General features: G+C 51.0%; 2 protein-coding genes, 1 long non-coding RNA gene and 2 pseudogenes across 5 annotated transcripts; 1 reads left to right on the top strand and 4 right to left on the bottom strand.

Annotated features, from left to right (window-relative positions):
- Window positions 1-1,009: 1,009 nt before the first annotated feature.
- On the bottom strand, window positions 1,010-1,714 carry LOC126991840 (histone H2A-like; annotated as a pseudogene).
- An 18,556-nt stretch (window positions 1,715-20,270) lies between these two features.
- LOC126991829 (histone H2A-like) lies at window positions 20,271-20,642 on the bottom strand. The gene has a single exon (XM_050850494.1). It carries the CDS (start codon window positions 20,640-20,642, stop codon window positions 20,271-20,273), a length of 372 nt encoding a protein of 123 aa, XP_050706451.1.
- Window positions 20,643-29,559: 8,917 nt separating this feature from the next.
- LOC126991830 (uncharacterized) lies at window positions 29,560-40,563 on the bottom strand. Of its 3 annotated transcripts, none has more exons than XR_007745878.1 (6): window positions 40,281-40,563; window positions 37,247-37,358; window positions 35,348-36,625; window positions 35,062-35,116; window positions 33,975-34,047; window positions 33,158-33,274 (listed from the first exon to the last, which is right to left on the bottom strand). It is a non-coding gene; the product is annotated as an uncharacterized LOC126991830 (long non-coding RNA). The 3 variants fall into 3 exon arrangements; XR_007745880.1 differs by lacking the exon at window positions 40,281-40,563 and adding an exon at window positions 38,171-38,235; XR_007745879.1 differs by lacking the exons at window positions 33,158-33,274; window positions 33,975-34,047 and adding an exon at window positions 29,560-30,199.
- A 5,583-nt stretch (window positions 40,564-46,146) lies between these two features.
- On the top strand, window positions 46,147-50,471 carry LOC126991827 (putative nuclease HARBI1; annotated as a pseudogene).
- Window positions 50,472-51,054: 583 nt separating this feature from the next.
- On the bottom strand, window positions 51,055-52,862 carry LOC126991828 (uncharacterized). Its single transcript, XM_050850493.1, has 3 exons — window positions 52,779-52,862; window positions 52,411-52,574; window positions 51,055-51,454 (listed from the first exon to the last, which is right to left on the bottom strand). The coding sequence occupies exons 1-3, from the start codon at window positions 52,835-52,837 to the stop codon at window positions 51,084-51,086; spliced, it is 594 nt and encodes a 197-aa protein (XP_050706450.1). The 5' UTR covers window positions 52,838-52,862; the 3' UTR covers window positions 51,055-51,083.
- Between the last annotated feature and the right edge of the window lie 18,015 nt (window positions 52,863-70,877).

The following is a 70,877-nucleotide window of genomic DNA, read 5'->3' on the forward strand; positions in this document are numbered from 1 at the left end:
ACCCGCCGCATACCAGTGTCTGTGCTGGCTGGCCCTGTTGCTTTTGCGCTTAGCTTAGGTTACCCTCCCAAACGTTTTCTTCTTCTCCTCAGGGTCTACCTCGCCACCTACCTGTGTGTGAGACACGATGTTTTTTTTTGTTTTTTTTTTACGTTGTTGCCTATTGCGCCGGTAGGCATCTTCCCGGTGGGGCCTGATGGTCGGCCCAAGGCTTCTTCCAGGTGGGGCCTGATGGTCGGCCCAGCCCGTTCTGGCGCAGGCGAGTGTTTTATAGTGGCGCCATCTTGCATTGGCTCATGCTGCCCCCCGGAACTCGTACTTGATTTGCTTGGACGGTTTCCTCTAGAGTCCGGGTTGATGGGTGGTCTTCAGGACAGCATGTGGGTAGTTTTAAGCCACTCGGCGGTGACCGAAAAATCCGAGTGGTAGCGTGAGGATTCGAACCCGCGTCGTCCATCACGCGGCGAATGTGGGTCCAGTACGCTATCACTTCGACCACCACCTACCTACTGGGTTAAACTATACCGTGATGATGATGATGGCTGTGTGTGCGTGTGAAGGTGAAGGTACAAACCGATGCATGCTTTCTCGGGTGAGGCAGGGGATCAGCGACTGACCGATTCATTTTATTCATTCCGGACCTACTCCACAGGCCACAGCAGTGATGACGACGGGCGGGTCGGAGCCCACCCAGCTATTACCTACTTCATCTCGGCGGGGGCAGAGCCGCATCTGATCTACACGATGGCCATTATCGTCTCAACGACCTGCAGCACCTACCTCCCGGCTCTGTTTTGCGTTTTTATTTGTTATGCTTTGTGGGTTGTTGTTGTAGTTGTCAGCAGAGGAGTCCTTACCTGCCGTGAAGAAAACAAACAAACTGTGGGAAGCCTGCCAGACTTGGGGGTTGTTAATTGTTTTTGGAAAAGGATGTGGCTCCCAAGGGGAGCCAGATTAAACGGTACTGTTGTCGTCCCTGAAAGGCCGAGGGCGATTACTTCTTCTCGGTCTTCTTGGGCAGGAGCACCGCCTGGATGTTAGGCAGCACACCTCCCTGGGCACTGGCGACGCCGGAGAGGAGCTGGGTCAGCTCCTCGGCGTTGCGGATGGCCCGCTGCAGGTGGCGGGGATGATGCGGTCTTCTTGTTGTCGCGGGCCGCGTTGCCGGCCAGCTCGAGCACCTCGGCGGTCAGGTACTCCATGACGGCCACAGTTGCGTTTTTATTTGTTATGCTTTGTGGGTTGTTGTTGTCGTTGTCAGCAGAGGTCCCTTACCAGCCGTGAAGAAAACAAACAAACTGTGGGAAGCCTGCCAGACTTGGGGGTTGTTAATTGTTTTTGGAAAAGGATGTGGCTCCCAAGGGGAGCCGGATTAAACGGTACTGTTGTCGTCCCTGAAAGGCCGAGGGCGATTACTTCTTCTCGGTCTTCTTGGGCAGGAGCACCGCCTGGATGTTAGGCAGCACACCTCCCTGGGCAATGGTGACGCCGGAGAGGAGTTGCTCAGCTCCTCGTCGTTGCGGATGGCCAGCTGCAGGTGGCGTGGGATGATGACGGCCGCCAGGTATACGGGTGCGCCGGCGCCCACGCGCTCGGCATAGTTGCCCTTCCTCAGGAGACGGTGGATCCTGCCCACGGGGAACTGCAGGCCGGCACGACTGGAGCGGGACTTTGACTTCTCCTTCACCTTTCCACCCTTGCCGCGTACAGACATATCGACAGTGAGTGGTGGGGACGTGGACTTGCGCTTCTGCTGTGGGCTCGGAGAGCGAATACCCGCCACTTCTTCTTCTGCTGCTGGTTTATTTATCCCTGGGGGAAACGGGCCTTTGTCAGGTTTGACGGCCCGTGAGCTGATTTGGCGAAGTCTTATCGGGGGGTTCACCTCGGGGGCTCACATGTTGTGACGAGACGCACCAGAGCCTCGTCACTGAGGGCAACAATCAGCTTTGGTAAAGGCAGCCCTTCCGGGTTGCGGATGAGATGGCGTGTGCCCTCACATTCGAGGAGGTAGTGGAGGAGTGGCTGGGCGAACTCCTCCTCGCAGTAAGGGCACTCAACCGGGACCGGGTCGTCGATGTCCAGGAGCGAGGCACACCGGTACCCGAAGCGCAGGCGGTGGAGGTTGGAGGCCACTCGCCTGGGGGCCTAATGGAAGCCGACGGCTGCCGGAGCCCGTCGCCGAGGCATACCAGTATGTAGACGGTGAGCCGGCCGCCAAGGCCTCTGCAAGAGCCCTGACCACACCCGCCGAGGTATGGGCCGCCATGTCACGCTTGATCAGTGACACGCTCGGGGAAACGGCTCATGTTATGCTGGGGAGCAGGGTGGCCTCGCCGGCAGCGCGGTCAGCAGTGTCGTTACCCACCACGCCTGCATGGCTGGGCAACCAGTTTAGGTGGACCTGACGGCCAGCTCTCCCCAGTTCCTGCAACCGGGCGTGGATGCCCGTGAGGAGGGATACGTTGCCATCCATCGGGTCCTGGCACAGCGATCGTATGGCCGGCACCGAGTCACAGTGTACCAGGACCGGGCCCATGCCCCACTCCAGCACATGCCCCAGCGCCATGCTGATCGCCACTAGCTCCGCCTGGGTCGAGGAGGAGCCGTCAGGCAGCCGGAAGATGTCAGCATGGCCCGCCGTGACGAATGCCGCCCCGACAGCCCCAGTGAGGTGGTTGACGGAGCCGTCTGTGTAGTATGTGGCTGCGAGGGGCCTGGCCGCCTCCTAGTCTCTGGTCATGGCCTCCCGCGCTAGGCTTTGCGGTGTCAGGAGGTCCTTCCTCGCAGGCAATGGCTTGATTGTGGCCGTGAAGGTGGCTGGTGCCCACGGGGGAGGTAAGGTGTAGCCAGGGTGGGGCAGGTCTGTGTTCATCAGGAAACACCGGGAGAGGCGGGTGGACCTGAGTTTGGCCGCTGCCACCGCCGCCCACGTTTTCTTGCGAAAAAGCAGAGGGGCCTGATTGAGGGCCTGTTCCACCGAGGCTCTCAGTGGTTCTGACCCCCTGCGGCGCAGCAGCGTTGCCAGGTGGCCGACGGCGAGCTGGGTGATCCTCGCGGCAACAGTGCTAAGCCGGACCTTCGCCCTCATGGATAGGCATTTCGTCCACCGGGGGGCCCCTACGATGGTACGGATCGCCGCATTCTGGGCCGTCTCCAGAGGCCGGAGTGCAGCAGGGTCCACCGTCATGAGGCACGGCGTCCCGTAATATACACAAGCCCTCACTGCCTGGAGATAAAATAGCCGTAGAACCCTGTCGCTGGCTCGTCCGGCAGTCCTCGCCAGGGCCCGCATGATGTTGGTGCATGTCGCTACGGTTTGACGAAGGTGGTTGACATAGGGGGCGAAGGAGAGCAGTGAATCCAGGGTGACGCCCAGATATTTATAGACGTGCACCCAGGGGACAGGGGTGCCGTCAAGCTCGAAGGCCTCGGGGAGGAGACGGTGGTGGATGGCCATGGCCCTCGTATTTCCCCTGTTCATCACGAGCCAGAGGGACGCACAGGTCTGTGAGAGGCAGCGGTGGAGGAGACGAGCGCTGGCCACGTGGTTCGGGCCGGAAACCACCATGGCCACGTCGTCCGCGTATGAGAAGACCCGTGCATAGCGGCTTTATGGCAGAGTTGTCAATTTCTCTACAAGCAAGTTGAAGAGAACGGGGCACAGGACACCACCCTGAGGCGTGCCGTTTTCGAAGGCCCGAGTTGTGGACCTGCAGCCCTGTAATTGTACTGCCGCCCAGCGATTCTGGAGGCACTGGCCGATCCAAGCCAGCAGGCCTGCCCCGAACGCCCTTCTCGGCAAGGATAGTCAGCACAGCAGGCGCCGAGGCCAGCTCGAACGCCTTCTCCAGATCCAGGAATACCACCACAGCCTGCCGACCCAAGACATCAGAGAGGAGAGTGGACACGCAACCTCTGGTGTCCATGCCTCGGCGAAAGGCAAACAGGTGGTGGTGAAGGGGCCCCATCGCCCACCGAAGGCGAGAGAGGAGGAATCTCTCCAGAGTCTTTCCCAAGCAGCTCAGGAGTGATATGGGGCGGAACTCGCCTCCGTCACCGCTCTTGGGGATGGGCACGATGGTGGCAGTTTTCCAGGCTGCAGGAACAGTTCCGCGTGAGTAGGATGCATTGTACAGGGCGCCAATCTCGCCAAGCATGTCAGGCCCAGCGTGGCGAAGGAAGGCGTACGGGATTTTATCTTCGCCTGGGGCAGTGTCGGTGACAGGGATTGCCTTCTCCAGCTCCTGGAGGTGTATGGGGGCGTCGGTGGCATGCCCTTCAAGACAAGCCTCCCTGAAGGCCCCCATCCTCGCCGGGTACGCCGCCCTCTGCAGTTCCCTGGTGGTAGGGGGAAGTCTCTCAGAGGCAGCACGGAACACAAAGGTATTTATGGGGAGGCGGTGGCTGAGTCGACAGAGTAACATCACCGCGTTCAGTACGACGCGAGTTCAATCCCCGCTCGGTGCCACCAAGCTGGGATTTTTCAGCCTCCGCCGAGTGGCTTAAAACTACCCACATGCTGTCCAGAAGACCACATATCAACCCGGACTCTAGATTCTAGGATTCTAGGATTCGGGAGGGAAGCATGAGTCAATGCAAGATGGCGCCACTATAAACACTCGCCTGCGCCAGAACGGGCTGGGCCGACCATCAGGACCCACCGGGAAGAAGCCTTGGGCCGACCATCAGGCCCCACCTGGAAGAAGCCTACCGGCGCTATTAAGGAGCCTTTCTGCCTCCTCTTGTGGCTGCGGGTGCAGCGCCGGCCGGGCGACCGCCCCCTGGGCCACGGCTCTGAGCTTGCGCCAGAGTACAGCAGTGGATACACTGGCGTCAAAGGAGCCGCACCACTTTAGCCAGTGTTCCTCCTGCATCCTGGCCGCAGTCTATCTAGCAAGACGGATCGCAGCCCTGAGGAGGCCCCTCGTCGCCTCCGTGTTTACACGGCGGTTGAGCTTCTGGGCCTGATTATCACTGTGATTGGCCTCCCGAACCTCTCGGCAGTAATACCAGCGGTCTCGGCGGTTGGGCGCTGCAGGCTGAGAGCGGGGGATCGCCACATCCGCTGCCCGCCGGAATGCGTCAACCAGGCGCGTCTCTGCCACCTCCAAGTCGTCAGGCCGGATGGTGTCGGCGAGGTGGCGGGTAACGGCTCTGCTAAAGCTTGCCCAATCCCGGGCAAGGTTCCAGCGCACTGGTCTTGGAGGTGGCAGTGGCGCCGTGAGCGGAAGGGTGACAACTGTTGCAAGATGGTTGCTGGCAAGGCTGCGGTGGAGGGCCCACGTCGCACCGACGTCAAGTGGCCGCGTGACCAGGGAGAGGTCCAGCACCCCTCCCCTGACATGAGTAGGCTCCCCCGTGTTCAGGAGGGCGACCCGAGGCACGTCCTCCAGAGCAGAAGCGAGGTGACGCCTAGCGCGGTTTCTCCGCCCGCTTCACCACCTCTCATGGTGGGCGTTGAAGTCCCCCCCCGATGAAGGTGGGCTCATCATTGGCGAGGGAGAGGAGCGGTAGGGTTGCTGTACACGCAGCAGAACGTGACAGTTATGCTCGGCAAGGCCACCTTAACCGCCAGTACCTCCACGCCGTCACCGCATAGCGCAGGGTGAAGCACTCGGGAGTAGGGAAGTGCATCCCTGACCAAGATGCCACACCCACGCGCTGCACCGGCAACGGTAGGGAGGTAGAAGGCACTGAAGCCATTGAAGGACACCGACTGGCCTTCCTGAAGGAGTGTCTCCTGCAGGAGGATGACATCGAGGTCGTCGGTGCCGATCGCTGCTCGCAGGAGGTTGACCTTGCCTCGCACGCCACACACGTTCCATTGCAGGACTCTTAGCGGCTGGACCCCAGCGATGTCCCGGGGCTGGACACGGGGGCCGTCGTCTGCATGGGGGTCAGGCCTCGCCGCTTCGGCAGCACCTTGCGCTCGGGCAGCGGGAGGCGGGACCGTGTCGGCACCGTGCGCACCGGGATGTGGGAGCGGGTCGTGTTGCGTCCCATTGTCCAGTGCACCGCCCTCAACGTTGCCTTGGCTGGGGGTACGCCTAGCTGGGGAGGCTGGTGGCATTCGTCGGCCTCCATCTACGTCACCTCTACGGAAGGAGGAAGGGGCTCGGGTGCTCGGGTCTCGGCAGGTGGGGAAGCGGGGCTTTGAGGCTCTGGAGGTGGTGGGGCGGGTGTGGCGGAGGGGCCTGCTATGGCGGGAAAGTGCTCCTCCACTGTCGCCATCGCAATTACTCGCAGGTCCGCCTCGTCGGGCGAGAGCTGGAGGAGGTCCGTCACGGCAAGGGTAAAGCTTGCCAGCATCCCATCGAACGCGGCCTTCGTCACAAGGACGTAGCCGGGTGGTGTGGACAGTGGTGCAGTCTGTGCGCTCGGGGGGGGCCGCGGCCTGCGGTTCCTCTGCCGACGCCCGCGCTGAGGCAGAGGAGGTGGAGGCAGTGTGGGAGCTAGTTGCTCCTGTCGCGGGAGGAGCCCGAGGTGGAGGTTGGGCGGGGAGGCGGGCCAGGTGTCGAGGTGGAGGTTGTGGATGGAGGCGGGGCGGGCGTTAAGGCAGGGCCAGCGGCCGCAGCTGGGAGACGTGACAGAGCGGGTGTTGGGTTGGAGGCAGTAGAGGCGGCCCGAGAGGCGCTTGGTGGCGGGAGGCTGGGGAAGTGAGCGGGAGAGGTTAGTGTTGCCTGTGCAGGGGGCGTGGGCTGCTGAGCGACCTTGATCGGGACCGTCTGGTCCTTGCCGGGCGGGAGGGTTTGTGAGCAGCACGCCATTCCTCCTGCCGCTTGACGCCCTCGTCCACCCGGGTCAGCCGTGAGGGGCAGCAGCGACTCCATGCATGGTGCTGCTGCTTGCAATTTGGGCACAGAGCTGGTACCGCCTCCCCGGCCTTGCATTTGGCCAGACAGACCTCGGTCATGTGCGGCCCGGAGCACATGCCGCACACGGCCGGGCGGTTGCAGCAGGAGCGGTGGTGGCCGTACTGCTTACAACTGAAGCAGCGCAGTGGCTCCTTGTTGAAGGGGCGTGTGTAAAACACCCCCCAACTCCCCAGGTCGAGACTGTCGGGGAGGGGGCTTTTCATCGTTACGATGACCTGGCGGGTGTCCATCCCATCTCGCGTCTGGCACCTGTCCGCTGAGACGACGTCTGGGTGGCGAAGGAGAGCCTTGAGGGACATAGCCGCTAGGTATGACGTCACCACACCCTTGATGGTGGCGTCTCTCGTCTGCCGCAGCAGGACCGGCTTGCCGTCGACTTCCGTCGTTTCCAGCAGCCGGCGGAGAACTTCTTCGGAGGTCGGCGTGATCAGCACGCTGCCAGTCTCCAGGAACCGCATCTGCAGGCGAGTTCCTAGTTGCTGTTCCAGGGCGTAGTCGAACCCCGGTGTCGGGGACACGATAACCTTGGGGCTGGCTGGGGTGGAAGCAGCGAGGCGTAAAGCAGGTGCATCGGGGTGCGAGGCGACACGGAGCGGGGCGGTATGGGCAGCAGTGGTAGTCGAGGGAGTAGCAGTGGTGAGTGTGGACAGCGGTGCGCGCGGGGTGCTGGGAGGAGCGGTCAAGGCAGGTGAGGAAGCAGCGATGGTGAGAGCGGAGGGCGGAGGGCGAGAGCCGTGATTGGCCGAGGGCGGAGGCACGCGGCGTGAGTGGCGGCGCCTGCGCCTGTCACCAACTACCTCCCACTCGTCGTCAGACGACAGCGGGAGCGGGTCGCGGAAAGCCTCATCCTCACTCTCCGACTCAAGGCGGAGCTTCTTGTCGGCGGGGGACTCCGACGCTGAGTCATCAGACTCAGGAGCTGGACGCTCACGCTTATCAGTAGCGGTGGACATCCTAGCAACAAGACAGCCAGAAGGATGAACCACAGCTACACATTTAAAAAAAAAGGAAAAAAAAAGTGAAAAACAAACTAACCTATGTAGAGCCGGGCTAAGCCTACAACAGCGGGAGGGCTAAACTCCCCCACCCTCTAGAGGGCTCGGTAGAGCCCCGCTGTTGCCCCTTGCGGGTCTTGGGGGGACCTTACTATCTCTGCTGCCTCCTATAACCACCCCTTTAATGACTTCTGATGAAATTCCCAAATAAATTTCCTGTAAAGAAAACTCTCTCTCTCTCTCTCCTTCAACTTAATATCAACTAGAGTAGAAATGCAACGTTTAGGAGCCTTCTGATTAATGTAAAATCACTTAGGTTTAAGGACAGACCACCTAGTCTGGACCATGGGGTCTGTGTGGTCTGATTTTCTATGTTAATCTATGTAAATCGCTCGCTCTCTCTGATTGAGGTGATTATTTATTTTTTCGATAAAAAAATAGCATGTATAGTTATTATGGATGTATTCGATCATAGTCTAATAACAATATCAATATTTATTAGCAACTTAAAAAAGAAAAAAAGAATCGGACATGAAGAATTATCCAGTAACTCCAATAAATAAATAAAATAATAAAATAATGGAAACGGGAGCTGTGATGGAAACGGAAAGCAGGACAAAATGGTGGGAACTTGGGGAGACGGTCAGCGGGGCAGTGACTCAGCGTCTACACACAGGGCCCATACCACATGGAGGCGGGCGAGCGCCGAGCGTCACTAAGATCCAAACTGTACCGGTACTAGCGGCAATGCGCAGTGCCGACTGATCATTAAGCTTCCCGTAACCCAAGTGATCATGAGGCCTCGCGGTACCAGTACCGATACCGGGTACCACGAGGAATCGATTCTTCGCGGTACCAGGTACCGGTACCTGGTACCGGTACCTGGTATCGATACTGGTACCGCGAAGCCTCATGATCACTTGGGTTCCGGGAAGCTTAATGATCACTCGGCACTGCGCATTGCCGCTAGTACCGGTACCGTTTGATCTTAGTGACGCTCGCGAATCAATACCCATATCACCGAGATATCCACTCACTGAGTGGTGATCTCTCTCTCTCTCTCTCTCTCTCTCTCTCTCTCTCTCTCTCTCTCTCTCTCTCTCTCTGAATGAAGTGAATATTTATTTTTTCGAAACAAAAAATAGCATGTATAGTTATTATGGATGTACTCGATCATGGTCTAATCACAAAAACAATATTTATTAGCAACCTAAAAAAAAAATCGGACATGAAGAATTATCAATAAATCCAATAAATAAATCCGAGCAACTGGTACCGGTACCAAGCAATCTGGTACCGGTACCGTACCGTTTAGCTGGTACCGTTAGTACCGGTACTGGTACCGGTACCTGCCCACCCCTACCCGGCATTGGCTTCCCGGACCTGGCAGCGTGCACACCTCTCCCCCACCTTCTAGCAACAGCTCTCGCGGGCGAGCGATTGAGCTGCTCTGCTACTGCCAGGCTGTGAGTCACCGTTTCAGTGCTCCCTGATTACGTGTCACTCACTCCCCGGAGTTGCCAGCCGTTACCACGCGCCTTCCACCTTGCGCACGCCGACTCCCTGCCCCGCGCTGCACACTTCACCCTGCTCCTCGCTCTGCCGTGCCAGTCTACACTGTCTGCGTGTCACTGGTCACGCGTCGCTAGTTACACGCGACTGCAGCCTTCCTGCTGCTCTGTGTTTGTGCATTTTTTTTGTCTTTTGTTTGTGTGTTTGAGCCTTTAGACCCTGGTTTAGTACGACGCCGAACCCCGAGGGCAGTGCCACGAGGGGGCCCCTTAGGATAAAGGGGTGGTTAAAGGAAAAACCAGGGTTATCGTTAGGTCCCCCAAGACCCGCAAGGGGCGACAGCGGCGCCTGCCGAGCCCTTTAGAGGGTGGGCGGGCTTTAGCCCTCCGCTGCCGTAGGTAAGCCGGCTCTCTGTACGCTCCCCGACTCTTCTGATGAGGATTGGGTGGTAGTAGGAAAGGTGCGTGACCGTAACCACCGCTCCCACCCACCTCCGCCACCATCGCCTCCCCGCTTCCGCTCGCCACTTGGCACCTCTGCTACCCCCACCATGCCCAGCTGCTCACGCTCGACGCCGTTCCTCCGTACTACTGCTGCTGCCCCCACTGCTGCCACCTCACCTGCCTCCACCGCTGCTCCTTCACCTGCCTCCGCCGCTGCCCATGCCACCCCGCTCGGTGCCGTCTCGCACCCCGAGCAGGCTGCTGCCCGCCAAGCTGCTACGGCCCCTGTCAGACCCAAGGCTATCGTCCCTCCTACACCGAGCTTCGAGACTGCCCTCGATTTGGCGGAGGCCCTGGAGGAGGAACTCGGGCAGCGTGCTGGTCACCCCGCCTTCCGAGGAAGCCCTCCGCGCCCTCATGGACATCACGTCGGTGCATGGGAAGGCGGTGCAACTGCGGCTGATGGGCGACGCAACCACCAAGGGTGTGGTGACCACTTATCCGGTTGCCATGCATCTCAAGGCTCTCCTCCGACACCCGAGCGTCGTCACGGCGGAGCGGTGTCTGACGCGCGGCAACCTTACCACGAGGCAGGTCCTCATCTCGGTGAGGGGCCCCCTGCCGGGCATGCTCGACCTAGGGAGTTGGGGCGTGTTCTACACGCGCCCCTTCAACGCCGAGCCCCTCCGTTGCTATCGCTGCCAGCAGTACGGCCACCATCGCTCCCACTGCAATCGCCAGGCAGTGTGCGGCATGTGCTCGGGGCCGCACATGACGGAGGCCTGCCTTGCGAAATACAAGGCCGGCGAGAACGTGACCGCCCTCTGCCCCAACTGCCGCCAGCATCACCACGCGTGGAGCCGGCGCTGCCCCTCCCGGTTGAACATAGTGGACCGGGGAATCCAGCGGCAGGAGGAGTGGCGTGCGGCGCACAACCCCTCTCGGCCGGCGTGGACCGGGCGGTCCCGCTCGAGGTCCTAGCGTCGGCCCGCCCCACCCGGTCAGACAACGCTCGCCTCCCATGAGCACTTCCCGGCCCTCCCACCACCGGGCACATCTAGCGGAAACGCTGCTCCGGCTGTGCCGCCGCCAGCCACGCCTCCTCCACCGCCCGCCACGCAATCCTACCCGGCCTCCACCTAAACACCTGCCCCGCCCCCACGCCCGGCATCCGCCTCGGTCCCCTCCACGCAGCTCACTCCCGCACTGCCTCCATCGGCCCTCCCCCAGCGCGTGAGGCGTTGCAGGAACCGCGGGCCGCGCCCCCCCTTGAGCGCGCCTGCTGCACCCCTGGTTCCTTCTCCCGGCCACGTCTTGATCACCAGGGCTGCACTGGAGTGGATGCTGGCGAGCTTCGCTCTGGCGTTAACCAACCTCCTACAGCACACACCGCCACACCGCTGCAAACTCCAGTTGCTGCGCCTCCAACTCGGGCCCGCGAGGACGCTCCACCTCCCGCGGGGGAGGCCCGCATGGAGGTCGACGCACCCTTCCAGGCAGCGGTTGCACCCGCCGTCTCGGTGGCCCAGCCAGCGCCGGCAACCCAGACCGCCAAGCCCCGCTCACACATCCCAGTGCGGGCGGCTCCAACCTGCTCCTGCATCCCGCAGCCCAAGAGCATTGTGACCCCGAAGCGCCGGCGGCCCCCTCGCGTGCGGCGGCCCCTTTGATCACCCCGGGGGCCTCCTCGGCGACCGGCCGCTAAGCGTGATGCAGTGGAACGTGTGCGGCGTGCGCGGCAGGGTTAACCTCCTGAGAGCAGCGATCGGCACCGACGGTTTTGACGTCCTCTTATTACAGGAGACTCTTCTTTGGGAGGGCCAGTCGGTGCCCTTTAAGGGCTACAGGGCCTTTTACCTCCCTGCCGTCGCCGGTGCGGCGCGTGGGTGTTGCATCTTGGTCAGGGATGTACTTCCCTGTTTTCGAGTGCATCGCCTGCTGTGCGGTGCCGGTGTGGAGGACCTTCCCGAGCGCGTGTGTCGCGTTCTACTGTGTGTATAGCGGGCCGCGTGCCGAGCCCGACTTCACTGAATTCCTCTCCCTGGCCAATGACGAACCCACCTTCATCGGGGGCGACTTCAACGCCCACCATGAAAGGTGGGGGAGCAGGGGGAAGATCCGCGGCGGGCGCCACTTTGCCGCTGCTTTGGAGGACGTGCCTGGGGTCGCTCTCCTCAACACCGGGGTGCCCAAGCACGAAGCTGGTGGCATTTTGGACCTCAGCTTAGTGTCGCAGCCGCTTGCAGTCGGTGCAACGTGGACCCTTCACCCGCACCTCACAAGCGACCATTTCGCCTCCGTTGTTGCACTCCCTGTCTCACCGCCTGTGTTACCATAGCGGCCTCCGCGCTGGAACCTGCGCCGGGCTGACTGGCCTCGGTTCCGCGGGGCCGTCGCCCGTCGTCTGGCCGCCACCATCCGCTGCTGATGAGGCGATCCCCCTCCTCCGGCCCGTGGCGGTGGTCCACCGCGACAGGTGGTATTACACCGAAGAGGTGAGGGAGGCGAACCACCGAGTCAACCAGGCCCTCAAACTTAACAGGAGAGTAAACACGGAGGCGACGCGAGGCTTGCTGCGCGCTGCTGTCCGTCGCGCCAGGGAAACCACCGACCGGGTGCAGGAGAAGCACTGGCTGGCGTGGTGCGAGGGACTTGACGGGTTCGCGTCCGCTGCGGTCCTCTGGCGGAAGCTGACGGCCGTCGCGGGGGGTGCCGTTGCGCACGCACCTGCTGAGGGAGACAAATCCCGGGAGAGAAGCCGCCTTCAGGGAGGCCTGCCTACAGGCGCATGACACTGACGCGCCTATAAAGCTATGGGAGCTGGAGCGGGCCATCCCCAGGAAGGACACTGCCATCGGGGTCAACAGGATCCCCTACTCTTTCCTGGCGCACGCCGGCCCGGACATAGAGGCGGAGGTGCTGGGACTCTTCAACAAATCCCTTGAGCTCGGAGCACTGCCAGCCTCCTGGAAGCTGGCCACCATCGTCCCCATCCCCAAGATTGGAGACGGGCTCCAACATCGCCCGATCTTCCTCCTAAGCTGCCTCGGCAAGTGTATGGAGAGAGTCCTCCTTCCGCGCCTTCAGTGGGCGGTGGTAGTGTTTATCGACCTCGAGAAAGCTTTTGAGCTCGCCTCAGCCCCCGCCATGCTCGCCATTCTAGCTGAAAGGGGCGTCCGAGGCCGCCTGCTGCCGTGGGTGGGCCATTACCTGGAGGGACGTAGAGCGGCTGTCCGATTTCAGGGCAAAACGTCCGCGATAGACACTTTTGAGAACGGCACGTCTCAGGGTGGCGTCCTGAGCCCTGTGCTGTTCAATCCGCTCGTCGAGACGTTGACATCCCTTCCGACGAGCAGAAACGCCAGAGTCCTATCGTATGCGGACGATGTGGCCATGGTGTTGTGGGGCCCCAACCACGTGGCCTACGCCCGCCAGCTCCTTCGCCGGCTGACCCAGACGTGCGCCGCCCTAGGGCTGGTCGTCAACAGGACTAAGACAAGGGCCATGGCCCTCCGCCACGGCCACCTTCCTGAGCTCTTCGACCTCGAGAGTACGCCCGTGCAGTGGGTGCACACGTACAAATACCTCGGGGTCACTGTTCACTCCAGTCTGTCCTTTGGCCCGCACATTGCCCGCGTGCGGGAGGAGGTACGGCGGCGCACTAATGTGATGAGGGACCTTGCCAGAACAGCGGGTGGGGCTGGGAACAGGGTCCTGCGGACTTTTTACGTCCAGGACTTGCGGTCCTGTATTGACTACGAGACGCCGTGCCTGCTGACGGTGGGTCCGGCGGCGCTTCTGCCGCTGGAGACAGCTCAAAACGCCGCCCCCCGCGTCATCGTTGGCGCCCCCATGTGGACCAAATGCGTGTGCCTCCAGGCGGAGGCAGGCGTGTGCAGCGTCGCCGCGAGAGTCACTCAACTCTCAGTGGGGCATCTGGCGGCGCTGCTGAGACGCATGGGGCGGAGCAGCTCCGCGCCTCCGTCGGGCAGGCCCTCCTTCAGGCCCCCCTCTTGTTCCGCAAGAGAACGTGGGCGACTGTGGCGGCAGCCACGATTCGCAGTAGCGGACTCCCCACGCCCTTGTGACGGCTGTGGACGCCCCCCACCCCACCTACGTTGCCCGCCCCCCGTGGGAGCCGCCTGCCTTAACAGCCACCATACGGCCGCTCGCCACAAGGAAGGCCCTCCTCACCCCTCAGGAGCTGGCCAGGGATCAAGCCAGCAGAGAGCGGGAAGCAGCGCACCCTGGAGCCTCCGTGTACTTCACGGACGGCTCCGTCAACCACCAGACGGGGGCTGTCGGCGCAGCTTTTGTGTGCGATGGGGTCACCGCGGTATTTTGTCTGCCAGACGGATTTTCATCCACCCAGGCTGAGCTGGCAGCCATTGGCGGGGCTCTGGATCATGCAGTGGAGGAGGGTCGGGGCCCTGTCTTGATCCACTGCGATTCAGTCCCTGCCATCCGCTCTCTGCTACAAGACCCCCTGCGCGACAACGTGTCCCTCCTCACCTCCATCCTTGCGAGGCTGGCAGATTTGAGGGGAGCGGGGCGAACAGTACAAGTTAACTGGTTGCCCAGCCACTCGGGCGTGGCGGGCAACGAGGCGGCGGACGGCGCTGCTGCTGAGGCAACGCTCCTGCCTGCTGCCACGCGGCCTGTTGTGGTGAGCCTGTCACAATTGAAGAGGGGCATGGCCGCACGGTCTGATGGTGGGGTTGTCAGGGAGCTGGAGGAGGCCCTGGCTGCGGGCTTGCCGTCCGCATATCGGTACTCGGCGGCCACTAACACCGGCGCCCGCCAGTCCCCGCCCTACCTGCTGAGACGGGAGGCATCCAACATCCACCGCCTCCGTCTCGGCTACAAGTGTGCGTCAGTCCTTGACCCTGATGACCCGGCCCCTGTCGTGTGCCCTTACTGCGAGGAGGAGGTCCTCCAGCCGCTCCTCCACTACCTCATCGAGTGCTGTGCGACACGCAACCTGCTTCCGAACCGGGAGGGGCTATCGGCGCCAGCCTTGGTGGGGGCCCTGGACGACAGGGCGCTTACGGCCCTAGTGCGGGCATTTGAGCCGCCCAGGTAGGCTCTCTGTTCTGTATACGTGGGCGTGTTAGAGTGTGTGTTTGCATGTGTGTGTGTTTGTGTGTGAGTATGTGCGTGATTGTTTTTTTTTTTTTAAGTCAGCTACAGGACGCCTGTTGCGCCTGTGCCCCAACCAACTTAGTGGGAAGGAGTGTTTATTATATATATGTGTGCGTACATCGGCGTGTGCGTGCGCGTGTGTATGTATATATGTACATGCACACGTGCGCGCGGCGTGCCGTGTATGCACATATATAGCCCCAGACATAACTGCGACGGGCCGTCGTACTAGACAAGGGCCCGTTCACCTTCTTAGGGGTTAATCTTAGAAGAAGAAGAACAAGAAGAAGGCCCGGCAACATTCGCTGGCCGTCTGGGAGCGAAGAAGCAGACATGCCCCCCAAAGCATCAGGAAAGGCCGCCAAGAAGGCTGGCAAGGCCCAGAAGGCCATCGCCAAGGGTGACAAGAAGAAGAAGCGCAGGAGGAAGGAGAGCTACTCCATCTACATTTATAAGGTGCTCAAGCAGGTCCACCCCGACACCGGCGTCTCCTCCAAGGCCATGTCCATCATGAACTCCTTCGTGAACGACATCTTCGAGCGCATCGCCGCCAAGGCCTCTCGCCTGGCCGATTACAACAAGCGCTCCACCATCGCCAGTCGGGAGATCCAGACGCCCGTCCGTCTCCTCCTGCCCGGTGAGCTGGCCAAGCACGCCGTGTCCGAAGGCACCAAGGCCGTCACCAAGTACACCTCCTCCAAATAAGCAACCCACCAGCTTGCTTGCACTGGAAAAGAATCGGCTCCATCGGAGCCACAAACTATATCCCGAATGAGAACGAACACGGTTAGTCTCTCTCTCTCTCTCTCTCTCTCTCTCTCGCTCACTCACTCACTCACTCACCCACTGAGCTGACCCACCAAGGGATGTATGGCATCAATAAGCGGACCGAGTCCCGCCAGTGCTCGCCAAACCGCGACCAAGGCTTGAAATCGCCAATGCTTCTCTCGGTCGTTTGTTGCCAGCTGCAGGGGAACATGATGAGCGATTTATGCCTACATAGCAACCGTCATCAGCAGTCAGTGATTCCGCCCCTCCGTTTATATTTATTTACTTGTTCTGGTAATTCCTGTCTTCCTGCCTGCATGTAGTCCCCACATATTCCCTACCCGCCAGGAAGGCAACCAACACTCACTCCACTGTTGAGCTACCCACCTGAACCATGACTGGCCGCGGCAAGGGAGGCAAGGGACTCGGAAAGGGAGGCGCCAAGCGTCACCGCAAGGTTCTTCGGGACAACATCCAGGGCATCACCAAGCCGGCCATCCGTCGTCTGGCGCGCCGTGGCGGTGTGAAGCGCATCTCCGGTCTCATCTACGAAGAGACCCGTGGTGTGCTCAAGGTGTTCCTGGAAAACGTCATCAGGGATGCCGTCACCTACACTGAGCACGCCAAGCGCAAGACCGTCACCGCCATGGACGTGGTGTACGTCCTCAAACGCCAGGGCCGCACCCTGTACGGCTTTGGTGGTTAATGCCGCTGCCTGAGCGAGCCCGACCTAACCCACCCACCCCGGACCTCTTTGAGGTCCACATTCTTATTCACTAAGAGAATAGTAGCACACTTTTTACTTCAGTTATATTTTCTTTCTTTCTTTTTTTCTTTATTTTTCCTCCCTCCCATCTTTTCCCTCCCTCCTGCCTAATGATGGTTCGCACCTCCACCCACTGCTCCCCATCCACCTCATTTGACACGAGTAAGCTCCAGTTTGTTTCCTCCTTCCCATCTTTTCCCTCCCTCCCTCCCTCCTGCCTAATGATGGTTCACACCTGTGCCCACTGCTCCCCATCAACCTCATTTGACACTAGTAAGCTCCAATTTGTTTGTTTCAGTTCTTACAGAAACATCATTTTGTCATAATTTTCCCTGTCGCTGTCAATTCTTTGTAAAATCAGTAACAGGATATCTATGAAAAGAGAGAGAGAGAGAGAGAGAGAGAGAGAGAGAGAGAGAGAGAGAGAGAGAGAGAGAGAGAGAGAGAGAGAGAGAGACGGAACTATATTTTGAAAAATATATAGACAAAACAAAGAGACGTCTAGACGGGAAGAGGGAAAGAAAGAGCGTAAGGATGACATAGAAAGGTTAAGTAAGAAAGAAAGAGAAAGAAAAAAAGGAGAAAAAGAGAAAGAAAGCAATAATGAGAAAGACGGCAAATATATAGACAGAGAAAGAAGCCTCCCCTTCTTGATCCACTCCTTCTATTGTCTCCTGTAATGTGCAGGAGTGTATAGGAAAGCAAGGGTAGGGTTAGAGGGGGAGGGGCAGGCTCAGAGCGAGCTTGAAGGGAAAGGCTGAGGAAGTGGGAATCTCTCTCTCCCTCCTCCCCCTTCTTCTTCTTCTTCTTCTTCTTCTTCTTCTGCTTCTTCTTCTTCTTCTTCTTCTTCTCCTCCTCCTTCTTCTTCTCCTTCTTCTTCTTCTACTTGTTTTTCGTTGTCGTCCTCATCATAACGTTGCGCCCTTTCTTACTGGACCCGCTTTTCAGATACGTTGAACCAGCCCCGCCACCGAGTAGCCCGCCGGAACCCTGGGCAAGCGTCTAGATGCCCAACAGTAGACAGGTGGATGACCAAAAAGCTGCAAATACGTTTCTATGAAAGTAGTTGTGCAGGCATGTAAATAGGTGTGCCTGCCTGCTTGCCTGCATGCCAAAACAAGCAAACGGGATAGCTAACAAACTAAAAGACAAACTAGCTAGCGAGCAAGCAAACAAACAAACAAAGTAACTCAGTTGAGCCAACGAGCTAGAATAGGAAGAAGCCAACAAACCGACCGACCAACCAAACAAACAAACAAACAATCAAGCTAGCTGGCATCACACAAACAAGCTAGTTAGCAACAAACAAACAAACTTGTTAGCAAACAAACAAACAGGCTAGCTAGCTAGCTAACTAATACACAAACAAACAAACAAACAAACAAGCTACCAAACAAACAAACAAGCTACCAAACAAACAAACAAACAAACAAGCTAGCTAACAAACAAGCAAACTAACTAGCTAGCTAGCTAGCAAACAAACTAACTAGCTAGCTAGCTAGTAAACAAACTTACTAGCTATCTATCAAACAAACAAACTAGCTAGCTAGCAAACAAACAAGCTAGCTAGCTAGCAAACAAATCTAGCTAGGTAGCAAACAAACAAACTCACTAGCTAGCTAGCAAACGAACAAACTCACTAGCTAGCAAACAAACACACTCACTAGCTAGCTAGCTAGCAAAGAAACAAACTAGCTAGCTAGCAAGCAAACAAACAAACAAGCTAGCTAGCAAACAAACTAACTAGCTAGCAAGCAAACAAACAAACAAGCTAGCTAGCAAACAAACCAACTAGCTAGCAAGCAAACAAACAAACTCACTAACTAGCTAGCAAGCAAACAAGCTAACAAACAAACAAGGTAGGTAGCTAGCTAGCTAGCAAACAAACAAACTAACTAGCTAACTAGCAAACAAACAAACGAACTAACTAGCAAAAAAGCTAGATAGGGAGCTAGCTCGTTTGTGTTTGTTTGTTTGTTGCAAGCTAACTTGTTAGTTAGTTTTGTTGTGGGAGTTTTGTTCTTAGTTTGTTGAGTTTTGTAATGCGTGTTGGCTTTCCTTTTTTTTTGGGGGGGGTTGTTTGGGATGGAGTATTGCGATTTATTTTTACATATGTTAGATGACTGGGTCTTTATAGTGATTCTGACAGTCCTTTAGCGAAAAAAATCACTACGATTATAGTGTCTTTCCTGCAATATTTGCCTGTGCAATGGAACAAGTCTTATTCCATCTATCACTGAAATAACTGGATTTTTATACAAAAATATTGCCATACTCAACTCCTAATACCTCCCCAATTTTGGGTTGATTTTTGTATTTCATGGAAAAGAGCACTTTCTCAAGAGGACTCTTTTTATTTTTTTTTTTTTTTTTGTGTGTGTGTGTGCAAGACCATAGGTAATAGTAGCTGTATCCACAAAACGATTGGTAATTGTTACTCAAGCAAATGGTACAAATAAATAGTTCTCCTTGAACAAGTTTGTTTTTACATCCTGTGCATATGGGAGGAAAAATGAAATCTAATAGCCCTATTATAAACTCCTTCATAGTTACTGAAATATTATAATACCTACAAACAGAACATATATTTTTAGTATTGTATGTTAGAGGTATAGAGGGAATGAATTGCTTGTTAAAGCTTATATTCTAAGAATTTACCTCAAAAAAGTATAAAAAGTTCAGTTAAAAGCGTAATGATTACCGAAGTAGAAAAATCATATAAGATCTCTATTCATAACTCCCGTAACACCTATGTGTGAATATACTGCTCCTGTATGGTTTATGGTAGCAAAAGACTTCAAAGATATAATCAAGAGAGAATCATACAATGTAATAAACTCTACCAACATACTAGCCAAAGTATATGCTAAAGATATTTCTCAATGAAAAAAAAAATCACTCCTTATCAATGGCTTTTAGTTACAGCAGAAGAGCAACTAGTGGGGTTCACCGTCCGTTAGGGGAACCTGCGGCGGAGCAATGTGCGTTTTTTTGTTTTTTTTTTTTTTTTTTGTGTGTGTGTGTGTGTGTGTGTGTGACTGGCCCTGGTGCTTTTTGCGCTTAGTTGAGCTTACCCTCCCAAACGTTTTCTTCTTCTCCTCAGGGTCTACCTCGCCACCTACCTGTGTGTGTGAGACAGGATGTTTAGGTTAGGTTAAACTATGCCGTGATGATGATGATGGCTGTGAGTGCGTGTGAAGGTGAAGGTACAAACCGATGCATGGTTTCTCGGGTGAGGCAGGGTATCATACATCACGTCAGCAACTGACTGACTGACTGACTGATTCATTTTACTCATTCCGGACCTACTCCACAGGCCACAGCAGTGATGCCGACGGGCGGGTCGGAGCCCACCCAGCTACTACCTACCTATTTCATCTCGGCGGGGGCAGCTCCGCATCTGATCTGCACGACGGCCATCATCGTCTCAACGACCTGCAGCACCTACCTCCCGGCTCTGTTTTGCGTTTTTATTTGTTATATTTTGTGGGTTGTTGTTGTTGTCGTTGTCAGCAGCGGAGTCCCTTACCAGCCGTGAAAAAAACAAACAAACTGTGGGAAGCCTGCCAGACGTGGGGGTTGTTAATTGTTGTTGTCATGACTGAGGGTCTTCTTCTTCTTCCTAGTAATATCAGCAGGAATTGACCTAGGAATGGCACTATGTACTTGAGGGGGTGTCTAGAACTCTCTTTTTGGAAAAGGACGTGGCTCCACAGGGGAGCCGAATTAAACGGTACTGTTGTCGTCCCTGAAATGCCGAGGGCGATTACTTTTTCTCGGTCTTCTTGGGCAGGAGCACCGCCTGGATGTTAGGCACCACACCTCCCTGGGCAATGGTAACGCCGGAGAGGAGCTTGTTCAGCTCCTCGTCGTTGCGGATGGCCAGCTGCAGGTGGCGGGGGATGATGCGGGTCTTCTTGTTGTCGCGGGCCGCGTTGCCGGCCAGCTCGAGCACCTCGGCGGCCAGGTACTCCATGACGGCCGCCAGGTACATGGGGGCGCCGGCGCCCACGCGCTCGGCATAGTTGCCCTTCCTCAGGAGACGGTGGATCCTGCCCACGGGGAACTGCAGGGCGGGACGGCTGGAGCAGGACTTTGACTTCCACTTCACCTTTCCTCCCTTGCCGCGTCCAGACATGTCGACAGTGAGTGGTGGGGTGTGGAGTTGCGCTTCTGCTGTGGGCTCGGAGAGCGAATACCCGCCAAATTCAAATTCAAATTCAAATATTTATTTGAACAGGTTGGGGAAATTACAGAGGGGGGGGGGGGATGCATATACAAGGCTATATAAAGATATAAGGATACATATCCATACACGGCCTAGTACGTACAGGGAGAAAAGTTTTCGAAAAAAACAGAGATAAAGGAGGAGGTAGAAGGCTGCCGAGCGGTTACAGCACTGCTATTTTTCGTATATAGTTTGAAAAGTCGAGGGTAGGAGGTAACATTTTAGTGAAGGAAATTGGAAATGGGGCTACAATGGCTTACCAGCCTATCATATATACATAATCTTAATCGCGGGTTACATACATTTTTAGCGAGTTACATAAAATTAATACAAAAAGTTGTTAAAATGAATTTTGCAGTTTACAGGTATACGGTAACAATATGGTTACATAAGAGTGTTTACGGGAGACATGTAAGGGAGTGATTCGAAAAAAAATTATGGACACAAGGGAAATACACAGTTACGGGAGAGGGAGTGATGAGAAAAAATACGAACACGGGAAAACACATCGATAAGGGGAAGATACCTGAGAGGCGTCCGCGTTGAGGAGACTCCGCGGAAACCACGGATGACTTCTCTGTGGAGGTCCCGAAGGGTCTGGAACTGCTCCCAGCCTTCCGTCTCCATCCGGGTTCATATATTAACCGACATCTGATGGAGCAGGATATTTAGGGGAGGAATGCTAGCCTCCTCGTGGATGGAACGCGTGGTCCTGAAGTCATCCCACCTTACGTTGAGGGCAAAGCGTAGTGCCGCGTTCTGCACCTTCTGGAGTCGACCGAGGGCCGTCGCACTAAGCCCATGGATGGGAATGGGCAGGTAAGTGAGGACAGGGATCACCAAGGTCTTAACGAGATGCAGTTTTATCCTGTGTTCGAGATCCCAGAAGCGATACAACATGGTCAGCGCCGCCCTCTCGGTGACGTTGGTGGTGAACCCACGCCGGGAGATCTTAAGACAGAGAAGACGTCCATGAGCGCTGAAGTCAACGAGTTCGTCATCGACAATGAGCGGGGCGGGGTTTTTGGACGCCAAAGGTATGACGGTAAACTTCGCCATGTTCGTTCTTATCTGCCAGGCCTTCTCGAAGGCTCCGACCCTGGTGATCTCACTTGCCGTGCGGGCATTGAGCATCTCACGAGAGCGTCCTGGGTAGGGCACCACTTGGGACACGTCGTCCGCATACAGTATGTTAAGCCCAGTGATGGAGTCTGGGCAGTCGCTGGTGAAGAGGGAGTACAGCGTTGGGGAGAGTACACAACCCTGCGGGACGCCGGTCTCCAGAGGGAAGGCGGGGCCGACGTGGCCGCCGACCCGGATCCGTGCTGTCCTATCCATCAAGAAGTCACACAAAATGCGCTCGACCGGGGGTGGGAGCCCCAGATGTAGCTTCTTGTACTGGAGTCCAAGACGCCACACTTTGTCGAAAGCCTTGCTGACGTCTCGGAGAACAAAGCTGCAACGAGATCCGGATGCTAGGTTGATGGCAACCGTTTCCGTCGCCAACGCGATGGCGTGGACGGTGCCCCTCCCCCTGCGAAACCCGTACTGGGCCGTGTTGTATTGGCCCTCCCATTCCAGTTGGTCACGGAGACGTTTCTTGAGAACCCTCTCGAAGAGCTTCCCTGGGACCTCCAGAAGAGAGATGGGACGATAGCTGTCTGGGCGGGTCGGGGCCTTCCCAGGCTTCACTATCATCCTCATCTCTGCCTCCTTGAGGCGATCCGGGAAATACCCAGCCGAAAGTGCCGCGTTAAAAATGTCCCTCAGTCGGGCCAGGGCGCTGTCAGGAAGGTGGGAGAGTATGGTCTTGTTTATGCCGCTTGCCCCCGGAGAGGATGACTTGCTCCCCCTGTTGGCCTGCCGCAGCTCCTGGAGGGAGATACGGCAGCTTAAGTGGGAGGCGCCGCGGCATCAAACGGGAGGGTCCTTTGAGCATGTTCGGCGAGGTAGTTCCGTACAATTTCATCGTTTTGTTCGTCTATGTCTACGTCTAAGTCTGCGGCCTCCCCAACGTCGTGTAGCTCCTGACGTAGTCGAACGAAGCGCCGGTACTCGTCGTACGTCCAGCCGAGTAGCGTCGCTCTGTCTCGCAATGCTTCGAATTGTATGCGCAGAAGGCACGTCGTGCGTGAGGGTCTAGCGTTTGGGATTAGTCGATAGGTCGAGGTGGGGATGTGGCAGTCAGCAGTTGTCTTGACGCTCGACATCCAAGAGTCGAGCGCCGCGTCAATGTCTTCTAACGTTTCTCCGGACACGTCCGGTTGGTCAGTCATGTCAAGGTTGTTATCGGTCTGAAAGGCCACCCAGTCGGTCCTGCGGAAGGCGTACCGTCTTGTGGTGGGGATCAAGAGGGGGGGACGTCGAGATGTCAATGATGACGGGGATGTGGTCACTGGAGGTGAGGGGGCCAGGTGTGAAGCGGTGATTAAAGTGGTTGGAGGGGTTGGTGAGTACTATGTCTGGTGAGGACGCGAACCGCGGTCCGAAGTATGTTGGGAAGTTAGGTCCGATGTGTCGAACGATGTGTTGGCGTATGTAGTCGACGAGGTCTCGGCCGACACGGTTCGACGAGGCGGAGCCGATGTCGATGTGTCGGGCGTTCAGATCCCCCGCGAGGAGCACCGGGGTGCGCCTGCGGAAGAGCCTGAGGTAGTCTGGGTGAGGGAGGTACGGTCGTCTGGGCGGAAGGTAAGATGTCGCGACTATCAAAGGACCATCGGAGGTGTCGACTGGCACTGCGAGAGTTTCGGAGGGGAAGTCGTCCTCGACTCTGCAGCGCAGTCGACACCTGACGGCGATGGCAACCCCGTCCGAAGGCTCGGAGCTGAGGTTCCTTTGGTGGACCCTATAGCCCGGGATTTTGATCCTAGCGTCGTCCGTAAGTCCGTGGCTGTTGAGAAGGATGTTGTCAGGGTCAAATTGTCGGTAGGTATTGTTCAAGTCAAACTTTCGTCTGTCCCAAGTCAGTACATTGTGTTGAACTACAAGCAACCGAGTCACTGTAGGTCCGGGCGTTGCCTGGTCACGCGGAGGCTGGGGAGCAGTGCCTGTGGGACAGGGCCGGGGGTGAATGAGTGAAATTCATCCTCGGGGAGGGAGTGGAGGTAGCCGGCCAGCGGCCCGGGGAAAGAGCGGAACCAGCCCCTCAGGTAAGGGAGGAAGCAATCCGGGCCAATGTACCCTAGCTTGAAGCGACCGCCATCCAGACCCTTTTCGAGGGATTGGTACGTGAGGTGAGGCGGCCAGCGATCGGATCGGCGCCGGATGACGTACGGGACAACATGGCACAAGGCCCCCTCCCCAAGGTCAGACGCCTCCGAGGCGGTTAGGGAGCGGGCAGGGGAGACGGAGGATAGAGAGGAGGAGCGCCCTGAGGATCCCTGTGGGGGGAGAGAGGGGGATATGGGAGGGGGGGGGGGAGAGAGAGAGGGGAGGATGGCTGTGGCTGGGGCGGGGGTGTCGCCTCGGGCTTCACCGTCTCCTCCGGCACTGCCGGTAGTGGCGTGGCGGGGGACAGGAGGGCGATCGCAGCGCAGAGAGCCGTCTTCACAAAGTCTGCAGGCAGCCGAAAGGGGGGGAATTGGAGGTCGGGGAGACCGTTCTTCTGAAGGGCCCCTGAGAGGACCTCCTGGAAAGTGCCAGGCTGCGTCGCGTTCAAGACGTGCGCGTGAAAGACGCAGGCAAGGCTGCCGAGGTTGAAGGACGGAGAGGGAGGGGGGGAAGGTGCCTGCGCGGTCTGGGATTGAGCCGCCTGGGCGTAAGAGGAGGGGGACGTCTCCTGAAGGCGCCTCCGCTGCTGCTCTTTTTCCCTGAGGGCAGCCCTGCGGATGGGACACCGCATGGCCCGAGCACTGTGCTCTCCGTTGCAGTTGGGGCACTTTTTCAGCTCGGCAGCACATACTCTGAATGAGTGCGGACCCGAGCACTCCGAGCAAAGTGGGGTGGCGTCGGGTAGGTGGCAGTTGGGGGTGGTGTGCTGCTCGATCTTGTGGCAGCGGTTACAGGCCATGAGGGGGGTGTACACCTCCGCCCTGATTTGCTCCGGAGTCACGGAGAAAGAGAAGAGGAGAAGCCCGTTCTCGACCGCCTTCCGGGCCATCTCGCTGGACCGGAAGACGATCTTCAGGGTGTGGGAGTGAGGGAATTTATAAATGTCCTCCACTTTCGCCCACCCATGAGCCCTTTCGAGCTCCACCCTGAGCTCGCTAGGGCTATTCTCCGTGACCAGCTCGTCTAGGCGGAAGCATATGACAGTCCGCCGACTACGGACCTCAGAGGGCATGAGAGGAGTGAAGCCCTCTGCCGCAAGGGCCACCAGCAGGTTGCTTTCAAAGACAGCCTCTGTGTCCTGGTCCGAGGCCGTAACCACCACCACCCCGTCCTCCGCGGCGAGTAGGCGAAGGAATCTAAGTTTGGGCCGCAGTAGGTTTGATAACGCGCGTCGTGTCGCGAGGGCCTCAGGCTGGGCGTGCCGAATTTTGACGCGGCCCATGGTGGGTCCGTGGGCCCGGGGTAGGGGGGAGTGGTGTCAGGGGTAGGGGAGAGAGACGCCGCAGGAACCCGCAACGTGGGGGGACATAGAGAGGCAATGACAGAAGCCCCGGTCGTGAGGGGAGGGGGGCAAGAGCTGAGGGGGGGTCACAGGGGAGAGGGAGGGTAAAAGCTGGGGGTGGGGGGTGCGGGGCCGACGGGTGGAAGCGGGGCACGGAAGTAAGGGAGGGATGAGCCAGGAGAACCCAGGGAGGTGGGAAGGGGGGCGGGAGGTGGAGGTGGAGCCAAGGGGGGTAACCGTGTTGCGTTGCTAGTGGCGGGAGGGCGGGGGAATGGGAGAGGACTCGGCAGGATGTGTTGGGGAGTCGCAGAGGACGCGGGAGGAGGAGGGAGTGGGGGAGTGGGTGACTCGGAGAAATGTCCCCTATACGCCAAACGGGCCCGAAGCAAGCCAAGACCAACCACTCGATTGGGGAGTCCTGTCAGACGGGGGCGGGCGTCCCGGTAGACGACGGGGAGGTGGGTGGTGAGGGGAAGGGTGAGGTGACTCGGGGAGAAGCCCCTCAGCGCCACAAGAGATGCACGAGAAAACGGGCTCACGCAGGGGCACAAGTAGATTAACCCTATCACAGCAGCGACATTAATCAGTAATCAACATACCTTGCGTATCGGTTGTGCATGCACCACAAACCAGATTCGGCCTGAAGAAACCACGGCGGCTGGGAATGGTGGGAAGGAACAACGTACTCAAGTCTCAACTCGTAGAGCAGGCAAGAGAGGGGTCCACCACCACAGCCGGCGAGCGGGAGCGGGGCAGGCAGCCAATGAGAGGACGAGAAACCGGCCCCACGCTCGTCCAAGCCACCACCGCTGGCTGCCCTCTGCCGTGCAGCAAGGGATGGCGGGGCGACACACACCTACCACCCGCCACCAGAATTGGTGAACCACGGAGTCACAGAGACACAGGCGCTACGGGGCCGACACTATCAGTCACCATCAAGTATGAGACGTTACACGTGGTATTTAAAGGAAACGAGAACACACTAAGATACACGGGAGACACTCGTCTCTCGCTGCAGGGCCAGCACGGAGGAACCCACCGTCGCAGAGTCAGCGAGCGGGAGGTGGTAGCCAATGGGAGGACGCGTAGCACTACCCACACACTCCCGGGCCCCTTGCCGAGTCAACCCTGTGCCGCCCGGCCACGGAGGTGGCCCCCCCAGCACACGCCGCTGGCGAGTTGGTACACTGAACTCACACCACGGTACAGGGGGCCGCCACACACCGTCACTCGAAAGTTAGTTCGTCGGAAGCACGCGGGGCCACGGGGGCCGCCTGACCGGACTCGGGAGCACACACAGCTTGTTCAGGCCGCCGCCTCTGCACCCACACAAAACACCGAGCCCCGGTGTCACACGCCACAGTGTCCTCCCCCGCCTAAATGTCCCCCTTTGTTTACAAACAAAAGGGAGGACATTAAGGGGAGGCACAACAGCTGAGATGATAAAATTAGGTCAAAAAATCATTTTTTAGTATTTCGCATATCTAGATAGAAAAAAGCTTCAAGAATGAAGCCGTAGTCAGTAAATAACGAACACCGGGTGGCAACACGGTCCTCAAATTCCTAAATGTCCTCCCATTATTTTCCAGCACGGAAGGGCATATTGTTATATTCTTTCATAGGAAAACATCAGTGAATACATTACAACGCTCTGCTTTGTATAAATGAAGTGAAGGGACAATAAATAGCCTTCATGACAGTGATTCATCAGTAAATTAACGGCAAATAGCCTTTTGCTATAGTAAAAAAAATGTCGATATGCATAGCCTATGAGACCCTTTTTTTTGTGTGTGTGTGTGGGGGGGGGGGGTGAGCGAATTGAGCATGCCATGCATATGTGCTTTTTATTTTTCTTTATATAAGCCCTTTAAGGGAATTTTGAAGATGATCTAAAAAAAAGTGAGGGGTGGTGCTATATAAATAGCTTACCCCCCAAAGCAGATTGCTTTCTCTTATAATTATGTGGGGTCTACTACATATGACCCTTCTGTATAACAACTCAGGTTATCAGAATTACATTGCGGTACACTGTGCTATGGGTGAGGTTTGATTGTCTACAGGAATCAAGTATCTTGCTGGAAAAATGGCTATTTAAGAATGTAATAGGTCCCAGAGAGCTATCCATTTATATTTTCTTCTCTTCTAAGGACATCATTTGTTATAAGATCCCCCCTGGTACATATTTTCACATAATTCCTCCCCTCCCAAGGGCTCTGAGGAAGTCCTCAGTTCTTCATATAGCATGATTTTGATTCCTTACCTTGGTAACAGGTCTGTGCCCTTCTTCCCCTCCCAAGCGCTCGGAGGAAGACCCCAGTTCATGCTGCAAGATCTTACTTACCTTGGTACACGTTTTTCCCTTCCTTCCCTCCCAAGGGCTTAAGGAAGACCCCAGTTCTTCATGCTCTCTAGTTCTCTAGTTCTTCATGTTACAAGATATTCCTTTGGTAGTCTAACAACCATCCATAATTAATTTAAGGGTCAAAGAAGGCTCCAAAATTTCTTGCATAAATATATATTTGGTAAATTACATATAGTTATTTACACAATTGTGTATTAATTTACTATCTACCTACTACTACTACTACTACTACTACTACTACTACTAATTATAATAATAAAAAAGCTACAGATACAGACATACAACACAACAGATAATTAGATGGCCCCCCAAAAAACACTTAACAAAAACATAAAATTTGCCGAACACAAACACATAGCAACCTTCCTCGCAGACAATTTAAGTAACAACATAAACATTTTTTCAAATTCTTTAGGGCATGCAAATATGCTACCAACACTATTATATCACAGAAAGACAACAATATCACAGTAGTAACCAGCCCACAACACCGTTCCAATTAGTGTGCACCCAAGAACACTACCAGACACCAACCATGCCACACAGCCCCTTCTTCCAACAGCCCCCCTCAACATTACCATTAACAGTATGGGGAGGAGAGGGGGAATCCTGGCATTACAGAAGGACTTGACAAGTAAATTCACTGGGCCCGACAACATCCTTGCCTTCATTCTTAAATCCTTAGCCCCGTCCTCCAGGGACTCCTTGATCCAATATATATCACCCTCATCATCACTTTGACTGGCTTCTGACAAACATCAACCCTTTATTTGAGACAGGTGACTGGACTGACACAGCCAATTATTGCCCCATTTCACTAACACTGATTCCATGTGGAACTTTTGAACACAATACACAAACACATAATGAAATCTGCTTGACACAAACAACATTGTTTCTGACTCACAACATGGCCTTACAACCCAAATGCTCATGTGAATTGTACACACACACAAATACCTCAGAGTTCAATTCTCCATTAACTTAAAATTCAACACTCACACAGAACACATCAGTGCCACAGCCAACTGAACACTTTTGGATCCTTAAGTGTAATCAACATAACTGTATAAAAAAAAAACACTTATACAACTAGTAGTAGTATATCACACTTGTGAGATCAATGCTTGAATACTGCTCCACGGTGCGGCATTATCACACACAGAAACATTGAGAGGTTAGAGCAAATCTACACCAAGGTGTTTCTAGGAAAGGAAGAGGTTGTGTAGATTATTTTCTTTTACTGAAAATGCTATTTGAAAAGTACCTAGAGAAGCATAGGAAGCTGTTTGCTGCATTCAAGGACCTAGAGATGGTATATGACAAGGTTGACAGGAAGGGTTTATGGGATGTTACTCCATTAACCCTTCCCTTTCATATGCCATCTCTATGTCCATGAATGCAGCAAACAGCTTCCTATTCTTCTCTAGGTACTTTTCAAATAGCATCTGAAAAGAAGTTACCTGCAGTTGCTGCAGTGGAATGTCTGGCTGTTAGCTTCTGACACTCCCTCGCAGCTGAAGTGATACCACGCGTTGCAGTTATCACAGGCAATCATGGGACGGGTCTCATTGTTTGGCAAACGGCATTTACATAAGACTGTTTCCACCTCAGTGCGAACAGTACCCTTATTGTTCCTTTGGGGTACTGTTACAGGGGGTTGAGACAGTTCTCCGGCTTGAAGGCATCCAACCAGCCAGTCGTACAAACTATCTTGATCCCATGCACACTCCTCAGGTCTGATATTTGCACAGAGTGCATAAGCATTGGCGATGGCATACAAGCCGCAAGCATCGCCGCCCCTCTGACGCTGAACATCACGCCATTCCATTGTTATGGCATCGCTAGAGGTGTAGCATCCACCCAAGCTGTTCAATGAATTTTTGGCGGTGGGACATACCGATTTTAGTGAACATGGAGTCATAGATTCTTACTTTACCTTCTTGAAAATTTTGAATGTTACTTACTGTAATCCAGTGATTACTACTGACATTGATAATTTGAACAAACTTCCCCCTAGGGGTACCAACACGAATATGCTCCACCGCCTCAAATATTGCACAGCTTTGGAGGCCATCAACCTCGGGAAACTGATGTTTGAGGAGGGCCTGGCAATGATTCATGTGGTCATCAGTGAGCCACCTTCTCTCTTCAAGAATCTGAATCATTACCTCCATTTGTGGATCTTGGCGACTGGCTGGCACAGGGGGCAGACACACGGCTTCTCTTTCAGCCTTGGCCCTGGTTCCGATCAGAATGACGTCTTCCTCCCTGTCTGGATGCCTTGTGTCCCCTGGCTTAGGAGGGGCAGTAACTGACACAGGGATGGAAAGGCCTTGTCTTTTTTGGTATAATTCCTCATTGAGGTGTAGTTCAGGGTCTGTATCAGTAGAACTGCCTGCTGGCAGCTCTTCTGAGGGCCTGTGAAGAGCACCGAACTTTACAGGCTTAAGCTGATCGCAAGCCACCATCCGTGCCAGGGGAACATCATCGTGTCCAATCTTGACGTGAGCCAGCTTTACTGTGTCCCTTTCTGTTATTTCCAAAATCCTGCAAATATAAACATTCATTACCTTAAGTTGCATCACTATTATAATATAACATAGGGTAGCCCCAAAACATGTGTGTCCGGATGAGATGGAGAAAGTAGTGAAAGCATGCATAAGCAGTTTGGTATCGGTGTGACAGTGAAAAAGTGGATTGTGGAGTGGGTGAAGCATGGGGCACTGAGATGGTGTGGACCTGTGAGAATGAATATGTGAAGAGAGAGTATGAGGGAAGGAAATGGAGAAGCCAATATTTCATTAAAAAAAAAAAGAATATGTGAAGAGAGAGTATGAGGAAGGAAATGGTGAAGCCAATATTTCATTAAAAAAAAAAGAATATGTGAAGGGAGAGTATGAGGGAAGGAGATGGTGAAGCCAATATTTCATTAAAAAAAGAATATGTGAAGAGAGAGTGAGGAAGGAAATGGAGAAGCCAATATTTCATTACAAAAAAAAAAGAATATGTGAAGAGAGAGTATGAGGAAGGAAATGGTGAAGCCAATATTTCATTAAAAAAAAAGAATATGTGAAGGAGAGTATGAGGGAAGGAAATGAGAAGCCAATATTTCATTACAAAAAAAAAGAATATGTGAAGAGAGAGTATGAGGGAAGGAAATGGAGCCAATATTTCATTACAAAAAAAAGAATATGTGAAGAGAGAGTATGAGGAAGGAAATGGAGAAGCCAATATTTCATTACAAAAAAGAATATGTGAAGAGAGAGTATGAGGGAAGGAAATGGTGAAGCCAATATTTCATAAAAAAAAAAAGAATATTTGAAGATAGATTATGAGGGAAGGAAATGGTGAAGCCAATATTTCATAAAAAAAAAAAGAATATGTGAAGAGAGAGTATGAGGGAAGGAAATGGAGAAGCCAATATTTCATTAAGAATAAATAAATCTGCAATGAAATTTTAGTAACCCTTTCATTGATAAATGTTTGCAGTGGGCATTAGGCGTATTTGCTGGTGGCGCTAAACACTCGCTGTGAGCTCCAGCTGCACTCAAATCTCCCACATGTGAGTGTTCCATAACTAATTCTCATAACACAGGTCCGATTGCCAATAGAGTGGGTTCTTCACTAAATTTGGTGGAAAATCATGTCAGCCAAGCACAGAAAATCTACGGATGAGCAAGTGGTGGATATTCTTGCCCAATATAGTGACATTTTTGCACAGCTTCACCTATCACTTGACTCATATTTTGACCAAATAGTTGTAAAGTTTGCAGTTGGCAATACTCCCTTGCCAGCACCCATCATCAAGAGATCTACAGTAGTTGCCTTGCGGCTGACCGTCACGCACATATAAATGTACATCTTCACAGGAAACACCCCCTGAACGTGCCTGTATTTTCGCAGGAGAGGCTTACATTACCGAATATTATAAATCTTGGCCTCCTCTTTCCAATGGAGTTTTGTTTTAGCTGTGATAAATAGTTTTTTTATACAAAGGTTAAAAGAGCGAGCACTAGCGTCACTTGCTGGTGGTGCTAAAAGCTCGCTGTGAACGCGCCTGAGGGGAGTCTCATTGTGAGCGCTTAGCAATGAAAGGGTTAAGAAAGATAATTAATATTATTTTGTGGAGACAATGGAAACAGTTGAGAAAGGTTCTGGTGATCTCAATTAATGGCTGGACCCCACAGCTGGAGTGCTCCATTGCCAGCCAGAGTTGTGGTGTCTCCCTAATCATGCCACTGCTGAATTCCACAACGCTGCAGCCTGTTGTTACCTCTCTGTAAAGACAGTTGATGGAGGCTCAAGGCTCTGCCTCAACACTACTAGAAAGAGGGGAAAAGTTCATACATGAGAGAAGCATCAACTAAAACATGCATACATCACAACATAGGTACATGAGGAAACACAATCACTACTGAACTGAAACATGCCCATAAAAGACAACAGGAAAAATATGCAATCTAACAGCACACATAATATAGGTACCATGCTTAAATGTAGTCAACTGTCAACTATGTTTTATGGAAGTTGTGGAGGCAAAATTTGCAATAGTGTGTTGTTGTCAATTAGTATAACATTATATTCAAAAGCCATTCATATATAAACTACAAATTTCTCTTACCCACTCCAAAGTGGATCACATCTTACTGGATTAGTAAAACTAAAATTACATATTCAAATGCCATTCATAGATTAGCAAAAAATGTCACTCACCTAAATGGGCCAGTCCACAGTGGATCACACTGTCCACCTTTGCGTGCAATGTTGGCTGCCTGGCGTTTCAGCACAAGCTGGCCCACATGCAGTGCAAAGCTTTTGACCCCCTTGGATTTTTTCTTTTCGTATGCCTGTTTTGCCTTGGCATGTGCTTTGTTTGGTTGATCTGAGCCTATAAATTTAATACTTATTAAAAAAGAGTAAAACCAATATATGGAAATTACTACAAATCCATGTAATAATGTACTACCAAAATACAATTACATTATGTCAGCAAGTAATACATGCTACAAATTGTAATTTCCATTCAAAAGAGACTATTATAAGTAAAGTCAAGACTCACCTTTTCATATGCCTTTTCGTAGGTGGTTGCATGGTCTTCTACAAATTCCTCAAGCTTGCCATCTTCTATGATGTCAGTGTCAGAGTCCACACCTTTGATCTGAGGGAAGGCAAATTTACATGAACTACATAATCAATAAGACATACTGGTCATCATGAAATACGTATTACACAAGCTACATATAGTTGGACAATGCAAACGTCCCCATAAGTTTATTCAGTAGTGCTAAAAATAATTCTGTTGATTTTATCATTACGGTTTTTGAAAGCACATGAATCATATAGTGTTTTCTGCATATTCCTCTGACTAAAAATGTGATGCACACCAATAACTGTTACTTTTAGGCATTACATGCACCAAAAACAATGTTTATACTGACCTCCGAAAGTGTGTGGGCTTCCCGACCAAACATTAGGAAAAATGGTGTGTACTTCGTAGCTGACTGTGGCTGAGCGTTTATTGAGAAAATGATGTCATGCAGACTCTCGTCCCAGTTTTGCCACGGTCAACCAACAGCTTGCTTACTCGGCGTTTCACCATACCGTTTACTCTTTCCACCAAACCTAGAAATGGATACCAATCTTAAGAACCAAATAAAAGCCACATAACTCAACTCATATGATATCAGGAAATGTGTTCAAACTGATCTGCCATATCACTATCACAGCAACATTACTGTTTTATAATCCCACTGTTATAGAAGCTCAGTGAAAATAAATCTGCTACACCTGAGACTGTTTGCTGTGCAGTTCCTTTACAGTGCCCATACTCTAATGGGGACCTGATCTGCATGACATTCCAAGGCGAGAAAAGCACAAGAATAGTAGTACTTTAGACCAAACAAAGCTGTTTATGTACTGCAGTGACTATGCCTGATGAACATCCTCCCATAACCAACTCGGTAAGGAGTGGCTCTCCCGACACTCTCGTCACAGGTTCAATCCCAGGCAGCCGGCGAATACTCTCTCCTTGTGATTAGTCTCTCGTGATTTGATACACGCAGAGGACGTGCGAGAGTAATAGGAAAAGAGAACAGAAAATCTCGTCATTAAATTGATAATACTTGGTAAATAGTAAGTGAACTGTTATGCCCTGGATGATAAGCACCACCACTTTATTAGAGGAAAGCTGTTAACAAAACTTTTACTAAATGATTCCCTAAGCAGTGCCAGATAAAACTTAAGCTAATAAAAGCTGGTTCCCAAGTTGTGTTAATTGAAGCATCCTGCTTCAAAGTATACTGTATAATTAAGCCAAACTAACCATTGGTCTGGGGATGATAAGCGCTGGAGACACACCTTTTTATTCCCATTTGCTGGCAGAAGTCATTGTTGATCTGAAAGTATGAGGCATTGCATGTAAAAATATTGCACACATTGTAGAAACTGTCAATGATCGAGTAATTTTCAACAAACCGTAAGATTAATTATATATGTGTTAATCATCCTAACACATTTATGTAGCTTATAGCCATGGGTTGAGTGATCCGTTCAGGCTACACTAAACACTAAAGAAAATATTAAACTTTCCACAAGAAGTCATGGCGGGGTGACAACTACTGTTGTGGCAGGACTGCACGGCAGCAAATGAATGTGTGACAGGGATCAGGGGACATGAATGTCCTCTCCTTCAGCTGACAGTAAGGAGGTGGTGTTCCTTCCCCCCTACTTGGTTACAGTATGGGAGGTACAAAATAGTGCACAACCATTATCATAAGTTCAAAATTTCCTGATTTAACCGAACTGAAAAATTGGTGAGGCCTATTAAGTATGGACAACCTTTCAAAGTGACTATCTAAAGAAGTCATACATGTAGTATATCATACCTTACCACCAGTAGATTTTATGAATGCCAAGCTGTGTTCAGGTGCTTAAAGGAGCAAAAAAAAGAAGCTAAGAAACTACAAAGCAACAGATGTAACTAAGGAAGAACACTGCAATATTACAGTTAAAATATATATATATATATATATATATATATATATATATATATATATATATATATATATATATATATATATATATATATATATATATATATATATATATATATATATATATATATATATATATATATATATATATATATATATATATATATATATATATATATATATATATATATATATATATATATATATATATATATATATATATATATATATATATATATATATATATATATATATATATATATATATATATATATATATATATATATATATATATATATATATATATATATATATATATATATATATATATATATATATACTAAGTAGACACTTAAAAAAAAAATTGTCAATTTCAAAAGCTCCAGTATTATACCTGTCATTCTAAATGATCCATACCTTATTACAAAACTCCTTCCCTTGATCAGAGATGAGGCGTTTTGGTGCTCCCAATCTGTGAAAACATAAACACACACCATATGGTACAGCGAGCTTACACATTCTCCCTCATGGACCTTACAGTGCCATAAATATTTTACATAAAATATATTTTGTGTATGTTTATGCTTATTCTACCTAAGAATACTGTAAAGGAAATACTATTGATATCTTATTACACTAAGGATTGTCCCATTGGAATACAAAGACCTACAAAACCAGTACGTATCAATGAAATTCATCTTACATGCTTATGTACTGCTTGATGCAATTGTTGACACCTGTCCCATCCTTTCTTGGAAGAGGGAACAACAGTACATATTTGGTGAAGTAATCCACAATTGTCAATACGTACTGACTCCCACTCTTGGTCATCGCCAGTGGTCCTGTAATACAGTGAAAATATATCAGTATACATGTAGTGGCATATTTCCTCCCCACGATGGATATCATTTAGCTGAAAAACATGAGGAGCAGCACTGTAATGACTTACTATGTGGTGGCAGAAAACAGATAATAAAGGTGTCATTACAATGGAACACTGAATGCTAAGTTGTTTTGTTTCAAAATATTGTGGAAAATTAAATTGTGGCAATTGTAAATGTAACAGTATTTACTGCATCAAAGTATCTTCTATCATCATCCCTTAACTCATCATTTCTAAATCAATGAAGTCAATTGAGAAATCCATCGCAGAGCAACACTCTGCCATTTGTAAGATCTCTTAAGATACAAAATTCCACATGCAAAAAACCATTATCTTATCTGGTGTGAGGATGGTAAGATTTTATAGTAATATAAATAAGGCATACAAAACCTACTGAACCAAACTCCTAAGTGCAGGGGATGTGAGGATTACTGGCCAGGGCATGAAGCAGGGGAGGTTAAACCCTAAAGGGCGGGTGACAGGGTTTTCTGGTCCGACTTTTTCCGCCATAATTTTGAAGTTTGTGCGAGGATTTATGGCTTTCACTGTACATTCCCACCCTTTAGGTTTTAATTTGTCAGAAAAAGGTAACAGTTAGGCTAATTAAGTGCAGCTGCTATTTCTTATAACCTAATAACAGTAACTGGGGGCCCTAATGCTAGTGGCAACCACATAACAAAAATAAGTAAGAGAAAGCAGTAAATGTGATACAGAGGTCATTGCAGGGGAACATGCCATCATAGAGTGAACTATTAGCCAACATAAGTGTGAGAAAGTAATGTGTTTATGTACACACAATAATAAGAAACAGTAAGAAGAGGGACCATACTTCCTGATGTGAAACCTTAGCAAAAGTAAATAAATGAGTTACATTTTTACAGGTAAAATATAATATATTTCACGATGTTCACCTAAAACTTTTAAGACACCATAAAACATGCAAGGGTTCATCATGCATCTTAAAATCTCATATGCATTCTAATAAACTAGAAACTGATTGCCCTTCATTATACTGGATGAGGTCCTGGACAAGATGAGCATGTCATGTCGCCGAACTGTATTTGTCACTGCCTGCTTGCAACACTACCTTAGCTTTTCCTGTAATAACATGTAAATCCTGGAAATCGAATTTCTCATATCTGTATATATATATATATGTATATATATATATATATATATATATATATATATATATATATATATATATATAGATATATATATATATATATATATATATATATATATATATATATATATCTATATATATATATATATATATATATATATATATATATATATATATATATATATATATATATATATTCCACTAGATCTAGCCTTAACCTATTGCTCAAGAAATTATGGTAAATTGAAAACAAGCATGGAAATCCATGTGACAATAGCTGGAATTTACATAATGGACAATTAATATGCTACACTAATGTAGTTTGACAAATAGTGATGACACTAACAATTATACTAAATTTTGACAATCATCAGCTTCAGTACATTGATAAAAAATATCAAAATCTTCAGTCTTAAACAACATTATGACAGATACTGCACACATGTATAAATATGTGTGTGTGTTAATTTGACAGCAATAACTATAATCTGTTTCATTCCGTCTGTCCACCAACAAAGCATGAAAGAAATGGACTAAACATTATTAAATATTATCCATTGATGTAGAGGCGATAAATACACCAAAACACTTACCAATAAGATCCATGCCTACGACTTCCATGGGTTGAGACACCTTAATTTGTTTAAGTGTGGGAGCTTGTGTCTTTACAACCTCAAAAGTCTGGCAAGTTGTACAAGTTGATATCTGAAAAAAGTAAAGAAAGGATGTAGTAAACCTGAAAGGTAGGCAGGGTTATTGTGCTTCTATCCTGATTCTGTAAAGAATTGTAGCTGTGGCATAATTATTTTTGATGTGTTGCTAATATCAAGTATTAAATGGAAATAACACTATCACCTTGTGTTGTGTTGCTGACTTTAAACAGAAGGCAGACAAAATTATTATATACTGTCTTGGTGGAATTTTTTTTAAACATAGGAAGCAGCTCAAGGGCAAAAAAAAAGAAATGAAAAAAAAAGCCCGCTTTTGCTGCTTCCCCAAAAAGAATTGATAGATATATCCAAATCGATCAATTTCAGGAGGAGAGGTGTCCTGATATCCTCCTCTTGAAAGAGTGCAAGTCATAGGCAGAAGGAAATACAGATAAAGGAAGATTGTTCCAGAGTTTACCAGCATGAGGGATGAAAGAGTGGAGATGCTGGTTAACTCTTGCATAAGGGGTTTGGACAGAATAGGGATGAGCATGAGTAGAAAATTGCGTGCAGCGGGGCTGCGGGAGGGGGTGAGGCATGCAGTTAGCAAGTTCAGAAGAGCAGTCAGCGTGGAAATATCAATAAAAAATAGAAAGAGATATTAGCATTATTAAAGAGAAACAGATAGTACAGTATGCATTTCAGTAATATACTACATATTTTATATTCTGAGTGTGAAATTTGTTAATTCCTAAACCTATGATCTGAACCTTCACTTTTGTGGACTTCAAAAAATACAACTAATACCTAAAATATACACAGATAAAAGTGCAATAAAACTTTTACCTGAAGGTGTTATTTACTTACATATGCAATGACGTCCCTTGACATACCAAGCCAGTAATAATGGTCAGAAATCCTGGACTGGTTTTATCAATACCAGCATGACAGCCACTTGTGACATGATAAAAAAGCAGAATATCCATCACTTCTCCCAGTGTTGAAGGAATCTGAACCCATTTGTTTCTTCTCTTGCGATACAGCTGGTTCTCTGTAACAAAAGGATAACTTTACCACATGTAAAAGTAATGGTATTATATACTGCTTTACAGCATCCATGAAACAATCAAACCTTAACCGTTTCATTGAATAGATCTCAACATTTTCACAGTTGAACTAGGTTGAAAAATTTAGAAATAACAATGATAAAAAATTCTTAATTTTCAAGGGGGTTAAGACGTAAAGCCTTAAGTTAGGAGATTAGTTAGGTTAGATTTGATTTAATTTTAAAATTTACTGTTTCTTCATTAGAAAATTCTGTGAGTGAGGGGATTTAGCACAGCAGTTGAAGGACAAAATAACAGTTATGGCGAGGCACCCTGAGTGGCAGCCCTGACCATCGCTGGCCAGGCCTATTATTTCAGTAATATAGAATGTGATTTTGACAAGAAACTGTTATATTAATTCAAAACTCAAAAAAAAATTTCAAATTGGGTGCAAGTCTTTACAATGCTTCCCTTGTCTGCATTGTGTATCTGTTTGTCCAAGCCAAGTGTGAGGAGCTTTGGGCATGATTTTGAGTGTTCATAAGGACAGCTGATTCCATTTTAGCCAAATGTACAGTCTTTTTTTTATGGTATAATTACAGGTCCTTCAAAAATGACTTCTTTTCTCCACTTGGTAGCTCAACACCTCTGCCTCTGTTGTTCTGGCTTCTGGGAAATTGTGTGCCTTTAGGGTGAAGGAGTGTCTTTGTCTACTGGCCTCTAGTCTCCCTCCCCTTGACCATGTATCTCTTCCACTATTTTATGGATTTCCCATGGAGATTAGCGTTTGCAGTGTTGTGTGTGCCACTGATGGTCTGCAACCGTGCAGATTGCATACATTCTTCATTCTCACTAGCCAGGGTGTCATAATCTGCGTAACACTGCCAAGCACATCATGTGCTGCCAGGTGCAGGGTAATTACCCTGTTTTTTGGGTAATCTGAACACTATCAGGGTAATGGGGTAGAAGCATAGACAGAGACAGATTTCTAGAGTAATTTCACCACAGACTGAAAATCCATCTGAAATCTAGATATTTAGGCGAGAGAGAGAGAGAGAGAGAGAGAGCGCACAGACCTATACATTGAATATAACATAGTACTACATACTCACAAACTGAAGTCAGTCCTCATGAGTCATGATGCTAGGATCCATCAGGATTCTTTTAATGTAATTTTCTTAATATAGTCACCAAACACTTTAATTTCTATTCTCAGGCATGACATGGTTTACCAACAACTCTACACAGCAGTACACACTGATGAGTATGAATATTACATTTTGACCATATATATATATATATATATACAGTATATATATATATATATATATATATATATATATATATATATATATATATATATATATATATATATATATATATATATATATATATAGTGTGTGTGTGTGTGTGTTTATGTATAAAACAGATGGCAAACTGAGTAATTTTAAAGCAAACAGGGTAATTTTAAGGGGGAAAGTAGGGTAATTTGCCCACTTGACCTGGCAGCACATGGCTGGCCTGCCTTGGGTGCCTTTGTTCACATCATGGGTGGCCATCTTTGTAGTGTTCTATTTTTGTACAGCCACAGCACTTCCTAGACACTTATGGCCATTTCCTTAAGTGGCCCAGGCCTTCTTTTTCCCTTTCATAGTTCTTAATGAAGGGGATTTCCTTAGGGATGGTAGATAAATTCTGATAATTATGTGGGGGGGGCAAGACTGGGTATGACCTGCCCTAGCCTGAGCTGACCTTCAGCCCTGGAACCATAAAACACAAACCACTGTATTGCTCAGCTTGTGGCTGCCACTTTCCACGGGTGCTATTCAGGCTGACTGGCTTTTTCAACAAACCAGAGTTTATTAAATGCAAGAGTACCCCTTTGTTGTTTCCCCGAAACAATAAACTATTTTCACTCGATCAGTACTCACCTTTTATCATGTGATGTTCCCTCTGTCTTCTCAAAATTCTCCTTTGATTTCCAGTCAAGCCTGGTGGATACTGGTTGTTAAGAATTAGTTGCTTAAGCGGGACTAAATTCTCATTAAAATGGAAAATCCTGTCGCGGAGATCCGAAGCCATTGTTGTGGTGGACACTCTGGCGTGAGACTGCTATCAGCTGGCCTTTGTTTGTTTATGTTCGCTCCGACACCGGGGACCCGACGGGGGGGAGGACATTTAGGCGGGGGAGGACACTATGGCGTGTAACACCGGCAACATATACACGCCCCTCCAGGTAATGGCCCACCCACGCCAGCAGGCGGCCCCGGACGCCCCTTTCAGCTAGAATGGCGAGCATGGCGGGGGCTTAGGCGAGCTCAAAAGCTTTCTCGAGGTCTATAAACACTACCACCGCCCGTCTCCCCAGGACACCAGAGAGGAGGGTGGAGATGCAGTCTCTGGTGCCCCTGTCCCGGCGGAAAGCAAAGAGGTGGTGATGGAGGGGGCCCATCGCCCACTGAAGGCGCGGAAGGAGGACTCTCTCCATACACTTGCCGAGGCAGTTTAGGAGGGAGATCGGGCGATGTTGGAGCCCGTCTCCACTCTTGGGGATGGGGACGATGGTGGCCAGCTTCCAGGAGGCTGGCAGTGCTCCGAGCTCAAGGGATTTGTTAAAGAATCCCAGCACCTCAGCCTGCATGTCCGGGCAGGCGTGCTCCAGGAAAGAGTAGGGGATCCTGTTGACCCCGGTGGAGGTGTCCTTCCTGGGGATGGCCCGCTCCAGCTCCCATAGCTCTATAGGCGCGTCAGTGGCATGCGCCTGTAGGCAGGTCTCCCTGAAGGCGGCTACTCTCCCGGGGTTCGTCTCCCTCAGCAGGTCGCGAGTGTGGGCCAGAAGCCGAGCGGAAGCAGCACGGGAGGAGAAGGTGGTAACAAGCTGCTCCGCCTCGGCCTGGGGCTGTGGGTGTAATGCCGGGCGCGCAACGGCACCCCCCGCGACGGCCCTCAGCTTCCGCCAGAGGACCGCAGCGGACGCGCAGCTGTCAAGTCCCTCGAACCACGCCAGCCAGTGCTCCTCCTGCACCCGGTCGGCGGTTTCCCTGGCGCGACGGACAGCAGCGCGCAGCAAGCCTCGCGTCGCCTCCGTGTTTACTCTCCTGTTAAGTTTGCGGGCCTGGTTGACTCGGTGGTTCGCGTCCGCCGCCTCGAGGTCGTCGGGCCGGATGGTGGCGGCCAGACGACGGGCGACGGCCCCGCGGAACCGAGGCCAGTCAGCCCGGCGCAGATTCCAGCGCGAAGGCCGCTGTGGTAACACAGGCGGCGGGACAGGGAGCGCAACAACGGAGGCGAAATGGTCGCTCGCGAGGTGCGGGTGGAGGGTCCACGTTGCACCGATTGCAAGCGGCTGCGACACTAAGCTGAGGTCCAAAACGCCACCAGCCTCGTGCTTGGGCACCCCGGTGTTGAGGAGAGCGACCCCAGGAACGTCCTCCATAGCCGCGGCAAGGTGGCGCCCGGCGCGGTTCCTTCCCCTGCTCCCCTACCTCTCATGGTGGGCGTTGAAGTCGCCCCCGATGAAGGTGGGTTCGTCATTGGCCAGGGAGAGGAGTTCGGTGAAGTCGGGCTCGGCCCGCGGCCCGGTATACACGCAGTAGAACGCGACACACGCGCTCGGCAAGGTCACCTTGACTGCCAATATCTCCACGCCGGCACCGCACAGCACGGGGCGATGCACTCGAGAACAGGGAAGTACATCCCTGACCAAGATACAACACCCACGCGCCGCACCGGCGACGGCAGGGAGGTAAAAGGCCCTGTAGTCCTTAAAGGGCACCGACTGGCCTCCCCGCGGCAGGAGCAACCAGCTCCAACACTGCCTCCACCTCCTTGGCCCCAGCGCGGGCGTCGGCAGAGGAACCACAGGCCGCGGCATCCCCCGAGCGCGCAGACTGCACCACTTGCCACACCACCCGACTACGTCCTAGTGACGAGGGCCGCGCTCGAGGGGATGCTGGCGAGCTTTGCCCTTGCCCTGACGGGCCTCCTCCAGCTCACACCAGACGAGGCAGCTCTGCGGGATATTGCAAAGGCGACGATGGAGGAGCACTTCCACGCCATCGCAGGCCCAACGGCGACACCCGCTCCTCCTCCAGAGTCTCAGAGCCCCGCACCCCCCCCTGCCGAAACCCAAACACCTACGCCCCTCCCCCCCTCCGCGGAGGTGACGGAGATGGAGGCCGACGAGTGCCACCAGCCAAGGCACCGGTGAAGGCGGTGCAGTGGAATATGGGACGCAACACAACCCGCTCCCACATCCCCGTGCGTACGGCGCCGACACGGTCCCGCCTCCCGCTGCCCGAGCGCAAGGCGCTGCCGAAGCGCCGAGGCCCGGCCCCCACGCAGACGTCGGCCCCCGTAACCACCCCAGCGACATCACTTGGGTCCAGACACTGAGGGTCCTGCAGTGGCACGTGTGTGGCGTGCGCGGCAAGGTCAACCTCCTGCGAGCAGCGATCGGCACCGACGGCCTTGATGTCATCCTCCTGCAGGAGACTCTCCTTCAGGAAGACCAGTTGGTGCCGTTCAAGGGCTTCAGGGTCTTCTACCTCCCTGCCGTTGCCGGAGCAGCGCGTGGGTGTGGCATCTTCGTCAGGGATGCACTTCCCTGCACCTGAGTGCTTCACCCCGCGCTATGCGGTGACGGCGTGGAAGTACTGGCGGTTAAGGTGGCCTTGCCGAGCACGACTATCACGTTTTACTGCGTGTACAGCAATCCAGCTGCTGTGCCGGACTTCACTGAGCTCCTCTCCCTCGCCAACGATGAGCCCACCTTCATAGGGGGCGACTTCAACGCCCACCATGAGGGTTGGGGGAGTAGGAGGAGAAACCGCGCTGGGCGGCACCTCGCATCAGCGTTGGAGGAGGTGCCTCGGGTCTCCCTCCTGAACACGGGGGAGCCAACGCACGTCAGGGGAGGGGTGCTCGATCTATCTATGGTCACGTCGGAGCGACGTGGGCCATACACCACTGTCTTGCGAGCGACCACCTCGCAACCCTAGTCGACCTTCCGGTTCCGCCGCCACTGCTACCTCCCAGACCGGTGTGGCCGTTGACCGCCACCTCGCCGAAACCATCCGGCCTGACGACCTAGAGATTGCGGAGATGCGCCTGATTAACGCCTTCCGGCGGGCGGCAGACGGGGCGATACCCCGGTCGCAACCAGAGGCGCCTGGCCGTAAAGACCGCTGGTACTACTGCCCCAATGTACGCGAGGCCAACCACCGCGTAAACCAGGCCCGAAAACTCAACCGCCGGGTCAACACAGAGGGGACGAGAGACCTATTAAGGGCTGCCATTCGACTGGCTAGGGCGACTGCGGCCAGAATGCAGGAGGAGCACTGGCTGAAGTGGTGCGGCTCACTCGACGCCATTGTGTCCACGGCCGTGCTCTGGCGCAAGCTAAGAGCCGTGGCCGAGGGGGCGGTCGCCCGGCCGGCCCTGCACCCGCAGCCGCAGGAGGAGACAGAAAAGCTTATCGATACATTTGTGTCCCGTGCTGCCTCTGAGAGGCTTCCCCCCACCACCAGGGAACTGTAGAGGGCGGCGTACCCGGCAAGGATGCGAGCCTTCAGGGAGGCTTGTTTAGTGGGGCATGCCACCGACGCCCCCATACACCTCCACGAGCTGCAAAAGGCCATCCCTGTCAAGGACACGGCCCCGGGGGACGACCGAATACCTTACGCCTTCCTTCGGCACGCTGGGCCTGGCATGCTCGATGAAATAGTAGCCTTGTAAAACGCCTCCTATATACGCGGAGCTGTCCCTGAAGCCTGGAAGACTGCCACCATCGTCCCCATCCCCAAGAGCGTTGACGAAGGTGAGTTCCGCCCCATCTCACTCCTGAGCTGCTTGGGGAAGACGTTAGAGAGGATACTCCTTTCTCGCCTTCGGTGGGCGATGGGCCCCCTTCACCACCACCTGTTTGCCTTCCGCCGAGGCATGGGCACCAGAGATTGCGTGTCCACCCTCCTCTCTGGTGTCTTGGGTAGGTAGGCTGTGGTGGTGTTCCTTGACCTGGAGAAGGCGTTCGAGCTGGCCTCGGCGCCTGCAGTGCTGTCCATCCTCGCCGAGAAAGGCGTTCGGGGCCGCCTGCTGGCATGGATCGGCCAGTATCTTCAGGATCGTAGGGCGGCAGTGCAGTTTCAGGGGTTCAGCTCCACGACTAAAGCGTTTGAAAATGGCACGCCTCAGGGTGGGGTCCTGAGCCCGGTGCTTTTCAACACGCTAGTAGAAAAATTGTCAAGCATGACACATAGCAGATTCACACGCGTCCTCTCTTACGCGGACGACGTGGCCATAGTGGTTTCCGGGCCGAACCACGTGGCCAGCGCTCGTCTCCTCCTCCTCCGCCGCCTCTCACAGACCTGCGCGTCGCTAGGCCTTGTGATCAACAGGCTAAAAACGAAGGCCATGGCCATCAATCACCGTCTCCTCCCTGAGGCCTTCGAGCTTGATGGCACACCGATCCCATGGGTGCACGCCTACAAATATATCGGCGTCACCCTGGATTCTCGGCTCACCTTCGCCCCCTACGTAAACCACCTTCGCCGCACCGTTGTGACCAGCACTAACATCATGCGGGCCCTGGCGAGGACTGCCGGAGGTGTCAGTGACCGAGTCCTGCGCCTGTTCTATCTCCAGGCGGTGAGGGCCTGCGTTGATTACGGGACCCCATGCCTCATGACGGTGGCCCCTGCTGTAGTGGTGTAGGGCCCCAACCACGTGGCCTGCGCCCGCCAGGTCCTCCGCCGGCTGACCCAGACGTGCGCCGCCCTAGGGCTGGTCGTCAACAGGACTAAGACAAGGGCTATGGCCCTCCGCCACGGCCACCTTCCTGAGCCCTTCGACCTCGAGGGTACGCCCGTGCCGTGGGTGCACACGTGCAAGTACCTCGGGGTCACTGTTGACTCTAGTCTGTCCTTTGGCCCGCACATTGCCCGCGTGCGGGACGAGGTACGGCGGCGCACTAATGTGATGAGGGCCCTTGCCAGAACAGCGGGTGGGACTGGGAACAGGGTCCTGCGGACTTTTTACGTCCAGGGCGTGCGGTCCTGTATTGACTACGGGACGCCGTGCCTGCTGACGGTGAGTCCGGCGGCGCTTCGGCCGATGGAGACAGCTCAGAACGCCGCCCTCTACGTCATCATTGGCGCCCCCATGTGGACGAAATGCGTGTGCCTCCAGGCGGAGGCAGGCGTGTGCAGCGTCGCCGCGAGAGTCACCCAACTCTCAGTGGGGCATCTGGCGGCGCTGCTGAGACGCATGTGGGCGGAGTATCTCCGCGCCTCCGTCGGGCAGGCCCTCCTGCAGGTCCCCCTCCTGTTCCGCAAGAGAACGTGGGCGACTGTGGCGGCGGCCACGATTCGCAGTAGCGGACTCCCCCACGCCCTTGTGACGGGCTGTGGACGCCACCCACCCCACCTACGTTGCCCGCCCCCCGTGGGAGCCGCCTGCCTTAACAGCCACCATACGGCCGCTCGCCACAAGGAAGGCCCTCCTCACCCCTCAGGAGTTGGCCAGGGATGCAGCCAGCAGAGAGCGGGAAGCAGCGTACCCTGGAGCCTCCGTGTACTACACGGACGGCTCCGTCAACCACCAGACGGGGGCTGTCGGCATAGCTTTTGTGTGCGATGGGGTCACCGCGATATTTCGTCTGCCAGACGGATGTTCATCCACTCAGGCTGAGCTGGCAGCCATTGGCGGGGCTCTGGATGGAGGGGGGTCAAGGGCTCCGGGCCGGATTGTCAAAACTTACCTTCGGACGACGGGACCCTACGCGCCGAAATCCCTACCGTCAAACTGTTTTGGGTCGCGACGGGACCCGTTGCGGCGCGGGGGAAGAGGCGATACGAAGGGACAGCACAGGGCACCTCTTGCCCCGCGCCACACGTTGCCTCTGATGTCCCCTCCGTTCTTTTCATCCATTTGTCTGACCAGGTAAGCATATTTCCTTTACGCAGTGTTACTTTTTAGGTGTTTTATGATTACGTTGATCTGTATGAGCAAGTAGAAAACCATGAGTAGCCTGCAATGGTTAATACTGGCTATGCCAATATGTGCTCCTTCGGCCCATGCCTCCCGTCACCAAACTAACCAAATATTAGACAACACAAGGGCATGTTCCAAACTTAGTGATAGGTTTTAGGTGTTTTATGGTTGCATTGACCTATAAGAGCAAGTAGAAAACCATGAGTAGCCTGTAATGGTTAATACTGGCTATGCCAATATGTGCTCAGTCGGCCCAGCCTCCCGTCACCATACTAACCAAATATTAGACCACACAAGGGTATTTTCCAAACTTAGTGATAGGTTTTAGGTGTTTTATGGTTGCAATGACCAATAAGAGGAAGTAGAAAACCATGAGTAGTCTGCAATGGTGTGGGGTGTCCAGGGGGGCAGCCCCCATGGTCAGCTATGTAGACCAGTTTATTTCTTTAATATACTTATAATAAAAATTTATGAACATTAAGAGAAAGGGGGACAGAAACCTATCTCACTTGGTCAGAAGCCAGGAACTGTTGGTGGTCATCCAGAATCGGTAATTGTGTCGATTAGTTATTTGTTTATTTCTTTTTATCACTTGTAAACGCAGTATATGATTGATTCACAGGTAAAACTAGAGTAACACAACAGTGTGTGATAGGTTGGAATGGCTAATTATGCAGTGGTAAGTGACAGAGCTGTGGAGTTAATCGACACAATTACCCCTGAATTTACTTTAATTGTCTGAGTGTAGCCAACCTGGTGTTGACTTTTTCTAACCTATCACAGCATGGAGCAGTATTCCAGCGTTGGTCTCACAAGTGTATCATAAGCTAAGTGTACTAAGTCAGGGGTGCAGTTGTATACATTCCTCCTGAGGAACCCCAGTGTTTGGTTTGCTGTGGCACTGATGTGGTTAGCTATATATACCTGTTTATTTATTTCATGTTGGTGGTAATCCAGAATCTACTATAAGAACATGGTGACAGATGTTATAATTTATATGTTTGCTTTTACAGGTTTGTGTGATCATGGCTGCTTACGATGATGTTTGGGATGAATTCGACCTCTGGGATCAATGGGAGGAGCTGGAGGAGATGGATGCCCCAAGAGTTGTCGTCCGTAGACCTCGAAGGATTGTCACAGGTATAAGTGAGGGGTGAAGGTATCTATTTTACTGGTTCCTCAATCCAGTTATTGAAAAATATACGAAAATTGGTTGAGTGTATATAATATTACGTATGTAGCGTCCCTACAAATTATTACTGAATTTGCAAGGCACTCGAGCCTTGTGCATGCCTTCTTGATTGGTTCCATGGTCGCTAACCTATACTGGAGTCCCGAGTTCGAGGCTTGGCGAGTACACTTACTGAGAATATATTTTTTTACCAAATCAATTTCCATGTTTGTACAAGGTGCCAAAAAAGCATTGTGACATATTATGTACAAGTAAGAAATCAGGGGAAGTATTATGCTGGTATCAATTACGTACCAGTCCTTACATTACATACCTACACTATTACACCTGTGAATGTGACAGTGTTATATCCCTGGTCAGCTACCAAACTCATTCACACCCTTCTATCCCAAAGCCTTAAAAACCGACTTTCGCAGCAACAGTGACATAGAAATGAGTATATCATATCCAATGCAAACTCACTGTGTTTATTCCACTTACAGATCGGATGAATCCCTTCACGGCAATGAGCGACAACGAGTTTGTTGATCGTTTCAGATTAAGAAAAAATTCAATGTATGATCTCATTGAAGAAATACGAGAACATCTTCCTGCCCCAACTGACTCCAGAGGTAATTTCTTATCATTATATAAGTAAAGTGGGGTAAGAAAAAATATAGGGGTGTATGGGGTAAGAACGAATCATCTCGTATCTATTAATGCCATTAATCTAAAGATGTCTTTTTATCATCGAAAAATAGGTCATTTTTTTGCAATCAATACTTTGCCTGTTTGAGGAAATACCAGTTACTTGTATGCGCTTAAGATCGTTTTTTCCGTGATCAGGCGAAAAAAGTTTGTCAAAACTTTGAAGTATCTTTCATGAACTTAGATTTTCTCTTTCCCTGTTAATTGTGACAAGACTCTTTTGTTGTAGCTTTTCCAGAAGTCGAGCATAGTAACCGTTGTAGATGAGTCGATGGCTTTGATGGCGCGGTCATACGCAATATGGGTATATGAGCGAGGAATGTCACATGCGCAGTTAATGGAAAAATACCAAATAAAGAAAACATCCTTGCACGATCTCCTGAAGGCGAAGGACAAGACCAAGGACATCAATTACGTGAATGATTATGCCTTACTCGTCATCATCATAGTAAGAGGAAGGAGGGGGCACCGGAGAATGGTGATCAGCTGATTCGGGAGACGAACCTCATGGCCCCATGCATTCATTTGTGTTAAACTTGAGAAATATTAAAATAATGGTACTTACAAAATTTTTGGAGGGAAACTAAGGTATTTCCTTAACAGATTGATATTTTTTCAAGATAAAATGCATATATTTAAATTTAAAGGATACATTTTTTCTCCAAAATATACTATATTTTTTCTTACCCGAACATGATATTTTTTCACCCCTTTTTGGGTTAAGAAAAAATCAGAGGAAAATATTCATATTAAATACTGTTACGTATGCTAGGCTCAATTTGACCTTATATTATTATACGGAAAGAAGTTTCAATGTATCATAGAAGTCATGATTTATATACAGGAAAACTTCTCCTGTGAAAAAAAGTTTCAGGTTTTGCACTTTTCTTACCCATTTTACTATAATCATGAAATGGTGACCCTAGCAGTGGTGGCTCAAAGCATAAATTGGTGGGGTGCTGCTCCAAAAAATGTTTAGGCCAGTGGTTCTCAAAGTGGGGCCATGGCGGTTGTTGCAAAGAGTACATTTCTACATAGTTTCAGGATTATGAATGTTATTTCATTACTTACCTTTGATTGGCGGGATGAGATTATGCAGAAAAATAAAGGGGGGGCGCAGGAATGTTGAAAATTCATGAAGGGAAGAATGGAGAGGAAAAGTATGAGAACCACTGGTTTAGCCCTTGCTGTAATCCACATTACAGTGCAACCAACTCAGGTGTTCATCCTTCCCTTTTTGGGGATTGATTACTTAAAAATAAACTATAACTTTAATTTTCTTTTTTCTCACAGGATGTCCTGTCCCAGCACATTTACAGACACTGATAGCACTACGCTGCATGATGTCTGGGGATCACCAGATGACATTAGGTGACTGCCATGATGTCTCCCAGACAACAGTTAGCCAGTGCTTGAAGGTGGTGTCACGAGCAGTGGCTAGTTTGAGCAGGCATCACATAATGGCGCCTTCTGGGAATGATCGGCAGAGGACTGTTCAAGAGTTCTATGCTATCCATGGCATGCCTGGGGTTATTGGTGCAATAGACTGTACACACATAGCTATAGTGAGACCGTCTGTTGCAAATCCTGAAGTGTTCCGATGCAGGAAGGTTACTTTTCAATGAATGTGCAAGCTGTGTGTGGTCCCGATCTGCTTTTTCACAACGTTGTTGCTCGTTGGCCTGGGAGTGTACATGACAGTAGAATTCTGGACAACAGCAGACTTTGTGCACAGTTAGAAGAAACTTTGGAACCACAATACCACCTGCTTGGAGATGCTGGTTATGCCCTAAAGAGGTATCTCCTAACACCGGTAGCCGTTCCACCAACGATCATGAGCGAGCCTACAACAGCAGTCACACCCATACCAGGAATACAGTGGAACGTGCATTTGGTGTCTTAAAAAAAAGATTTGCATATTTAGGAAAGAAAATGAGGACTAGTTTAGATACAACTAAAGCAATCATTGTTGCAGCAGTAGTCTTACATAATATAGCTGTGAAAACTAGACTGGTCATGCCACAAGATGGAGCGGAACATGCAATAATCAATGTCAATGCCCTTCATAATGGAGTTCCAGTAGACAGGCAGGGAAATGCACAAGGCAGATTGAAGCGTCAACAAATCATCAGGGATTTTTTCTGAACATCATCCTCATCATTGACGACTACTCCCATCTCTTTCACAGCTTCCCCCCTCTTTCAATATCTTTCCTTTCTCATTCATTATCTCATTTATTTTACTTGGGGAGATGTGTTCTAAATTTATTCATATATTACTACTTTCCAATATGATTTTTTATCCCCTTTATAGTTTTCAGTTAGTCTTTCACCAAACTCTTTATCAAATCGCTTTTTCCTTTCTTTTAATGTTATGGTTACTTCCATTGCATTCTCTTTATTTTTTTGTTCTTTCCCTTTTTACTTGCGCCTCCATATTATTTTCTTGAGATTTCTAATAAAGTTCCCTTTCCTCTTTTTCTATCACCTTTATCTCCTCTGTCCACTATGAATTTCCTATTCTTTTTTTATCTCGCACCAGTTTCAGCCCTGAAACCTTTCTTGATATAATAATACTCTTCAATATTAAGTTGATTATGCTTCCGTTCTGTGCACTGTATTTTTTGCATGTATGAAAATGCTTTATTTATATTGTTTATTATAAAATAAAATTCTTGTTACCCTGAAGTTGTAACCTTTCATTTCTAAGAACTTACCAAAGTGACCTATTATTATGTATTCTTTGCACACACTAGGACAGCAGATAATTACAGAAAAGTGAGATGTTTTAGGAACAAAAAGTTACTAAAACAATGGTTACTAGTTCATCCATTTTTATATATATTATATATGCTCTTACATATATCTCATGTGCAGTTTGCGTGCTCTTTTTCTGCAATGAGTCGATACATTTTTGCTTCTAAAGCTTTTTCTTTTGCCTCCTCTTTTCTGGCTTCAGCCTCCTCAAGCTTCAACTCCATGTATCGTAATTGCATGTCCATCAATTTTGCCCTCTTGTTCTGAAACTCGTCGTCCCTGCTTGTGCTGGCCTTCACTATCTCCCGGACTTCTACGTCTTCGCCCGCTTTCCACCTCCCGGCTCGACGTTGCCTGCTCGTCATCCTTACGGGGCTGGCAGGCACAATTGTTTCCCCAACTTTGTTGCCGCCCTGTTCTTCATCTGGTGTTGGTGCCAGTGGTTCGGAACTCACCAACTCACACCAGATGTCGGAGCGTGCTGGCAGTAGAGTAAAAGAAATTATTAGTTGATGAAAACATCTGTTAATGAAATGCAGTGGTGTACGTGTCATCTGGCATATTTGTCTGAAAACAGATGCGTTATCAATCAATTAAAATTTTTAATTTTCTAGAACTGCCCCCATGATTGCTGACTCAGCACCACAAATTGGCATATTAAATAATATGCTTGCTATACAGATGCTATGTTCATCAAACAAAGATTGGATCGGATTATGATTATTGGAAATGTACACCACTGTACTTGTTCAATAACCTCCATTTACGCTTACATATTTAAGTGGCAATGTTCTCAAACGATTATGGTTCTCGCCAACAGTTTTAGGAAGAAGAAATTCACCACAGACAGAGGCAGCACCTCAGACCCATTACTGCCACGTTCAATGGCACTGTTATTATGTTCATTTATAATAAAAACTTGTGATGCATTTAAGTGTGTGTTGAGCTTCGCGGGATATATAAACAGGCAGAACACCTGCTTACGAGGTATTTACTTATAAGCTATTCTCCTTATGAGTGTAACATCTTACCTCACAAGAGACCTTGAAAATCGGATGAGTCGACCATGGTGGTTCGACTTTGCTGGGAATAAATACATCTGAGTAAACACAAGTATAGTACAGCATTATTTAACTTAATTTACTCAAAACCTGTATAATCGGTCGAAGACTCATTGGAACACAGAGTTTTGATGAGATGTCAGAGGACACAGCTTAGGCTGAGTGGAAATGAGTAATGAAACAAGTGTAACAACGGCAGCATCAAATAATGTGGATTCAGGATGATACCCATGTGATGAAGTTCCATTATTTCATGACAAAATAATTGTAATGTCAAGATATCCATATCTACTATTCATACGTATTTAACATTCATATTTCCTATGTATACATCATTTACCTGTTATAATGCAAATTGATTATATTGTATACTTACGCTGAGATGGCAAGGCATCATCATCATAGGGGTTGCCGATGTCATTAATGTCATCCCCGAGGAGTGTGAGCACTTGCTCACAATCTGAGGTCATGTCTGGTGGAGGCGCGCCACCACCAGTTTTGAACACCTCCCGTTTCAAGTCAGCCTTGCTTTTCTTCGCCCTAAAATAAAATAAATAGATATAGATAGATAGATAGATATAGATAGATAGATATAGATAGATATTTGTTGTACTGGTGGTGCAGTTCTTGAATAAATGATGAATATATTAAATTTAATTAAATTTTAGAACTTGGGGCCATTAATGAAAGTGTTGTTCAGAAGGGCATTGTTCACAGTGTACAGAGATATTTTTCTTCACTTACTTGACTTTCAGTCGCTCCCAAACTTTCTTGAGCTGCACCTCTGACCGTTGGGGCCCCATGTTGTGGGCATTGAATGTTTCGGTAATTTTCCAGGCCTCCCTCTTCTGTAGGAGTATCCTCCCGTCAGTCTTTAGGCTGAGTAGGATTGGTTCCTCAGCTATTAGGCCCAATAGCAACTCTCTTGCCGGGGGCGAAATGGGACCTGTCCTCAGGCACTGCTCCAGGGATGCCATCGTCACTAGTTAGTGCTGTAAGGAAAGCCAATGTAGAAGGTAATATTATATAAGTGTCGTATTGTCGATGAAACGTATTTGATTTTATGCCATAGCATAAATAGGCAGGTGTCCTTACACATTAACCTTATACCAGTTTAAGTATGATTTATGAACCCAGATAATACATGTGTGGTTACATTAGTTTACATTACATTATCGTGCACAGAGGTTATATAGCTCACTACACCGCTTGAAAACTATAACAGATTCAAGTTGTGTTTGCACCTGGTCAGTAACTTAGGTAGGCCAGGGGAGTTATGGGGTTGACCATGTGCACACTGCTGGTAGCTCTTGGGAACGTATTTACCCTGCACAGAGGTTATATAGCTCACTACACCGCTTGAAAACTAAAACAGATTCATGTATGTGTTTGCACCTGGTCAGTAAATAAGGTGGTAAGGGAAGTTATGGGGTAGACCCTGTGCACACTGCTGGTAGCCAATGGTAGCTCTTGGGAACGTATTTATCCTGCACAGAGGTTATATAGCTCACCACACAGCTAAAAATCATAATTAGCTTATGCATCTGTTTGTACCTGGTCAGTAAATGATTATGTTATTGCTGAGGTGGTGTTGTGGAGACTGCCTGCTGTTGACGTCAGCTCAAAACAAATGGAATGAAGGTGCTTTAATCCTTCCCTGCAAGCCACATAAGCTACTTAAGTATCCACACAGGCTAGCTACGTCAATAAACAAACAAAAATACCCTAAAAACTGGCACATGCCCATAAAGTGGCCAGTCAAGGCAGTGATAATTATAATTGGTCATGGCCAGGGCAACGTGGTCTCGTCAGTGCTCCCTCCCTACGGCTAGCCAGACTCAAAGAAATATATTTGGCTACCCACAAGGGGTAACCCTGTCAGGAAATGCACAAAAACATCATACAATGGGTCATATGATGAGTAAATCCAGTCATACGGGTGGGGCTGACGAGAGCCCAACAGGCTGTAGTCAGCTCGCCCTCAATTAGGCTAACTAGACCCAAAGCAAGCTGTTTGCCTTCCCACAAAGGTTAACCCCATCAATAAACACACAAAACATCATACAATGGGTCATATGATGAGTAAATCCAGTCATACGGGTGGGGCTGACGAGAGCCCAACAGGCTGTAGTCAGCTCGCCCTCAATTAGGCTAACTAGACCCAAAGCAAGCTGTTTGCCTTCCCACAAAGGTTAACCCCATCAATAAACACACAAAACATCATACAATGGGTCATATGATGAGTAAATCCAGTCATACGGGTGGGGCTGACGAGAGCCCAACAGGCTGTAGTCAGCTCGCCCTCAATTAGGCTAACTAGACCCAAAGCAAGCTGTTTGCCTTCCACAAAGGTTAACCCCATCAATAAACACACAAAACATCATACAATGGGTCATATGATGAGTAAATCCAGTCATACGGGTGGGGCTGACGAGAGCCCAACAGGCTGTAGTCAGCTCGCCCTCAATTAGGCTAACTAGACCCAAAGCAAGCTGTTTGCCTTCCCACAAAGGTTAACCCCATCAATAAACACACAAAAAACATCATACAATGGGCGAAAATGTCCTACCTTGTAAGTAAATGCAGGGAAACTTGGAGAGGTGGTGATGACTCCTTCCCGCCAGCAGACGAAAAACAGAATGAAGATAGCGATGCGCATGTAAACAAACCTACCGACGTACCAACCCCTCCGTGATCCAGGTACTCGAAGGGGGAAGAGGCGGGAGGATTTGACGGTTCCGATCGCCATTACAGTGCTGAGTTCTCCCGTCGTGTGGAGCCGTCGGTGAAGGGGGAAGGGAGGTTTTGACAATCTAAGGCTCTGTCTTGATCCACTGCGATTCAGTCCCTGCCATCCGCTCTCTGCTACAAGACCTCCCGCGCGACAACGTGTCCCTCCTCACCTCCATCCTTGCGAGGCTGGCAGATTTGAGGGGAGCGGGGCGCCCAGTACACGTTAACTGGTTGCCCAGCCACTCGGCGTGGCGGGCAACGAGTCGGCGGATGGCGCTGCTGCTGAGGCAACGTTCCTGCCTGTTGTCACGCGGCCTGTTGTTGTGAGCCTGTCACAATTGAAGAGGGGCATGGCCGCACGGTTTGCTGCTGGGGTTGTCAGGGAGCTGGAGGAGGCCCTGGCTGCGGGCTCGCCGTCCGCGTATTGGTACTCGCCGGCCACTAACACCGGCGCCCGCCAGCCCCCGCCAAAAATGCCGAGACGGGAGGCATCTAACATCCGCCGCCTCCGTCTCGGTTACAAATGTGCGTCAGTCCTTCACCCTGATGACCCTGCCCCTGTCGTGTGCCCTTACTGCGAGGAGGAGGTCCTCCAGCCGCTCCTCCACTACCTCCTCGAGTGCTGTGCGACGCGCAACCTGCTTCCGAACCGGGAGGGACTATCGGCGCCAGCCTTGGTGGGGGCCCTGGACGACAGGGCGCTTACTGCCTTAGTGCGGGCATATGAGCCGCCCAGGTAGGCTCTCTGTTCTGTATATGTGGGCGTGTTAGAGTGCGTGTATGTATGTGTGGGTGTTTGTGTGTGAGTATGTGCGTGATTGTATTTTTTAAGTCAGCTACAGGACGCCTGGTGCGCCTATGCCCCAACCCACTTAGTGGGAAGGGGTGTTTACTATCTATAGTGCGTACATCGGCGTGTGCGTGCGCGTGTGTATGTATATATGTACATGCACACGTGCGTGCGGCGTACCGTGTATGCACATATATAGCCCCAGCCATAACTGCGACGGGCCGTCGTAGTAGACAAAGGCTTGTTCCCCTTCTTAGGGGTTAATCTTAAAAGGAAGGCGGCCCGGCCTCGGGCGAGCAGCCGGGTGGCCCTTCTACGGAGGCGAGGTGGACCCGTGGGGTCATCCTCGCTTGACGGTGGATCCTGCCCACGGGGAACTGCAGGCCGGCACGGCTGGAGCAGGACTTTGACTTCCCCTTCACCTTTCCTCCCTTGCCGCGTTCAGATATGTCGACAGTGAGTGGTGGGGGCGTGGACTTGCGCTCCTGCTGTGAGCTCGGAGAGCGAATACCCGCCACTTTTTTTTTTTTTTTTTTTGTTATTTATCCCCTGGGGGGATACGGGCCTTTGTCAAGTCTGACGGCCCGTGAGCTGAATGGCGAAGTCTGATCGGGGGTTTTACCTCGGGGGTTCACAGGTTGTGACTACACGCACCAGGGCCTCGTCACTGAGGGCCATAATTAGCTCCGGTGCCGGCAGCCGGTTTGGGTTGCGGAGCAGATGGTGTGTGCCCCTACACTCGAGGAGGTAGTGGATGAGCGGCTGGAGGACCTCCTCCTCGCAGTAAGGGCACTCCACCGGGACCGGGTCGTCGATGTCCAGGAGCGAGGCACAACGGTACCCGAGGCGCAGGCGGTGGAGGTTGGAGGCCACTCGCCTGGGGGCGCCTAATGGGTGCCGACGGCTGCCGGCGCCCGTCGCCGAGGCATACCAGTGCGCAGACGGTGAGCCGGCCACCAAGGCCTCTGCAAGGGTCCGAACGACACCCGCCGAGGTATGGGCCGCCATGTCACGCTTGAGCAGTGACACGCTCGGGGAAACGGGGCATATTACGCTAGGCAGCAGGGTGGCCTCGCCGGCAGCGCGGTCAGCAGCGTCGTTGCCCACCACGCCAGCATGGCTGGGCAACCAGCTTAAATGGACTTGACGGCCTGCTCTCCCCAGTTCCTGCAACCGGGCGTGGATGCCCGTGAGGAGGGAGACGTTGTCATTCAGTACAGCGATCGTATGGCCGGCACCGAGTCGCAGTGTACCAGGACCGGGCCCCTGCCCCACTCAACTGCATGTCCCAGCGCTTTGTTCAGCGCTACAAGATCCGCCTGGGTTGAGGAGGAGCCGTCAGGCAGTCGGACCATCTCGGCGTGGCCCGCCGTGATGAATGCCGCCCCGCCAGCCCCAGTGCCTGCTATGGGTCGGGCTGCCTCCGTTTTTCTGTTCCTGGCCTCCCGCGCTAGGCGGTGAGGTGTCAGTAGGGCCTTTTTCACAGGAAGTGGCTTGCTGGTGGCCGTGAAGGTGGCTGGTGCCCACGGGGGAGGTGTGGTGTAGCTAGGGTGGGGCAGATCTTGGGCCATCAGGAAACACCGGGAGAGGCTGGTGGACCTGATTTTGGTCGCTGCCACAACCGCCCACGTTTTCCTGCGATAGAGGAGAGGGGCCTGATGGAGGGCCTGTTCCACCGAGGCCCGCAGCGGTCCCGATCCCCTGCGGCGCAGCAGCGTTGCCAGGTGGCCGACGGCGAGCTGATTGACCCTCGCGGCAACAGTGCTTATCCGCGCCTCCGCCCTCAAGCATATGCATTTGGTCCATCGAGGGGCCCCTAGGATGGTGCGGATCGCCGCATTCTGGGCCGTTTCCAGAGGCTGGAGTGCAGCAGGGTCCACCGTCATGAGGCATGGCGTCCCGTAGTCAACACAGGCCCTCACTGTCTGGAGATAAAACAGCCGTAGGACACGGTCGCTGGCACCTCCGGCAGTCCTCGCCAGGGACCGCATGATGTTGGTGCGGGTCACCACGGCTTGACGAAGGTGGTTGAGATAGGGGACGATGGAGAGCCGGGAATCTATGGTGACGCCTAGATAGTTATGGACGTGCACCCAGGGGACAGGTATGCCGTCAAGCTCAAGGGGTTCGGGGAGGCAGCGCTGGTGGATAGCCATGGCCTTCATCTTTCCCCGGTTTATTACGAGCCCGAGAGACGCACAGGTCTGTGACAGGCTGCAGAGGAGGAGACGAGCACTGGCCACGTGGTTCGGGCCGGAAACCACCATGGCCACGTCGTCAGCGTAAGACAGGACCTGTGCGTACCGGCTGTAGGGCATGGCCTTCAGCTTCTCCACAAGCATGTTAAAGAGTACGGGACTTAGGACCCCACCCTGTGGCGTTCCGTTTTCGAAGGCCCGAGTTGTGTACCTGCAGCCTTGGAAATGTGCTGCCGCCCTCCGATCCTGGAGGTATTGGCCAATCCATGCCAGCAGGTGGCCCCGCACGCCCTTCTCGGCAAGGATGGACAGCACAGCAGGCACCGAGGCCAGCTCGAACGCCTTCTCCAGGTCCAGGAACACCACCACAGCCTGCCTACCCAAGACACCAGAGAGGAGAGTGGACACACAATCTCTGGTGCCCATTCCCCGGCGGAAGGCAAACAGGTGGTGGTGAAGGGGGCCCATCGCCCACCAAAGGCGAGAGAGGAGAATTCTCTCCAGGGTCTTCCCCAAGCAGCTCAGGAGGGAGATGGGGCGGAACTCACCTCCGTCACTGCTCTTGGGGATGGGGACGATGGTGGCAGTTTTCCAGGTTGCAGGGACAGTACCGCGTGAGTAGGAGGCGTTGTATAGGTTAACAATTTCATCAAGCATGGCAAACCCAGCGTGGCGAAGGAAGGCGTACGGGATGTTGTCTTCCCCTGGGAAGGTGTCGGTATGAGGGATGACCTTCTCCAGCTCATGGAGTTGTATGGGGGCGTCGGTGGCATGTCCTTCACTACAGGCGTCCCTGAAGGCCCTCAATCTCGCCGGGTACGCCGTCCTCTGCAGCTCCCTGGTGGTGGTGGTAAATCTCACAGAGGCAGCACGGGACACAAAGGTATCAACAAGTCTTTCTGCCTCCTCCTGCGGCCGCGGGTGCAACGACGGCCGGGCCACCGCCCCCTTGACCACGGCTCTAAGTTTGCGCCAGAGCACAGCGGTGGATACACTGGCGTCAAGGGTGCCGCACCGCCTCATCCAGTGTTCTTCCTGCATCCTGGCCGCGGTCGCCCTGGCAAGACGGATGGCAACATTTAGAAGGGCCCTCGTCGCCTCTTTGTTAACCCGGCGGTTGAGCTTCCGGGCCTGATTGATACGGTGGTTGGCCTCACGAACCTCTGGGCAGTAATACCAGCGGTCACGACGGGCGGGCACTGCAGGCTGAGAACGGGGAATCGCCTCATCCGCCGCAAGCCGGAAGGCTTCAACTAGGCGCATCTCTGCCCCCACTACATCGTCTGGTCGGATGATGTTGGTGAGGTGGTGGTTTACGACTCTGCGAAATCTTGCCCAGTCCGTCCGGCTCAAGTTCCAGTGCACAGGTCTTTGAGGTGGCAGTGGCGGCGAGAGCGGAAGGGTGATGACAGTTGCGAGATGATCGCTGACAAGGCAGTGATGGATGGCCCACTTAGCACCCACGTCAAGTGGCCGCGTGACTAGGGATAGGTCAAGTACCCCTCCCATGACATGAGTAGGTTCCCCCGTGTTCAGGATGGCTACCCGAGGCACATCCTTCAACGCTGCAGCAAGGTGACGCCCAGCGCGGTTTCTCCTTCCGCTTCCCCACCTCTCACGGTGGGCGTTGAAGTCGCCCCCGATGAAGGTGGGCTCATCGTTGGCGAGGGAGAGGAGCTCTGTCAGGTCCGGTACAGCGGTGGGGTTGTTGTACACGCAGTAGAACGTGACAGTTGTGCTCGGCAAGGCCACCTTAACCGCCAATACCTCCACGCCGTCACCGCATAGCGCAGGGTGAAGCACTAGGGTGCAGGGAAGTGCATCCCTGACCAAGATGCCACACCCACGCGCTGCACCGGCAACGGCAGGGAGGTAGAAGGCATTGAAGCCCTTGAAGGACACCGACTGGCCTTCCTGAAGGAGAGTCTCCTGTAAGAGGATGACATCGAGGCCGTCGGTGCCGATCGCTGCTCGCAGGAGGTTGACCTTGCCTCGCACGCCACACACGTTCCATTGCAGGACTTATAGCGTCTGGATCCCAGCGATGTCCTGGGGGTGGACACAGTGGCCGTCGTCTGCATGGGGGTCAGGCCTCGGCGCTTCGGCAGCGCCTTGCGCTCGGGCAGCGGGAGGCGGGACCGTGTCGGCACCGTGCGCACCGGGATGTGGGAGCGGGTTGTGTTCAACGGTGCCTTGACTGGGGGTACGCCTGGCTGGGGAGGCTGGTGGCATTCGTCGGCCTCCATCTCCGTCACCTCTACGGAAGGAGGAAGGGGCTCGGGTGCTCGGGTCTCGGCAGGTGGGGGAGCAGGGCTCTGAGGCTCTGGAGGTGGTGGGGCGGGTGTGGCGGAGGGGCCTGCGATGGCGGGAAAGTGCTCCTCCACTGTCGCCTTCGCAATTGATCGCAGGCCCGCCTCGTCGGGCGTGAGCTGGAGGAGGCCCGTCAGGGCAAGGGCAAAGCTTGCCAGCATCCCCTCGAGCGCGGCCTTCGTCACAAGGACGCAGCCGGGTGGTGTGGACAGTGGTGCAGTCTGTGCGCTCGGGGGGGGCCGCGGCCTGTGGTTCCTTTGCCGACGCCCGCGCTGAGGCAGAGGAGGTGGAGGCAGTGTGGGAGCTGGTTGCTCCTGTCGCGGGGAGGAGCCCGAGGTGGAGGTTGGGCTGGGAGGCGGGACAGGTGTCGAGGTGGAGGTTGTGGATGGAGGCGGGGCGGGTGTTAAGGCAGGGCCAGGGGCCGCATCTGGGAGACGTGATAGGGCGGGTGTTGGGTTGGAGGCAGTAGAGGCGGGCCGAGAGGCGCTTGGTGGCGGGAGGCTGGGGAAGTGAGCGGGAGAGGCCAGTGTTGCCTGTGCAGGAGGCGGGGGCGGCTGATGCGACCTTGATCGGGACCGTCTGGTCCATGCCGGGCGGGAGGGGTTGTGAGCAGCACGCCATTCCTCCTGCCGCTTGACGCCCTCGTCCACCCGGGTCAGCCGTGAGGGGCAGCGGCGACTCCATGCATGGTGCTGCTGTTTGCAATTTGGGCACAGAGCTGGTACCGCCTCCCCGGCCTTGTATTTGGCCAGACAGGGCTCGGTCATGTGCGGCCCGGAGCACATGCCGCACACGGCCGGGCGGTTGCAGCGGGAGCGGTGGTGGCCGTACTGCTGACATCTGAAGCAGCGCAGTGGCTCCTTGTTGAAGGGGCGTGTGTAAAACACCCCCCAACTCCCCAGGTCGAGACTGCCCGGGAGGGGGCCTTTCATCGTTACGATGACCTGGCGGGTGTCCAGCCCATCTCGCGTCTGGCACCTGTCCGCTGAGACGACATCTGGGTGGCGAAGGAGAGCCTTGAGGGACATAGCCGCAGGGTATGACGTCACCACACCCTTGATGGTGGCGTCTCCCGTCTGCCGCAGCAGGACCGGCTTGCCGTCGACTTACGTCGTCACCTGTAACTAGTGACGTGACAGTGACGCGTATAGCGCGCGAGCACTGAGACGGTGGCGCGGGGCCTGGCAGGAAGCAGAGCAGCTGGATCGCTCGCCCGCGAGAGCTGTTGCTTAGACGGTGGGGGAGAGGTGTTCACGCTGCCAGGTCCGGGAGTCCAATCACGAGCCAATTTCTTCTTCTTCTTCTTAAGATTCATCCCCCACAGGGGGAAAGAGGCCTTGGTCTCGAGAGACGGCCTGTAGCTGCAAGCGGTGAACATAAGGTTCTCTATCGGGGTGGGGCACACTCCTCCACGAGCCGCAGCAGCTGGGCGTCACTGAGGTACCCGAGAAGGCTAGGGGCCGGCAGCCCCTCCGGGTTGGTAATTAATTGCTGAGTGCCCTCACACTCGAGGAGGTAGTGGAGGAGTGGTTAGAGAACTTCCTTCCCACAGTGCGAGCATTCGACAGGGACTGGATCATCGGGATTCAGCGTAGATGCACACTTATATCCAAGACGCAGGCGGCGGAGGCTGGTTTCCGCCCTTCGTGGGAGGGGCAGCGGTATTTCGCGTTGACCGAAGTCAGTGGCTGCGGAATACCAATGCGCTGATGGCGAGCCCGCCGCCACTGCCTCCTCGAGCTCCCTCCTGCCGACATGGCTGGGCACCCAGTTGAAATGAATTACCCCCCCCCCTCCCTCTGCATTCCTTGCATCCTGGCGTGGATGCTGGTGAGGAGGGAGATGTCGGTAGCGGGTTCGGCGAGGAGGGACTGGATGGCCGGCACCGAGTCACAGTGGAGGACGACAGCCCCCACGCCCTCCTCCTCAGCGTGTTTCAGGGCCCAGCTGATGGCAACAAGCTCCGCCTGCGTCGATGATGAGCCATCCGGCAGTCGAATGAGCTCTGTGTGCCCCGCCGTGACAAACGCTGCACCGACGGCCCCTGTGTGGTGGTCGACAGAGCCGTCGGTGTAGTAAGTAGCTGCCCGAAGGTGCGAGACTTCCTCCACCATCGCTGCGGCCTCCCTTGCCAGCCGCTCCTCAGACAGAACGGCTTTTTTTTATGGCAGGGGCTTGATGGTGGCGGTGAAGGACCGTAGACCCAAGGCGGTGGAGCCACATAGGCCGGGTGGGGCGCGTCAGGCGTCACGATGGAGGCACACGCCAGGGCATGTGGCCTTAGCCTAACGGCTCCTACCGCCGCCCACAACCTTCGTCGGAAAAGGTAAGGGTCTTGTAGGAGGGCCTGCCCCACGGAGTAACGGAGTGACTCAGACCCCCTGAGGCGGAGCAGCTTAACTAGGTGGCTGATGGAGAGCTGGTTGACCCAGGTGGAGATGGAGGGCAATCGGGCCTCCGCTCTTAGGCACACGCATTTTGTCCATCTCGGGGCCCCGAGAATGTGGCGGAGTGCCGCGTTCTGGGCCACCTCAAGCGGCTCGAGTGCAGCGGGGCTAACGGTGAGGTGGCATGGCGACCCATAGTCCACACAGGAGCGCACCGCCTGGACATAAAATCGCCTCAGCACCCTGCCGCTCGCACCGCCCTCCGTCCGTGCCAGGGCGCGCTTGATGTTGATGCGGCTCTTCACCCTCGCACTGAGAGAGGCGATGTATGGCACAAATGAAAGCCGTGAGTCGATGGTCATGCCCAGGTACTTGAACGAGGACACCCACGGTATCGGCTCGCCGCCAAGCAGGAGAGGCTCGGGGGGGACGCCTCTGCCGGAACAGCATTGCCTTGGTCTTTTATCTGTTGACGACGAGGCCGAGGGAAGCACAAGCCTGGGTGAGGCGGCGGAGGAGCAGGCGAGCGCTGGCCACAGGATTTGGCCCCGTAGCCACCATGACCACGTCATCAGCATAGCACAGCACTTTGCAATACTTTCTTCTTCTTCTTTGTGGATTCTCCCCCTAAATAGGGGGAACAGGCATTTGTCTTGCGACGGCCCGTCGCAGGGGGGAACCCGCCGCTGGCGTGCGGCGGGTGTAGGGAAGCCTCCGCCGCCGCCACAGCCACGGGTAACAGCCGGCGAGCAGCGACGGAGGCACGGGCTCTCTGGGCAGGCGCCCAGCAGACACCCGTAGCGGTACTCGTGCGAGCAGCCGACTGGTCGACTTGACCACGGAGGGGTGGCCCAAAGCGAGGATGACCCTACGGGTCCACCTCGCCTCCGTAGAAGGGCCACCCGGCTGCTCGCCCGAGGAGTGCTGGCGTTCCACTGACCTGCCATTCATTCATTCATTCAGGGGGATAGGTCGAAGGAGGGGTGGAAAAAAACAGAGGGTGAAAACTAGAATAAGTCAAAAGTATAGAAATGTAGTGTGAGAGAAGTGTGGTGGGCTTACTCACCTTGCTCTGGATCTTTTTGTTTCAATCATCCACGCCCAGCACCATGTCTCCTTGATTTTTTAAATATATTCGGCAGCTATTCGTTTATTTAATTGGTATGGTAATGTAATATTAATATTTAACTCTCTTGAGTTTTAATACACTTTTAGACCCTTTTTTTCTTGTATTAAATCAACTCTTATTGTCACTCATTAATTACTCAATAAATGATTTCACCGTCTCGTATCCTTGGTAGCGTGATCCGGCTTAAGTTGTTATTGGAGACTAGTGTTCGGGGATAGACAAGGGAAAATATAATTTACCTTTATTTAAGGTTAAATGAAAATAATTACCTTACGCAATATTCTATGCTCAGACGATCATAACACTCTGGCATATTCAGCAATGGATACAACATATGACAAACGACATGTCTTAAACATAATACTATAACATGTGCTCAATTGTTGCCAATAATAAAAACACCAAATCATACTACACGCAGTGGTTTGTATATCTGCTTACATCACAATCATTATGTGCTCTCCTCACAAATCCTAGTAACACATCCTATAGTATAATCTACTACAAGTCACGGAAGCACCAAATACCACACCCAGTGGTTTTACCTTTACTTTACATCGCAAACAAATAATCATAATCCTGTCCCACTCACAATCCTACTTCACATTCCTATAGTATAATCTACTACAAGTCACGGAAGCACCAAATACCACACCCAGTGGTTTTACCTTTGCTTTACATCGCAAACAAATAATCACAATCCTGTCCCACTCACAATCCTACTTCACATCTCCTACATTATAATCTCCAGGACAATACAGTCGGTTTCCCTTAGATTCTCGAATTTCTACTCACGATTAAGATCACAACAGCCATTCTCGGCTGAGTGAGTAGCAGGTCTGCTTGAGGCGAGAACCAAGCTCGGTCTACCCATACCACTGATCTCTAGGCCACATTTGTCTTTGCTTGAGGCGGACTTACATCCTTGACACGCCTTTAATTTTCTACATAACCAATGGCCAATACTTCCTGTCACATCCATCTGCTCGCTCATTATGTTGTATTGTTTTACTTCTCCTGCTATTCGTGAGTCAGTCTTAAGACACTCCCACAGTGATTTTTCTGTTAAATTATTGGCTCATAACATGTCGTCACGACTGACGTCACGGGTCAGAGTCTTTTTCAATGGTTGTTCACACTTTCTGACCACGCCCACTGGGTATCTGTTTTATGTATCTGAGTCTGGGTATCTGTTTTCCTTTACCCTCGTTGTTTCCCCTCTTTTGTACTTGAGATGTTTACACTGTTATATAATAATATGTCACCCTTCTTGTTAGTGTTTGTCCTGTCAGATGTTTACACAGTTGTATATCTCTCATTCCTCTCTGGGTATCTGTTTTCCTTTATCCTCGTTGTTTCCCCTCTTTTGTACTTGAGATGTTTACACTTATATATATATATATATATATATATATATATATATATATATATATATATATATATATATATATATATATATATATATATATATATATATATATATATATATCAACCTTTATGTTATTGTTTGTCCTGTCAGATGTTTACACATTTGTATATCTCTTATTCCTCTCTAGGTAGCTGTTTTCCTTTATCCTCGTTGTTTCCCTCTTTGTTAGTGTTTGTCCTATGAGATGTTTACTCTGTACTGTTATGGCTATTCCTCTTGTTTGTTCGTTTTCTGGTTCCCGACAACACTACATTTTTTTTTTTTTAATAAATAATAACCGCTCTGGTGGAAACACAGCTAACCTAACACAAAGCCGCTAAATAATCCTACCAAAAACAAGACCACCAGGGTGGTATCTTTAATTTAATATTAAGGGACTAGTAACTAGACTTATCACCATCTCGGCAGAACCGGGGCGACGCGATCTGGGGGAGCCGTGTCCTCTGGCCCGTCACCCCCAGTCACCGACCCCGCACCCCCGAGATAGTTTAGTGATTTGTGCATTACGTACAGGTGCGTTTGAATTAGTGTATAAACGTTTTTTTTTTTTTTTTTTTTTTTTTTTTCTCTCACGGCGGGTCAGAGCCGTTGATGAACTGGGAGAGCCGCGCTTCCCAGCACGACTCTCCCAGGCACCCACTCAGCACCTCCGCGACAGGTAAGTGTTTGTGTTAATGTATTACATGTCGTTATTAGGTGTAGTTAGTGTATGTTTGTTGTTTTGATAATTTTAGTATTTTCTTGGTCTATTTGTAGTCGATTTTAAAATGAATTATTTACTCTTCAGCAGCTCGGGGCATTGCGCGTGGGGAAAGTCCGCGCCTAGAGTATATTTAGAGTATATTTTTTTCCGTTGGTTCACTGTTTAGTATATTTTTGGTTTTGCTGTAGTATTGGTGGTTTAGGTTGTCCTCGTAGTTTTCCAGAATAAACTCCATATGCGGATCCTCAAGGTCCTGTACTTTTCTGAATATATTTTCAGCTCTTGTGTATAGATTGTAGTTGATCGATTCTAGGTTTGCTTGCTTATGGAGAGTCTTTGTATTCCGTCTGTAAGGGTGTCGTTCATCTAACGCAAATCGCAAGGCCTTGTTTTGAATTTTTTGGAGTTTGTTTTTCTTGTTTCTGCTTGTTGCTATTAGAGGTATGGATGGGTAGACCAGCATGGGTACAATGAAAGCTTTTATCAGATGTATTTTAATGTTGGTGGGGAGGTTCCTGAATTTGTAAAGTTCTGTCAGCCTGCTTCTTCCTCTATTGATGGTGTCGTTGATGTGGTGCCCTATGCCTGTTCTTCCGACTGTGAGGCCTAATACTTTTCCTTATGGTGAATATTCTATTTTTGCTCCTTTAATGATTATGTCATTTTACTTCTTTACGGCAATCGGTATTATCTTAAATTTGTTTTTATTGGTTTTGATTTTCCATTTCTTTTCTTAGGTGTTGATTCTGGTGATTTCATTTATGGTACGCCTCGTCATCATTTCTCTTGATTTTCCAGGGTATGTTATTATCTGGGTCACATCATCTGCGTATTGTATGTTTACGCATCCCCCCCATGCAGGTTGAGGGAGGTCTGATGTGTATATTATATAAAGCGTTGGCGAGATGGCTGAACCTTGGGGCACACCGGCTGTCAAAGCGAAATCTTGCCCCGTATAGTGTCCCACTTTTATGTTTGCTATACGTCCTGTTACAAAGTTTTTTAGATATTTGGTGATGGTGAGAGATAAGTTGAGGTGTGCTATCTTGTATTGTAGACCTGCATGCCACACTTTATCAAAGGCTTTTGCAACGTCTCTAAGGACTAGGTAAACTTGAACTCGCCTTGCTATGTGATGTGCTATTGTTTCATGTATAACAGTTAGAGCTGTATCCGTGCCTCTCTCCGCTCGGAAACCGTGCTGAGTGTAGGGGAGCGTGTTGTTATTTTCGAGGTAGTTTCTTTACCTTCTATTTACTATTTTTTCTAATACTTTTCCAGTAACTTCTAGCAAGGATATTGATCGATAATTTGCCGGGTTTGCTGGATTGGTATTCGTCTTTGGGATTAATTTTATAATTGCAGTTTTGAATTTTGAGGGGTGGTATCCTATGGAAAGGGTGTGGTTGAATATATCTTGTAGTATTTCTAGTGCATTTTCTGGCAGATGTTGTAATATTATTTTATTGATTGGTGAATTGCCTGGTGTATTGTTTTTAAAGGATTTAATTGCATCTTTTATCTCCCCTGTTTTTATTAGTGTATCCATGTTTTCCCTTCCATCTAGTCTTGTGTTGTCTGATATTCCATATGGTGAACGTTTTTCTTCATTATCTTCCCAATACTGTTCTACTTATTCTTCTGTATGTGCGTCATATGTTGCATTTTCCTCAGCTGTGATGGTGAATACTTTGCTCCAAATATCTCTAAATATTGCCTCCTTATCCTTATCATCTGTAATTTTATCGTTGTTTTTCTCTAGGTGTTGGTTGTTTATTTCCTCTTAGCTTCTTAATTTCCGTCCAGAATCTCTGAGGGTTTGCTGAGTAGCATCTGGTTGTGTTTTTTTTATTTTTTATTCCCAGTTTTTATTGTAAATTCTTTCGCTTTCTTCTTTCATTAGGGTTCTTAATCTTTGGTATCTATGGTAAGCTTGTCTATTCCATCCGTTTCTTATTCTTTCCCGTTTGAGTTCTTCATAAAAGTGTTGTATTCTTCTTAGTAGAGGGCTTGCTATTGATTTTTGGATTATCTGACTTGTATTTTTGGGTATGTTATTGTCTGTTGCTTTTTCGATGGTTTCATACCATTTATGGATTTTCTGATCAATTTGTTATGTGGCCATCTGTTCAGGTATGATTATTGTTGAGATGTTAGTTTATATTTCTTCTTTGAATTGAGTCCAGTTTGTTTGTTGTGTGTTGAGGCTAGCTGGTATATCTCTTGTTATTGCTTTTGTTGTTATTTTCATTATGATCGGGATGTGATCTGATGTTGTTAAAGGCCCTGGTGTTATTGACATATTGTGCATTATCTTGTTGTTAGTGAGGACTAGATCTGGTGTTGTACTGCTGTTTACACTGTGGTAGGATGGGAAATCGGGGCCGAGATGTAATAGTTTCCCATGTCTGAGGAATCTTTCTAGGCCTTTCCCTATGAGGTTGTTACGATGATCATTTAATATTCTGCTTTGAGCATTCATGTCTGCTAATATATAGGTTGGGTGATTGTTGTGTGCCAGTCTGTTAACATCCGGGAATGGTAGAAATTGTCTTCTTGGCGGCAGGTAAGTGGTTGCGATTGATATTTTTCCTAAGGATGTTTCTATAATTATTTCCAGGAAGTTGGTAATGAACTCGTCTTTTATTTTGTATTTGATGTTATGTTTGACTAGTATAGCTATGCCGTCGCTTATTTCATTGAACATGTTCTTATTGTAGCAGTTGTAGCTTGGAATATTAATATTTTCATCTTCTTTTAATCCATGTGAATTTATCAGGATAATATCCGGGTTTATCTCTAAATATATGTTTGTTAGGTGGAACTTTCTAGTTTTCCAATGTAGTACATTATGCTGTATAATTTTTTTATCTCCTCCATGTTGAATAGTAGGGTTGTGTGTTTACTGGGTTTTTGGCTTTATTTCCTATGTGTGTTTTCCACCTTTTTTTTTCCCGTGTATTTTCTTGTTCTTTGTCCTTTGCTTGGTGGTGGTGTTTTCTCTTCCATTAGCCCAGATCTAATTTTACTGAAAGTGCTGTTGTCGATTCTTGCAAAGCACTGTGCATTAATGTCCACTGATTTTTGTTCTATCACCCTTATTATATCCTCTTCTGTAAGCTCTTTGTCCGTGTATGTGAATTTGTATTTCTTGCTTTGTATTCCTTTCACCAGTACTTGTCTTGTGAAGTCTTCTTTTTCTGGCCATCCTTCACTCTGCTTTATATATATCGTTAGCCCTATATCATCCCCTCTGATTGAATATTTTCTTTTTCTTTGTGTCATTAATGTCTCATGCATTATGCTTGATGCATCTTGAGCTTACTCCGTGTCTGCCCCATTCTCAGTCCTCCCTTCCTCTCTTTCTGTTTTATTTCCTTTTTTTTTTTGTATGAGCTGTATGTGTTCCTCCTTCCGCTAGGTTTGAATTAGGTTGTTGGGTCATGACGTTTAGGATTGCCTGCAAGGGTGGATTGTCTGGAGTTTTTATTGGTGGCAGGTTGTTCATCTTGAACATTTTGTTTACTTCCTGCTGGAATGATCCTGGGTTCCCATTGTTTAAAATATGTGCATACATAAAGCATGCGTATATGATGGTGTGTGTGTTTGGAGATACGGACGTCATTTCCGGTAACTTCGTTTGCTGGTTGATGGTGTTTCTTTTCGTTATATTACTATAGGTTGTGTTGTCTTGGCCTTCTTTCTTTCTTTTATTTATTATGTCTTTCCTTTGCTGACACTTCATAGCCATTGATCTGTGGTCTCCTTTGCAGTTAATACTTTTTTTGTATCCATTGCGACAGTCTTTCCAGGTGTGTCCTTCTTCGGAGCATTCAGAACAAATCTTGTAGTCGTTGGGCATGGGACATTATGAGATGTTGTGGCTCTCAAGCTGATAGCATCTCATGCAAGTTTTTATTTCTATGAACGCGTCTTGTTGTACTTGATGGGGTGAAATGCTCATTGAGAACATTCTCAGCCCAATATCAGTCGCCTTCTTTGCGATGTTGGTTTTTGTGAAGGTTATTTTGGTGTTCTTTGATCTGGGAAACTTCATCAAATCCGTTATCTGGTTTTTGGTGTATGCATTTTTTTTCCATTATCTTGCTGATCATCTCTTCTTCATTGTTGTTATAGTTATGTGCATCTACGTTGAAGATAATGATGGATCTTTTTGCTTTGAGTTCCGGTGGAATGACAGGAGTAAATCCATTGTTTTCTAGGTATTTGTCAGAAATTCCATTAAGCAGTCTGTCTAGGTCCGTTTCGTCATTTGTATAGATGGTGAAGCCTTCAGTGGCTACAAATATTCTGTTTGCATATATCTCATTTTCTGAGAGCAGTTGTAGGAGTTTCAGTTTCCTGTTTGGGTCTTTTGAGTTGTTGGATCTTATCCTGACTCGCGTCATTTTGTATGTCTTTGTTCAAATTCCTCGTCTGTGTTCAGTCCGTAGTTCAGTCGTTCAGTCAGTTCGTCTTTTGTATCTTTCCTCTCTGGAGGTTGGAGCCGCTTTATGAAGAGCGGCCCACTTTTCCTTCCGAGGCAGTAGCAGAGCGATCAGTGCGACCCCGGTAAACCCCGGTGCCAGTGCCACCGCTCCCTCTGCCGGGCCCCCGCGGCTTGTGGGACCTAACCCACAAACGCCGTAAGGGGGGTAGTGACACGGAGAATCCTGCTAGCAGGACGTCTTTCTCTTATGCACAAAAGCTTTGGCAAGGCAAAAAACCCGGACAAGGGCAGACTCCTCTAATTTAAGAGGAGGAGTCTCGATACACTAGCCCGGATTGACCGCAGCTGTGGTTGCAATCAGTAGAGCACGACCCGACCACTGACTCCTGACCAGTGATCAGTGACGAGTGAGGCAGAACGCCGGCTGAAGTCTGGTCAGAGCGGGGCTGAGGTCTCGTCGCTGCGGCTGCGCTGAAAGATCTCAATCCAGTTCAGTACCAAACCAGCCACTTTTCTTTCTTCTTTCTAAGGATTTACCCCCCTAAAAAGGGGGAACGGGCCTTTGTCATACGACGGCCCGTCGCAGGGGGGAGCCCGCCGCTGGCGTGCGGCGGGTGTAGGGAGGCCTCCGCCGCCGCCACAACCACGAGTAATAGCCGGCGAGCAGCGACGGAGGCACGGGCCCTCTGGGCAGGCGCCCAGCAGACACCCGTA

The sequence above is a fragment of the Eriocheir sinensis genome, unplaced genomic scaffold (genome assembly GCF_024679095.1).
Source record: "Eriocheir sinensis breed Jianghai 21 unplaced genomic scaffold, ASM2467909v1 Scaffold35, whole genome shotgun sequence".
Taxonomy (NCBI): domain Eukaryota; kingdom Metazoa; phylum Arthropoda; class Malacostraca; order Decapoda; family Varunidae; genus Eriocheir; species Eriocheir sinensis.

What these genes read in the sequence shown, in the direction of transcription:
- LOC126991829 (XM_050850494.1), bottom strand. Translation starts at nt 20,642, where the DNA reads ATGTCTGGACGCGGCAAGGGAGGAAAGGTGAAGTGGAAGTCAAAGTCC.
- LOC126991828 (XM_050850493.1), bottom strand. Translation starts at nt 52,837, where the DNA reads ATGGGGCCCCAACGGTCAGAGGTGCAGCTCAAGAAAGTTTGGGAGCGA. An exon ending in TGGGAGCGACTGAAAGTCAA is followed by an intron (nt 52,575 to 52,778) that starts GTAAGTGAAGAA and finishes ATTTTATTTTAG; the next exon opens with GGCGAAGAAAAGCAAGGCTG. An exon ending in TGATGCCTTGCCATCTCAGC is followed by an intron (nt 51,455 to 52,410) that starts GTAAGTATACAA and finishes CTCTACTGCCAG; the next exon opens with CACGCTCCGACATCTGGTGT.